General features: G+C 39.4%; 5 protein-coding genes and 1 non-coding gene across 11 annotated transcripts; 4 read left to right on the top strand and 2 right to left on the bottom strand.

Moving 5' to 3' along the window:
* Positions 1-24547: 24547 nt before the first annotated feature.
* Positions 24548-24628, bottom strand: TRNAL-AAG. The gene has a single exon. It is a non-coding gene; the product is annotated as a tRNA-Leu (tRNA).
* A 9892-nt stretch (positions 24629-34520) lies between these two features.
* LOC109168526 (zinc transporter 5) lies at positions 34521-39318 on the top strand. The gene is made up of 11 exons (XM_019317574.1): positions 34521-34784; positions 35271-35463; positions 35592-35677; positions 36344-36428; positions 36755-36833; positions 36953-37086; positions 37167-37253; positions 37403-37506; positions 37778-37908; positions 38444-38557; positions 39025-39318. Exons 1-10 carry the CDS (start codon positions 34723-34725, stop codon positions 38554-38556), a joined length of 1074 nt encoding a protein of 357 aa, XP_019173119.1. The 5' UTR covers positions 34521-34722; the 3' UTR covers position 38557; positions 39025-39318.
* Positions 39319-39659: 341 nt separating this feature from the next.
* LOC109168528 (UDP-N-acetylenolpyruvoylglucosamine reductase-like) lies at positions 39660-43217 on the top strand. 3 transcript variants are annotated; one of them, XM_019317577.1, is made up of 5 exons: positions 39660-39939; positions 40013-40286; positions 40525-40724; positions 42205-42487; positions 42644-43217. In XM_019317577.1, exons 1-4 carry the CDS (start codon positions 39719-39721, stop codon positions 42479-42481), a joined length of 972 nt encoding a protein of 323 aa, XP_019173122.1. In that variant the 5' UTR covers positions 39660-39718; the 3' UTR covers positions 42482-42487; positions 42644-43217. The 3 variants fall into 3 exon arrangements, with proteins under 3 accessions (XP_019173122.1, XP_019173121.1, XP_019173120.1); XM_019317576.1 differs by having other exon boundaries at positions 42205-42506; positions 42641-43217; XM_019317575.1 differs by lacking the exon at positions 42644-43217 and having other exon boundaries at positions 42205-42637.
* LOC109168529 (protein ABA DEFICIENT 4, chloroplastic) lies at positions 42414-45866 on the bottom strand. Of its 4 annotated transcripts, none has more exons than XM_019317580.1 (8): positions 45546-45866; positions 45149-45280; positions 44205-44433; positions 43928-44028; positions 43507-43635; positions 43268-43356; positions 42641-42765; positions 42414-42506 (listed from the first exon to the last, which is right to left on the bottom strand). In XM_019317580.1, the coding sequence occupies exons 2-8, from the start codon at positions 45200-45202 to the stop codon at positions 42496-42498; spliced, it is 738 nt and encodes a 245-aa protein (XP_019173125.1). In that variant the 5' UTR covers positions 45203-45280; positions 45546-45866; the 3' UTR covers positions 42414-42495. The 4 variants fall into 4 exon arrangements, with proteins under 4 accessions (XP_019173125.1, XP_019173126.1, XP_019173124.1 ...); XM_019317581.1 differs by having other exon boundaries at positions 42470-42765; positions 44205-44323; positions 44360-44433; XM_019317579.1 differs by having other exon boundaries at positions 42470-42765; positions 45149-45322; positions 45546-45865.
* Positions 45867-56554: 10688 nt separating this feature from the next.
* LOC109168436 lies at positions 56555-57973 on the top strand. Its single transcript, XM_019317459.1, has one exon. The coding sequence runs from the start codon at positions 56555-56557 to the stop codon at positions 57971-57973; it is 1419 nt and encodes a 472-aa protein (XP_019173004.1).
* Positions 57974-66988: 9015 nt separating this feature from the next.
* LOC109168434 lies at positions 66989-67918 on the top strand. Its single transcript, XM_019317458.1, has 2 exons — positions 66989-67441; positions 67574-67918. The coding sequence occupies exons 1-2, from the start codon at positions 66989-66991 to the stop codon at positions 67916-67918; spliced, it is 798 nt and encodes a 265-aa protein (XP_019173003.1).
* Positions 67919-71505: the final 3587 nt, after the last annotated feature.

Genomic DNA, 71505 nt, shown 5'->3' with positions numbered 1-71505 from the left:
GTGAATCTATTTACTCGACTTTCTTTCCATCAACAACCCACAGGCATTTGCAATACCAGTCAAGGTAAAATCAGAAAACTCTAGGCGAAAGTGAGCCTAACGGCGGCGTTCCAGTGCGTGCGGATGAGGTCGGTGGACGACAAGGACGATTAGTACGCGTACCAAGCGGCGGTGAATATAGGAGGTCAAGTTTTTGGTTCATCAAGCGACGTCGCCGACAGCAGCAGTATTGGTGGGCACATCGGGTTGTGGTCGACGGAGTTGTGCGATCGTCGGAGTTGAACGCTCGCGCGGAGGATATACGGCAGTGAGCTCATTTCGACGAGCGGAGAAGAGATGGAGCTCCCTCCAGCGAGCTTGAGCTTCTCCGGCGAAGCTTGGTCAGAGTTAATGAAGAAGAAGGCGTGAAAAGACTAAAATGCCCAGGGCAAATCGGAGCTCTCGCCTGAGTCTTGACGGAATACGGCCATAGGGACTAAATTGACGAAAAACAATTATTCTCGGGGACCAAATCGATGAATACGCGATTGAGGAGCTACATTGACAAGTCGCTAATAACTGAGGGACCAAATCGTTGATTCACCCTTTATTTATTTATTTATTATTATTATTATTATTATTATTATTATTATTATTATTATTATTATTATTATAAAAAATCAAATGGTATTCGGTTCAGTTCAATTTTTTACCGAACAATTCGAGTCGGTTTTTACAAAAATCCAATACTGTTCGGTGGTTCGGTATATTACCGAACCAAATTAGTTCGGTTCAGTTCGATTCGAGACTACTAAACCTAATTGCCCACCCCTAAAGTTAATTACCAAAATGGTCCCTTGACTATAGCCAAATTACTAATTTGGTCCCAAGTTAACGGTTGACTAACGGAGGACCAAATTGGTTAAAATTTTTAAAGTTGAGAAACTTACTTGGTTAAAAAAAAATAGTTAAGGACCAAATTGGTAATTTTGCTATAGTCATGGATCCATTTTGGTAATTAACTCTAATAATTTCAAACCCGCCCAGATGCCACAACTAATAGTCTAAGTCTAATTTGTTGTAATTTGGTTTACTGATTAGCTCAATCTACCGGAATTATTGTATGTTAACGCGTCGATTGCATGTATGAACAATATTGCAATATGAAATGGAAGAGTAAAGAAGTAAAAGGAGAAGAATGACACAATATGAAGAGCACAAACATCATATCTCCATTTCATTAAGCCTTCACATGTATTTATACTAATCCATACAACCCTTCATATGCTTAACATAAACAATATATTAAGTAGAAGGCAAATGGAGAGTCTCAAAATTAATGGCCACTAATAAAATATTTATAGCACTCCCCCTTGGCCATTAAATAACTATATTCATGCCTCGTTAAAAACCTCGTTAGAAAAACCCAGTGGGAAAAACCTAGACGAGAAAAAGAGTACACGAAGTATGTTGATCCATGTGTTGCACCGGTTGCCTCATTAAAAACCTTAGCCTAAGAAAACCCAGTGGGAAAAAACTTAGCCAAGGAAAAGAGTACAACTATAAGCCTTATGGGTATAATCTTCAAGATTTCAAGGGTCTTAAGGACTATCCACCCAAGTGCACCAACATCGGTTGCCTCATTAAAAACCTTAGCTTAAGAAAACCACGTGGGGAAAAACTTAGGTAAGGGAAAAAGAGTACAACCATATGCTTTCATAGCATAATCTTCAGGATTTCAAAAGTCCTCTAGATTGTCCATTCTAACACAGCTAGGGATTGTCGCTCCCCCCTGAAGATAACAATCTTCTAAGCCTATGCATCCCAATTTTATAAACATATTACTCAAAAGTGGATGTAGGCAGAGACTTAGTGAACATATTTGCAAGATTGTTCAGTGGGGCAAACTTTCTCAACAAGAATTTTACCACTCTCCTGGAGTTCATGTGTGTAGAAGGACTTAGGTGCAATATGTTTTGTAAGGTTCCCCTTAACAAACCTATTACTTGCTTGAGCAACACAATCTTTATTCGTCCTCATATGAGACATTAGGGGTAAAACATAGCATAACCAGTTTGGGATTTGACATCATAGGGATCAAATAAAAGAGCAGTACCCAAGTAGCTCATCAAAACCACATATGGGTTTATCACATAAACCTCAAAATCTTTGTTCCTCGAAAATGATGGAGGATATGTTAAACATCATTCCAATTCAATATTTCATTGTAGAGGGAAACACTAAATGTTGCTAGCAATTTCATCGCAAATTCAATATCAGGCCTGATGCGATTATGGAACTTCTAGTTCAATAATAGTGCTCCAATAGCAATGAAGTAATGGATTTCCAATCCTAAAATATCCTCATTATCATCTTCGAGTCTAAATGGTCCTTTATCTACTTCAAAAGATTATTGGACAACCGTTGGTGTGATAAGTAAATAATACTTATCCATATAAAACATCTTCAAGACATTTTTCAAGTAGACTAACTGGTATATAAAACTTCTTCAAGGAGAAGCCCGATATTCAGGTCGATACAATACTTGGGTTTTCCAAGTCTTTTATTTTAAAACTCTGTCTTACAGCATGAGCTAATATCACCAAGCTCTCTATGTGTTTCAATAATATTTAAACCATCAATATCGACTGAGATGATAAATAAATAACTCCATTAGCAATTCGTTAACGAACACATAATGGTACATATTATTTGCATATTCCTTCTTCGGGAGGAAAACACTCAGTCAATAATATTCAAGTCATACAAAGACTTGGTAGTTTAATTATACACGTTGCGATTTTCACTTTCATTATTTCAAAAGTGTTCAATCCATCAGGGATTTACAAACAAATATTAGCGTCTAATGACCCATTAGTTTGTTGGTCATGACGTTCATCAACTGCATATCTAAATTTATAATTCACTGCCAATGATATTAATTAGCGAAACGTAATGTCATTTGTTGTGGGAGACAACATTTGATCAAAATCAATTCAGGGTCTCTGCGTAAACCCTTAAGCTACCAGTCTCGCTTTATATCATGCCACCATATTGTTTGTATTTCTCTTTTGTACAAACACCCATTTGTAACCTTCAGGGTTAACATTAAATGGTGTATATGGTATCAAGATAATTCAGTTTTAGCGAGCTAAGCTATACATGCCTTAATTGCTCTTTTATACATTAAAAAATCAGGACACTACTGGTGCCTAGCTCTGGATCCAGATTCTCGTATATTGAGAGCAGTTTATAAAGGCAATTCTGTTGTCGACAACTATAACATTTTTCATAAATTTCTCCCATATATATAAAATAATGGCAATTTCTAATTCAACCAGACTCTAGACATTTCCCAAAGATATTTTTATCTGGTCGTTCCGCATCCCCAGTATTATGATTTTGGGTGCACCTATAATTTTACTGGGGTTTTCGCCTTCTGGACGAATGTCTTCAGGACATACTTCTTTAAGCGATTTCAAGAGTGACACCATTTTCTACTAGATTTAGCTTTTCGCGGATTATACCAACATGTCTCAACGTTTCTGGCATCAAGGAGCATTGATAGATACATATGGTCCAAGTTGGGGAAAATATATATGACCTAGTCACTCCTTTTATGAGAATATATATTGGCAAATTAATTATCTACTGAACTTCTAGTTTAGTTTACTTCTTCTGAACTTCTAGTTCAGTCTACCTAGTACGTGGATTTAAATATTGAAGATCTTTTTCATCAACCATCCATAGAATTTCTCGGCATTCTATTAAATTTGAGCTCTTATCTCCCCCTAATGCCGTGAAATGATCTTCATAAAGTGTGTAGTCAGCATACCTAATTATATATTGATCCCTTATCATGGGCTCTAATGATTTAAATAATAGACGGAGGTTTATAATCAACATATACATGCCCACAAAGGTACGCTACGGTGGTGATATTGGAAAATGACTGCACACTGTGAATAAAACATAGATGGGAAATGTTTGGTTTTATACCACGTACTAGGTTCTAGGGGGAATAATTATGATATGCAGTAGGTCAGATTGTGATAACAACAATAGCATATAAAACTGATGTCCCCAACAAGAAAATATATAATTGTCCAAGGCGACCCACTAGTTCATGCTATACTGTAAAATCATTTGGGTCTTTAAAGCCTTTAAAAATATATCGCAACATATGCAGTACCCAAAACATATATGCAATTCATCTAAGAGTAACATATATAATCAGATATAAAAACATACATATCGAATGATATTATAAGGGTACACAACAATCATAGGGAAGCTGTGAAGCTTGTCAAATAAAATAGATCTTCAAGATCTCCTAAAAATCCTTATCCTCAACTTTACATTAGTTCACTCACTGGTTTGTGAATTGCTTCGTGCAAATTCACATGATATAATTCACTCCCTCATTTGCTTCGTGTAAACTAATATTAAATAATTTATTCCTTCATTTGCTTCAGGCAAATTGATATGATATAATTCATTCTCTCGTTTGCTTCGAGAAAACTGATATGATATAATTCGCTTCTATCTTCCAAACCAATAACATCTAAATCAATCATATCATGTATGACAATAAGTCAAAGATCATTTTTATAAAGGAGTATACCACTCCTTAAACAACACAGAATTGTGCTAAGCCATATTTGGAGAAAATTTTGTCATGTTGACATCATAAATTTAGTCAAAAGAGGATTATCATAATTTGTTGATAATAGCAATCCTTTCGGGATTGATATAGGATTTATGGAACAAATAATAATTCAATTTTGAATTAGCAACCAGTCAATTACATACGAGAGTCATGTTGCATGCATGAGAACAAAATTGAGTAAATAAGCATGCAAATTAAGAGAAGTAACTTTGAGAAGTAAACTTCCCGAATAGTAAATTTTGAATAGTTAATCCGAGTAGAAAAATCAGCAAAGTAAAATCACTTTGCATTCATAATAATTTGCGTCCAAAAATAACTTAACTTTTCAAATATTGCGGTCATGAATTAACTTTTCGGATGCTTCAGGCATAAACTAACTTCTTGGATGCTTCAAGCATAAATTAACTTCTCGGATGCTTCAAGCGTGAGCTAACTACTCGGATACTTCATGCTCCAGGCATGAACTAACTTTTTCGGCCATGAATATATTTTCATGCATTGTTCAAAACATTATCATGACACCAATCATTTCTTCATCAATACCTCATCATTTCATTATCATCATTTATCGCAATATTTGATTCAGGCAAATTAGCTAGAATCACCAAGATGAGGTTCATTCTCTGATGACCAAATGCTTTGGCGTGCGGCACGTAGGGATCAATGCCCTTCATACCCACATTGTTAGCAAACCTGCTTCTGGCTAGGATTTTGTCTCGATGAGTTTGGTCGTCCTTGAATATCTTGATCACTTTGTTTCTTATTCTGAGCTCGAAACTCATACCACACTGGTTATAATCTCGACCACAACCCCTTATAACGTTACTCAACTAGGTAACATTATGTGATTCAGGCACCTGTGCAAACTCAACCAGACATGCATTTTGATTATCATCAACAACTAGTTATGTTTCTTAGCCACAAGGAGTGCTAAAATCAGTTTAGGATACTTCTCATAATTTGTTGTCTTGTACTACTGCTGGAGTACAAATTACTCGCATGAAAAGTTGGCAATGTCTTTCCAATTAAATATTTATCTGAAACTTATTGTTTAGAGTTTCAGTTGTGAGACTATTTTGTGCATAGCTGAATTATAGTTAATCACTGACTTTCATTATAATCTCAAAATTAAAGATGAGATTAAACTAGTCAAAATGTGTCTTGGGCAAGAACATTTGATGACTTTTGGTCAGAATAGTCCTTTAGGGGCTTCCATTAATTCAAGGGGTTCTTCTTCAATCAGATACTCATTTTTAAGATCGTGGTTCAAGTGGTGACATATGAAAATGAGAGCTTGTGCCTTCTGGGCATCGGTGCTCTGTGACTTAGCAACAAAAGTTTGGCTCAATTCTTTGGATGCCAAATAAATTTCAATATCTAGAACCCAACAATTGCTTCCTTCATAAGCGAGTTCAATAAATTCAGATTTGACAATGGAAGACGTAATCTACAAAACATATATCATATGTTCTCGTATACATTCATAATATCACAAGTTTATAGCAAAATAAGGAATTTAACATCTTCTAGATGCAAAACGAACTTTCCGAGATGAAGTCAAAAGATAAAACCTGAAAACAAATTAATCTTTCGAATATACACAAAAAACCGAAATGGTGCAACACGAATCGGAGAGGCAAACATCAAATTGATGCAGCAAGCATCGACTCGTGTTTATAGCATCAACTCGTGCTACAAGCAACAGGGCATGAATCGGTGCGGCAAACACCGAATTGATGTAGCAAGCATCGACTCGTGTTTATAACATCAACTCGTGCTACAGGCAATGAGTGGTGCTTCACTCTCCAATACACCGAATTGATGCTCCCAAGTCATCAATTAAGCATTAAAGTCTTACTCACTCTTAAGCTTCCACAAAATAAACTTTAACAATCTTAATTAAAAATCATTCATTCATTGCCTAATCAGGCACAAAAACGAATTGCTAATCACATGCAAACGACATACCATAAAACATAATAATGCACTGCAGCATAGGGTATATAACATACAAAGTATGCGAAATGAAAATAATATGTATACATACATTGCATCTCCATATGAAAAACCACTTCTATTTACACAAACATATATATATATATATATATATATATATATATATATATATATATATATATATATATATCACATGCTTTTCTTTCAATTTGAAGAATCAAAAATAAAGTAAGAAATATATATTCAGGAATTTACACAATCATATATATACGAGACAGTATGTGCAATTCATATTTCAAATTTTAGAATCAATATGTATCATATCAATCATGCATTTCATAATCATATCAAGAGGTGTAGAATCAACATGTGCCATATAAAACATGTATTATATGAATCCTATGAACATGCTTGCCTAGTGTAAAAAACATGTATTATAACATGTCCGAGCATACCGTTCACCGAGAAATATGTTGGCGATTCGTGCTGATAACGTGTTGTAATTTGGTCTACTGATTAGCTCAATCTACCGGAATTATTGTACGGTAACGCGTCGATTACATGTATGAACAATATTGCAATATGGAATGGAAGAGTAAAGAAGTAAAAGGACAAGAAGGACACAAGATGAGGAGCACAAACATCAGATCTCCATTTCATTAAGCCTTCACATGTATTTATACTAATCCATACAACCCTTCATATGCTTAACATAAACAATATATTAAGTAGAAGGCAAATGGAGAGTCTCAAGATTAATGGCCACTAATAAAATATTTTTAACATAATTAACATTTTTACAGGTATTCTTAATCTATTCTGTAATCAAAATATACTACTCCCCCGTCTCATTTCGATTAACGAGGTTTGACTGAAGTTATTTATAATTAAAATTTTCATAATATTAAGTTTAGAATTAGTATGTAAAATTTATATATTTAGAAACTAGTACTATTAAACACAAAAAAAAATTCAAATTTAAAAATTATAAGAAAATGCTAATAGAAATAAGCAAAGAAAAAAGAATTAGTTTGACCAATCTTGATTTCATATCTTTTTTTCTCTCGCTGGTTCACGTGTCTTCTCTCCCCGTCTGTGGAGTTCCTAGGGTTTTACGTAGGGTTTGCTGCTTCCTTTCTCTGTGAGCAACCGTTTTGCATGGCATCTTCCAGTGCTCTCCATGGGTTAGCCAACCTCACGCTGGTGGATCTCGACAACGAAGAGGATGTTCACCATTTCGTAAACGTCATGAGTGTTCCGATGGTTGGCGAGGAGGAGTTTCTTACCGTCGGACGGCTGGTCACCGAGAAACTGGTAAAGTTCAAGTTCTTCCGAGTTCCGAGAAACCATAGCGTCGGTTTGGAGGCCAGTGATGGGTATGAACTTCACCGAACTCAAGCCAATGTTGTATCTTTTCTGCTTCTTTCATGAGTTCAACGTTCAACAAGTGATCGATGATGGTCCATGGACGTTCGAACAAAATCTTTTGCTGCTGCGGCGACGGGTGGAACCAGGCCAGGATCTAAAAGTTGTTCTCCTCAATACGACAGACTTTGGGTTCATGTGCATGGTTTACCGGTGGGCTACCGGTCGGAAGGGGTTCTTGAGGCGATCAGAAAGATTATGGGGGTTCTTGTCAAACTTGATGAGAGGAACTTTGATGGTTTTTTGCTTGCGTTCTTCATAATACGGGTACTGATTGATGTTGGGAAGCTGTTGAAGAAAGGGGATGAAGCTTAAGAAGGGTAACAACGATGGGGTAACCATTGATTTTCGGTATGAACGTCTACCCTATGGCCATGGGTAACAAGTAACAACGATGGGCGTAACCAACGATGTGGTGTGATTGGCCATGGAGATCGATACTGCATCAAAGCATTGGACTCTCAAGACATGCACGGGGATAAAACCTATGGGGTATGGCGCCCGGGGTTCTACAACGTACTGTTGGTAAAGATGGCAGCTTGAACGAACATTCGGGATTACTTGTTAACCAATCTCGGGTAGTTTCGATGTCGCAAGGCATCTCTGTCCAGTTGGAAGATCCTCTTGATGCACCGATAGATCATGGGCAGTGTGACATGGTGGGGGTGGAAGCTGAGGATGTGGTTACTGTCTTGGAGCAGAAGAGGAGGCGTATAGGATCCAGTACTGATGACCAGATGCAATCTAATTTTCTTATTGAGGTGAGTCGTTCAAAAACTTGCAACCGGCGGGTTCTAGGAGGTGTCAGACTTGCCCTACACAATGAGTACTCTAAGCTGGAACTGTCCTGGCTTGGGCAGTCCACGTACAGTTCATGATGTTGTAGACCTTGTGTCTAGTAAGAAGTCTGATCTGGTTTTTCTGATGGAAACTAAGGTGAGTAGAGAGCATGCTGAGCGTTTGATGGTGAAAATTGGTTTTGACGGTCTATTTTATGTTGACGGGGTTGGGCTGAGTGGTGACTAAACTTTGTTGTGGAGGAATAATAATACAACTAGTTTGATTAGTTATTCTAGGAATCATGTGGACATTGTGGTGAGTTTAGCGAGTTTTCAGTCGTTGCGTATTACGTGTTTTTATGGCCTTCATGAGAGGGGGAGGCGTGAGGAATCTTGGAATCTTCTACGTAGCTTATGGCCTCAATCATCGTCACCTTGTGTAGTCATAGGGGATTTCAACGATCTTCTTTTCCAGCACGAAAAGTGGGGTCGTTTACCGCATCCTGAAGGTCTTTTTCGCGGTTTTGGGGAGGCTTTGGAGGATTGTGTTTTGGTGCAGCTGCCTACTATAGGGTACCCGTTTACGTGGGAAAGAGGCAAGGACATGAAGGCTTGGGTGTAGGAACGGTTGGATAGAGTGGTGGCAAATGGAGAGTGGTGTGGTGTGGTGTGCTAGAGAAAGCAAAGGTATGTAATCTGATGACCAAGACTTCAGACCACTCTACTCTGTTTCTAGATGTATATGGATCTAGCTTACGGGGTAGTGGGGGCGCTCGAAGTTTTCGGTTCGAGATGGCTTGGCTTTTGGATAGTGGATGTCGCGGGGTGGTGGGGAGGGCATGGGCTGAAAGCCGTACAGAGGGGGTGTGATGAGCTGCTTACAGAGTTGTGGTGCAAAATTGTCTAGTTGGGGTAGTGACCGTGTACACAATTTTAAGAAACGAATTGACAAGCTCCATATGGAACAGATTCAATGGCGGATCGTACTGATTCACATGCGTTGGACGAGTTTCGTCGTCTAGAGGGTGAGCTGTTTTAGCTTGAAGCACAGGAGGATGCCTTTTGGAAATAGAGGGCGAAGCAAAACTGGCTGCGTGGAGCTGATGCCAACACCCGCTTTTATCATATGTATGCTTCTACCCGTAAACGTAAGAATACAATACACCGTCTGAAGGACAGTCTTGGGGTTTGGTTTGAAGGGGATGGCATTAAACCGGTTATTATGGATTATTTTAGGGATATTTTTTCTGCCAGTAGTGTGATTACAGATGATATGTATTTCATTTCCTCTATTTCCCCTCGTATTTCACAAGATCAAAATGATATGTTATGTCGCCCTTTTAAGAGAGAGTAGGTTAAAGCTGCTTTATTTTCAATGTTTCCTAATAAAGCTTCAGGGCTTGATGGGATGAACCCGGGTTTCTACCAACATTTTTGGGATGTGGTTGGTAAGGATGTTACTGATTTTGTGCTTGATTGTCTGAAATCGGGGCCTTTGCATGTTGGTCTTAATGATTTTAACATTGTCCTTATCTCTAAGAAGGCGTGTCATGAGGTTGTGGCTGATTTAAGGCCTATTGCGTTATGTAATGTCTTGTATAAGATGATTGCCAAAGTAATAGCTAACCAAATAAAACCATTGTTGGGTAATGTGATATTTAAGTCCCAAAGTGCTTTCATTCCTGATAGACTTATCACTGCCAATATTTTGATCGCTGTAGAGGTGGGATATTTTTTGAACAGGAAGCAATTGAGAAAAGTTGGTTGGGGAGCTCTCAAATTACATATGGCTAAAGCCTATGATAGAGTGGAGTGAGTTTTTCTGAGAAAGATGCTTGTGGCTTTGGGGTTTGCAGAAAGATGGGTGAATTTGGTTATGGAATGTGTTACCACTGTGTCCTAGGGCTGCAAATGAGCCGAGCGGCTCGCGAGCGGTTCGCGAGCCGCTCGGTCAAAGCTCGGATTGCGCCCGGTCAATTCGAGCACGAGTCGGCTCGTTAGGCAAACGAGCCGAGCTCAAGCTCATATGTTATATGCTCGCGGCTCATCGAGCCAGCCATAATTAAATAAATAATATTATATATATAATATAATATAATATATTAATATATATACTTAAACTCTTAATGTCAAGCCCTAAAGACAAAAATCCCTAAATTATTCTGATTCTCTCGCAGTATAGCCTCTCCGCCCTCTCGCAGTCTCGCTTCTCGCTTCTCTCTAGAGTCGCTGACATACTCGCCGGCTTCCTCTCGTAGCCACTGCCGGCGACGTTGCAGCCGGACCCAAGTCCACCGCTGCCGCTAGCTCTCAGCTCTCTGCCTCTCTGGACTCCCTCAGGCACGGCTCTCTGGACTCGCTGCTTCCGGTTCCCTCTCGCAGCCACCGTCGGCGACGCAGCAGCCAAGCACCACTCCGCCGCCTCCGACGACGGTCAGGCACTCCGACACCTCCCTCTGCCACTTTCAAGCCGAACTGCCGAAGATACTTGCTGAGTTAGTGCAAACTGCCAAGGTAATTAATTTTTTTTTTAAATATGATATCTATGTGTTTTAAGCTTAGTATGTTTCTATTTTCTGTCGAAGATACTTACTGACTACTGAGTATGTTTCTAATTAAATATTTAAATTAGGGATTAGAATATGTTTCTGCTTATTTTGTGCCTTAGGGATTAGAATATATTTCTGCTTAACACTGTGCGAGAAATATTTGCTACAAAGATACAAGGATACACATGATGTTCTTAATGCGTACAAATGAGAGTAAACCAGATTAGATCATGCAAACGGTAATCATAATCTCACAGTTTTTATTGAACTATGAAGTGTGGTTACAATAGCTAAAGTAGTTCTTGTGTAACTAACTTGGGATGCATATACTCTGAGACCTTAGGTAGGTTCAGTAGATCTGTAAATATAGTGTTGATATGTCAATAGTAAAGGATTATGCACACATGTAAAAATATAAATGATTATTGTATTTGCTGCTTCAGTACATTTAGAATTGTCTTTTATTCACTCATATTCCTTCTATGTTTCATTAATCTTTAAATAGATGTTCATTGCAACTCACTGTAATAAGAAATGTTCATCACTTTCTTAGCCTTAATAATAATTGAAGCATGTGTTTCATCTCAACTAAAAATTTTATAACTTTGTGTACAAGGTCGGCTCAAATTGATATGACTCAAGTAGATTATGGAACAAATTAGATTATTTAAGAACATTCTCAATTCAATGGTACAGAATAAATTAGTTGTAGTTACACGAAATCTCTTTTTAGTTCCGAGTCTGATTAAATTGAAGCATGTATTAATTCCATCTCAACTAAAATCCTAACCAAATTTCAAATTAATTAAACAATTTATTGATTTTATTATTGTTTTCCATTAGTTATGTCTACCGAGAATTCATCTATCCCGCAAAATCTACCTACTTCAAGCAGTATGGTTGGTGAAAGTAATGAAGTGCGACAAACTGAAGGAATAAAATTAGATTTAGGTGATCATGATACACCCCAAAATGAGGATGTAGAACAACAATCAGATTTTCAAACAAACAAGAGGAAAAAAACCTCAAGTGTGTGGGCTGATTTTGAAGTGATCAATGTAGATGGAATAAAGAAGGTAAAGTGCAATCATTGTCATCATCACTTTGCATTGACTAAAACTGGAACGACAACTAGCTACAAGAGGCATCAAGAGAAATGTGTTAAGAGAAAGGCAAACTTACATGTAACTATTTAATTCTCCTTAGCTTAAATGTTGACTCGATGGAAATAAATTTATAGTAATTGACTAATTGTATTGGTTTTGCAGGTGGTTGATCAACAAACTAAGTTGAATTTTTTGCCTAGTGATGGAGTTTCATCTTCCCTTCCGCCATTACATCATGGGAAGTTTGACATGGAAGTAATGAGAGAGTCTGCGGCTCATTGGATCATGATGCATGAGCATCCATTTAACATTTTGGAAGAAGTAGGATTTAACATCATGATGAAACGAGGAATGCCAGAGTGGAGAAAGATTAGTAGAAGCACAAACAAATCAGACTGTTTGAAGGTTTATGAGTTTGAAAAGAAAAAGTTGAAGCACAATCTTGAATCCGTTAGCAAAGTAAGTTTGATAACGGATTGTTGGAAATCAAAAAACCAAAAGATTGAGTACATGGTTGTGACTGGCCACTGGATTGATTCTAGTTGGAAATTGCAGAAGAGAGTTTTAAGCTTTATCAATATTCCACCACCGAGGGGAGGTCTTTAGATATGTGATGCTATATTTAGGTGCATGAAAGATTGGGGGATTGAAAAGAAGGTTTTTACAATTACGGTTGATAATGCTACTAGTAATGATTCTGCAATTCGGTACATGAAGGATACACTTCAAAGATCAAGAGGTTTGGTATGTGGAGGTCGTTTATTTCATGTTCGATGTTGTGCACACATTTTGAACTTGTGTGTTCAAGATGGATTAGAAGAGATTCGACATGTCATTAGGGATGTTAGAGATAGTGTCGAATATGTGAACCGATCGGAGGCAAGACGTATACAGTTTGCAGATTGTGTGCAGCAATTACAGTTGAAAGATAGAAAATTGATCCGTGATTGTAAAACATGATGGAACTCGACTTTTGAGATGCTAAGTTGTGCACTCAAGTTTAAAGCTTTTAAGATGTTAAATGATCGTGATCCATTCTTTGACAGTTGTCCGTTAGAATATGATTGGGATAAAGTTACCAAGGTTTGCTCTATTTTAGAGGCTTTCTGGACAGCTACTCACATTATTTCAGGTTTGTTTCTTTTAACTTGTTTCTTCAAATTTGTTTTAGATTGTGACTTGTGAGTATCTGAATTCAAATTTGTTTCAAGTTGTGAGTACCCTACTTCAAATTTATTTCTTCAAGAAGTTCAGAAAATCAAAGCAGCCTTGGATAGTCATGCAAATGATGAGGATTCCTTTATTAAGGATTTGGTTGGGAAAATGAAAATGAAGTTTAATAAATATTGGGGCGAGTGTAATTTGTTGATGGCTATAGGTGCTGTTTTTTATCCAACAAAGAAGATGCTTGTTGTTGAGTTTTGTTTTCCTAGACTGTATTATGATATTGAAGCTAAGAAAACATTTCAAAAGTGAAAGAGATCATCAATACTCTTTATGAAGAGTATGTTGCTGAAGTAATGAACAAAGGCATTTCTGAAAATTTAGGTTCTTCTACAACTTTTGGGAGCCAAGTAAGCCGTCAAAGTTCTACATACGATTGGGATGATTTTGATGATTATTGTGCTCAAGTTGAAACTTCAGAGCCTAAGAAATTAGAGTTAGCAGACTATCTTGAAAAAGACCGTCTTAAGAAAAGTGAGATTGCTGCAGACTTTTCTTGTTTGGATTGGTGGAAGATGAATAGAATGCACTATCCAATATTGGCAAGAACGGCAGCAGATATCTTAGCTATACATGTTAGCACGGTGGCTTCAGAAGCAACATTTAGTGCGGGGACACGAGTAATTGATTCTTATCGTGCATCATTGCTGTCGGAAACAGTACAAGCTTTACTCTGTGGGGGTGATTGGCTTCGACATATACACAGAGTTACCAAAAACAAAGTAAGTTAATTTTTAATTTATAACCTTTATGTTAAATGATGCATTGTCTTTTAAAAATATTTGTTTAATTACATGTTAATTTATCTTCCTTTTTTTTTTTCAAAAAGAGAAATCGTATCAAGAAATTTATCTTCCTGTATCCAACCCATGAAAGTAAGTTACACACTTTATCTTCCAGTATCCAACTCATGAGTAACATCTCAATTAAAATCTATACATTGATCATTTACAGCTTTTATATATTTAGTTAGTGTGTTTAAGATCTAAAGATTTGCAGGTTATGTTAGAATGATTGTTCCTAATCTTTTTTTACGAGGCGTTGCTGGAAAGAGTGAAGATTGAAAAGCATGGCTAGTGTGAAGTTGATGTTAAGTTCTTAACTTGTATTGAATTGATGTGAAGTTGTTTAATCTGTTTGTATTTTGTAATGTTGTTGTAGACTTCTACTTTAGATTTGAAGCTGTAAACTTGTGTGGAGAGCTTTGTTTTGGACTTTGATTTTTTTTTTTTTTTTTTGAGTTCTGATTCAGCATGTATTAAATAGGTCAAATTGTGCTTGAATTCGAGCTCGAATTCGAGCACAAGTTCGCGAACTCGAATCCAAGTCGAGCAGCTCGAGCTCGAGCTCGAACAAACGAGCAACTCGAGCTGAGCTCGAGCTGCTCAACAAAGTGACGAGCTCGAGCTCCCCTCTAACAAATCGAGCTCGAGCTCGAGCTACCCAAAGCTCGAGCTTGGCTCGGCTCGTTAGCAGCCCTACTGTGTCCTACAATATCATGATTAATGGGGCTATTGGGGGGGGGGGGAAGTTATTCCTACCAGGGATTTGAGACATGGAGATTCATTTTCTCCATATCTGTTCATTGTTTGTGTTGAGTTTGAGACATGTAGATCCCTTTTCTCCATATCTGTTCATTGTTTGTGTTGAATGTCTCTTACAGCAGGCACAAGACATGGCGTCTATTCATGGGTATAGAGTTGCCAGGGGAGCCCATGTGATCTCGCAATTATTCTTTGCGGATGATAGCTTGCTTTTCTTTAAAGCCAACTTACAAGAGGCTGAAGTAATCAAGCAGTGCCTTCATACATATGAGAGTCTGTTAAGACAGACGGTTACTTTCCATAAATCAAATATTTGTTTTAGCAGGATACCCAAGCATATGGTCAAGATAGTGTGACTAGTTTGCTAGGTGTTTCTCAGGCTGTGAATACATTCATAGAAAAAATGGGTATAACCCGAGCTACACTCTTTAAAATAATCTCTTTACTGGCCTGCACGTGTTAACAACTTCTTATTCCATAACCCAATCCTCTATTTAATCTTATCCGTAATAGTGTGACTAGTTTCGTGGTTTTGGCATGGGGATCTTAGAGGTTGCTATTCAGTGAAGAGATAATATAGATGCATTATGGGTGAATTAGTACCTCAACCACATGGTTTTAAGAGTTGGTCTAAACTACGGAATTTGAAGGTCCCCCTAAATGGAAAATGTTTTTATAGAGAGCGGTGAAAAATGTTTTGCCCACCACCACTAATTTATACTATAAGAGAGTGAAAGTTCCATTAGCATGCCCAATGTGTGGAATGAAACAAGATGATGTTTTGCACTCACTAGTCTTGTGTGTATATGCTCAACAAGTATTCCATGTTACCCAACTGTTGATTTCACAAGTGTTCGGCGTTGACTTTGGAGAGTGGTTAGATAATGCTTTTGGTGTGTTGAATGGTGGTGAGGTAGAGATGTTGTCAGCTACCCTCTACAATATTTGGGCAGCAAGGAATAAGGAACTTTGGGAAGCAGCCCTCCCCTTAGTGCATAACACGTACGTGGCAGTTTCCAAGACTCTAGCTGCATGGCGTGACATCAATTGTGGTAGGGTGCGGCAGAATGGAGACAGCATGGATGGCCAAGCGGAAAATCGGGGCGGTGTGGCGGCTACGGATTGGATGTGTGCCTTTCATGCTGGGTTTTTTACCATCGTTTGGAGAAGCAATGTATGGTGCCGTTTCGTTTGATTCTGGGGGAGGGTTCGTTGCTGCGGCAAATGGCCGATTATCACTGTGTACTAGCCCATTGATGGTCGAGACCATGGGATGTAAGGAGGCCCTCACTTGGCTAAAAAGGAGGGTGATGATTTGGTCCGGCTACAGTCTGATTGCATGGACCTTTGTCGTAATTTAGCCACCACTGTTGCTGATTTTAGATCATACATAGGCATTCCTACCATGGATTGCAGAAATATGATAGCTTCATTTCGTTTTTGTTTTATTAGTTATATAGCTCGTTTGTATAATAGTATAGCTCATTCTTTAGCTACAACAACCTATTCTCAAGCTAGCACTTTGTACTGGGACTCTGTCCCTCCTACCTTAGTTTCGGATCTTTTGCAGTAATATATCTATGATTTTATTTATATAAAAAAAACATTTATACCGATTGTTTGGTTGACATGAATTGCATTACAATTCCACCATAATTTTTTAACCACCCCAATTATAGTGTTTGGTTAGAAGGAATTGAAATTCATGGGTACCCCATAAATTACAATTCGATGGTTGTGAGAAAGGAAAAAAATGGCACTACTACCCTTGGTTATTATTATTATTACACAATGACATTTTTGTCTTTATACCACATCTTTCCTTCTCATTCACAATAATTCTATTTATTTTTACTAAACATTGTAATTTAAACTCATACTTTATTAAATCTCTCTACTAGGGTTCTACTAGGGTTTCTGGTTTTCCGGTTGATCTATCCGGTAAAGCGATCGGCGATTTCCAGTTTGTTGAGGTGACGGCGGCAGGCTTCATGGCGACGATGGATTTCCCGCAGCATGAAGGCCATAAAAGCCATGATGATGACGTCGACCAGCGTGAGGAGGCGAACGAAGTGGTCGAACGACTCACACAACGCTGGGCGGACCTGGTGATCGAGGAGGAGGAGGACGCCGGCTTCGAACCGGTGGGGGATGGGGTCGGAGTCGTGGCGGAGGAGGAGGGGAGGTCTTGGGTTTGCCTGGGGCGTTTCTTGACGTCCAAGGTGATTAAGCTTGAGTACATGCGGCAAGTCATGGCTTCGGTATGGCAACCGGTTTGGGCTATGCAAGCTACGGAGATTCGGCCAGGCGTGCTCATGTTTATCTTCTTTGATGAAACCGACACGCTGAGGGTACTTGATGAAGGGCCATGGTCGTTTGATAACAATACTCTGGTTTGTAGGCAGGTTATGGCGGGGGTTCGGCCGGGGGAGGTGGAATTAACCTCTGTGGACATGTGGGTCCAAATGTATGATCTCCCGGTGGGCTATACATCTGATGTGGTTCTAGAGCAGGCAGCCAATTTTATTGGTACTTTTGTTAAGATGGATGATCGTTTTCCCGGGGCACCATGGAAAACGTTTCACCGAGTTTGTGTGTCAATCCCAGTTAACAAGTCGCTAAAGAGAAGAATGAAGTTGATCAAAAGGGACAAGACAAGTTGCTGGGTGAATTTTCGATACGAACGCTTACATACCTTCTGCTTCTATTGTGGTATGTTAGGACATTCATACAAGTTCTGTAAGTTGGCAAGACGGTCGGGGTTGACCCCGGATCAATATCCTTACACGGCTGAGTTGAAGGCAGGGGGAGGGGCCCGGGGCTCACGGTAGGTGGGTGAGCCGTGGCTTTTTCCATTGGATGGGAAGGGGAAAGAGGTGAGGGATGTGGGCGGGAAGGGGAGGGAGGTGGGTTCGGGTGGAGGGGAGAGGGTGGTTGCGGGTTCGGATGGAGGGAGGGAAGGAGAGGGGGTGGGGGTGGTGGCGATGTCCAAAAGGAGAAGGGGGATTGATGGTGATGTGATAATGTTAGAGGTGCTAAAAAACAGATTTCTGGCGGGTCCCGTGGTTCAGGCCCGCCCTTCATCATGAGTACGATAAGCTGGAACTGCCGTGGACTGGGCAATTCACGGACAGTTCGAGAAATAGTGGACCTTGTGTCGCGAAAAAAGCCCGATTTCGTCTACCTGATGGAAACTATGGTGGGACGAACACATGCTGAAAGGTAACAAATACATATTGGTTTTGAAGGCTTGTTCTATGTGGACAATGTGCGTGGGGGAGGTGGCTTGGCATTGTTATGGAAGAAGAATAACATTGCTAGGCTGTTGAGTTTTTCGAGGAACCATGTGGATATTGAGGTAGCTGTAAGGGAGGAAGTATGGCGGATGACGTGTTTCTATGGTTTTCCGCAAAGGAATAGGCGGAGGGAGGCATGTTAGGTGTTGAGTGGTTTGAAAGGGAGGTCTACGCTGCCTTGGGTGGTACTGGGAGATTTCAATGATCTTCTATACCAACAGGAAAAGAGAGGGGGAAATCCACACCCGGATAGCCTGCTGCGAGGTTTTGGGGAAACGTTGGATAACTGTGGTTTAATCCAGCTACCGATGAGGGGGCATCAGTTTACATGGGAGAAGGGTAAGGGTACGGATCGATGGATAGAGGAGAGATTAGACAAAGTGCTTGTAACGCGCCATGGACTAATATGCATGGGGGGGGGCCTGGGTTGTATTTCAGGATTGCCTGTCACAAATATTATTACGGATTCTTTCTCTGCCTGGCTAACGGCTGCACTTGCAATTTTGACAGATGAACAGAGAGATGTCTTGGTGGCGGTTCTATACCATTTGTGGTCAAGCTGAAATTCGGCCGTGTGGGAAAAATCACTCCCCCACCCGGCCGATTTATGGAGAAGGGCAACCGCAGCCATCGCCTCGTATCGCCAAGCGAACCAGCGCCCTCCACCCTTGGTGCCGCACGAACCAGAGATATGAACCCACGTCAGGCCAATGTGCTATGTAGATGCTGACTACCGGCATGCAACGGGGGAGGCAACCTATGGTATGGTACTCCTCATGCCGGACGAGACCTTTATGTCGGCGCGAAATGGAAGATTGCCAACTTGTGTCTCGCCTTTTATGGCGGAAGCCTTAGCTTGTAAGGAGGCTTTATCCTGGTTGCTCGAGAGGAATGTAGTGGATGTGGATATACTAACCGATTGCCTACAGCTCAGAAATGTCATGCGTCAGGGATCAACGACTATAATGTCTTATGTTGAGGTCACGGTAGATCAATGCAGGAGGATGGTGGCTTCGTTTACTTATTGCACTTTAAGTTATATTTCTAGACAACTTAATTTGTCTGCACATGTTTTAGCTTCGTTAGCTTTTACTCAGGACTAGTTTATGTTATGGGATGCAATCCCTCCTAACTCTATTGCAACTTTGCTCCATTAATACAATCATTTATTGGTTGGCTTTCAAAAAAACTCCTACTTTATTCTCACCTTATTCTTTTCCCACCGAAGTACAATTTATTTCCTCCCTAATTCATTCCTCCCAACCAAATGCCCTGTTAGGGCATGTTTGGTAAGAGACTTTTGCACCCTACTATAGTTTTTATATTTGTTTGACTATTCTTATTACCAAATAAAGTGACTCATTTTATTAAACTCATTATGATTACTAAGTATTTGATCTCATTACCAACCTGATTCCAATGTTTGAACCAAACACACCCATACGGGTCGTTTGGTTTGCGAAAAATATTTGAGGGGGAATGGAATTGAAATTCCATGAAAAAAATTACTTGGAAGATTAATTACATTGTTTGGTTGGTAGAAAATAAATCACTAGGAATATTGATTTCATTGTTTGATTGGGTTTGGAATTGTAAAGAATAATGAGTATAAAGACAATAATTATATCCTTACACAATAATAATTATGGTAATTAAGAAAATTTGGTGAGGGCATAATTGTCTTACTTGTTTTCCATGGAAAACAAAATACCAGGGGGGGCATGGAAAATGTTTTCTTCATTCTTGAAGAAAATAGTTTTCATGAACCAAACAAAGTAAAAACCAGTTTTTCTCAAATTCAAAGAAAACATTTTCCAGCGAACCAAGCATGCCCTTAGCGTGCATTTGGTTCAAACATCGAAATCAAAACAGTAATGAGAATCAAATACTGATGTGTGTTTCGTTGGAGACTTTTGTAACCTACTATGTGTTTTAATGCACATTTGTCATGTCTACTTTGCCTACTTTTGTTATCTTACTATTGAAATAATATCCTTTAATAATTGCAAATCCATCATCATATGTCCATATTTCTCATCTAGTTTTGAAGAATGTGATAAAAAATAAGGAATAAAAAATTAATTTTTTTAAAAAAAGTCATTGTTCATGTATTAAATATGAAATTTTAATATATATATATATATATATATATATATATATTTATTTTGATTTTGATTTCAATTCCTATTTACAACCAAACAAAGTGACTCCTCATACTTAAACTTATTATCATTGCCAATTATTTGATTCTCATTCTCATTCCAATGTTTGAACCAGACACACTCTTAGTAATGGCATTGGGTTACTTAATTTGTACTCCATCCGTCTCAGTGTATGTGTCTAGTTCGATTAACAAGGCTTGAATGAAGTTATTTTTAATTCAAATTTTTTATAATATTAAGTTTAACATTAATATACAAAATTTTTATATGTACAAACTACACTAAAAATACTATTAAACAAAAAAAAAATCAATTTTAAAAATAAGTAAAAAATAATAAAGAAAATAAACAAAGAATAAAGAATTATTTTGACCAATGAATAGTAAGACAGATAAAATATGACAGCGAGAGTATTAAATAATAATTTTAATCTAAATAAATAAATAACTAATTAAAATTTATATATATATATATATATATATATATATATATATATAGACACACACACGCAAATAACGTATATTAAAATTTTATATTTAGTGCATTGACAATGACATTTTTATTTTATTTTTTCAATTTTCTCACTTATTTGTTATTCTATTGGTTCAAAATTATAGAAGGAAAATGGTAATGAGTTTTTAATTACAAAAAATGATTTGAATTCAATAGTAGGAGAACAAACGTAGACAAACAAACACAATAATATGTATCAAAATTCATAGTATAGTGCAAAAGTCCTCGACTAAACGCCTCAAAGCCTCAATGGCCTCATTAGTCTTACTTACCTTGATAGCTCAGACGATAACCTAATTAACATTTAGGATGTGTTTTGTTCATGAGGTTAGACATAATGAATGAGAATGAAAGTCATACATACTGTTTAGTTGACAACTTTTTTAGAAGAATATATGTATAAGTTTTTTTTTTTTTTTTTTTTGAGATAATATGTATAAGATTTGATTATCTGTATAATTAAAAAACTTATTACCTAATTAAATCAAGTATCATTCTGTCAAGCACCTTGTGTACAGATGGCACCCGGGTTGGACTCTCATATGGGAGGTTGTGAGTTAGTTTGAGCCTCAATGGAGGTGTTGTTGGCTCATTGTGCTTTAGTAGGTTGAGAAAGTAGTTATGAACATATACTACATTGTAATAGAGTCAGTAACATTCAAAAAAACATTATCGCTCCTCACTACATAGGATTAGTGCTTTTATATTTTTGTTTTGATTTTTTGTTCATATTAGTGCTTTGGATGACATCATATTAAGATAAATTGTCTTGATATTTTTGTTTGTATTTTTATTTTTATTTTCCAATTATAGGATAATATATAACAAAACAACAATATTGGTAATAATTTCAATTCCAACCTACTACCAAACATGCAAAATATTTTCACAAAAATATATTTCAATTACCAAGTATTTAATTCTCATTTTGATTTTGATTTCCATATTCAAACCAAACATACCATTAGTCTTACTTTCAATGACAAGACAAACACATGCTTTACTAAGGCATCGCCTGGTCGCTGACGCCTGTGGTGCCAGAGTTAGAAGATTTAGTTAATGTCCGCTTTTGATAGGGTCGTTTTTTCACACAAAAAAAAAAAAAAAAAAAGAAAAAAAAAAAAAAACATCGCCTTAAGCATCTAATAAAATTAAGTACTATAATCTTTATTAGATAAGCGTATAAATCAAGGAAATGTTATACAATGAACCATGGTCCACACAGCACCTTATGAACCACGATCGTCGAATAAAACTGTATTAGAATTAAAATGATACTTTAATATTACTATAATGAAACTAGTGTGTGTGAAGAATGAAATTAAAAACAGAGCACATTATTGTCAAATGAAAATGTAGTATAATTAAAATGATATTCTAGTACATGTTGCTATAATGAAACTAATATGCATGAAAAATGAAACTAAAATCCATAGTCATATATACAATAACATATTTCTGCTTTGTTGCGTCAAGACGAGTTCGGCCTCCTTGGGGCAAACCGGCAAATAATATTATAAGGATCATACCTAATGATCCAGGGTTAACCCCCCTTCTTTCCAAAAAAAAAAAAAAAAAAAAAAAAAAAAATTAGTATTACTATAATTAAACTAATATTTGTGGAAAATGAAACCAAAAAATAAAAAAATAAAAAAATAAAAGTAATAATGTATATTGTCAAATGAAATTGTACTATAATTAAAATGATACTTTGATATTGCTATAATGAAACTAGTGTGTATGAAAAATGAAATTAAAAAACATAGTAATATTATCAAATGAAACTAAAATGTAATTCAAATGATATACACTTTATGGTCCATGTTGCTACATAGACCTTGTTCCATAGTAAAATGCTACTGAGTTTGAGCTAATGTATAAACTACTCAAATCAATTTCTTCATTCAATTAAGAATTAAACATATTATCTAAATCTAAAATCATAAAATAAGTATGAAGGAATGTTATACCTTTAATTCATGTTCGTGTTTTTCGTTACATTTTTTTTATACATTATGCTATAAAAATTGTACTGTATAATATTTTTTACAAATATACCCCTACCGTAATAACTTACTTTATTTTTTTTACTATTGTTATCATAGACATGCATCAACCATATATTTTCTTATCTTCTTCGATAATAATAATAATAATAATAATAAGGGGAAATTGCATTTTTCGTCACTAAGTTATAGGGTAATTGTAGAATTAGTCCCTGAGTGTTGGTCATGCTCACTTTTCGTCCCTAAGTTATCATTGGTGTTGCACTTTTCGTCCCTGAGTTATAGAGTAATTGTAGAATTTGCCCCTGAGTGTTGTTTATGCTCACTTTGCATCCCTAAGTTATCATTTGCGTTGCACTTTTCGTCCCTGAGTTATACTAAAATTGCAATTTTTGTCCCTAATCACTACTACATAAATGGTATACTATGTCACTTAATAGACGGGTGTTTTTTAAATAACCAACGTCTTATATATTTTGTTATACTACGTAATTTAACAGACAATGGGTTTCTAAATAACCGCCGTATATAACTTAATTAATTTTTCTTTACGTCATACACTTTAAATAACCACCGGCGGTTTTTTTACACATACACGACAATTTTCGAAGTGTCGCGCGTGTAAGTGATTGCCGTTGTAAATATACACTTTCTACGACGGTTTTGGAAATCATCGTGTATATTAACTATATACGGTGACGTAGTATAAGTGTATAACACAATATATTACACAACGGTTATTTAAAAAGTGACGTAGTATACCATTTATGTAGTAGTGATTATGGGCGAAATTTACAATTTTAGTATAACTCAGGGACGAAAAGTGCAACGTCAATGATAACATAAGGACAGAAAGTGAACATGACCAACACTTAGGGACGAATCCTACAATTACATTATAACTCAGGGCCGAAAAGTGCAATGCCAACGATAACTTAGGGACAAAAAGTGAGCATGACCAACACTTAAGGACGAATTCTACAATTACCCTATAACTTAGGGATGAAAAGTGCAATTTTCCCTAATAATAATAATAATAATAATAATAATAATAATAATAATAATAATAATAATTATTGAAATTATATGTTTGTCGCCTAATCGTGTCCATCCAATTTTTCTGTTCAAAGGTATGCACTGACATCGTGAAAATATAATAATACGGAGTATAATAATTATTGAAATTATATGTTTGTCGCCTAATCGTGTCCATCCAATTTTTCTGTTCACAGGTATGCACTGACATCATGAAAGTAAGTTTCACTGCAAATTTTGTTCGCATGTTAAACCATAAATCCATAATGCACTCATTGTCTCCAAAAGCTTAAAAATATTTTGTTGTTGAGAGTGGGATTTGAACCCACGCCCTTTCAGACCAGAACCTTAATCTGGCGCCTTAGACCAACTCGGCCATCTCAACTTTTGTTTTCTATTGTTCTATTGTTCAAATTAATTTCATCTGTTGTTCACCGTACACGTCACAGATACACTTGGTGGTGTACAAGTAGATCACAAAGTAAAAAAGAGTAAATACCACCTATGGTCCCTCGAGTTTGGTGTCATCGCCATCAATGGTCCCTAACTTTCGTAATTACCATCCGTCATCCTCCGAGTTGTCAAAAGTTACCTTCTAGCGTCCTTCCGTTACTTCCTCCCGTCTCAGCCGTCAAAATGGAGAGTAATATTGTCAGTTGACTTATACGAAAAGAGTTAATACATGCCAATGTCCCTCGAGTTTGGTGGTTTGGCCATCTTTAGTCCCAAGTTTCCATATTCCATTATTTTCCTTCTTTCATATTCTCTTCTTCAAATGTATTATTATTACTATTATTTATAGTTATTATTATTATTACTATTATTTAAAGTTATTATTGTTATTATTAAATTATTATTGTTATTAAATTATTATTATTATTGTTATTGTTATTATTATATTATTAGCATTAAATTATTATTATTATTATTATTATTATTATTATTATTATTATTATTATTATTATTATTATTATTATTATTATATTCATATTCATATTATTATTATTGTTGTTATTGTTATTATTAAATTATTATTATTATTATTATTATTATTATTATTATTTATTGTTATTATTATTTGTTTAAATTATTATTACTATTATTATTATTATTATTATTATTATTTTTATTGTTGTTGTTGTTGTTGTTGTTTTTGTTTTTGTTGTTGTAGAAATGTACAAATGCTATTATTATTATTATTATTATTATTATTATTATTATTATTATTATTATTATTATATTCATATTATTATTGTTATTGTTATTTTTATTGTTATTATTATTATTATTATTAAATTCTTATTATTATTACTATCATTTTATTGTTATTATTATTATTATTATTAAATTATTATTATTATTATTGTTGTTGTAGAAATGTGCAAATGCTATATAGGATGAGTGTATTTAATAAAATCAGAAAAATAGAGAAATAAAAATAAGAAAATTAGAGAAATAAAAATCTGGACGAATGGAAAAATGGAAAACTGAAAAAATGGAGAAGGAAAACTGGAAAAATGGAGAAAGAAAACTGGAGAAATGGAGAAATGAAAAACTGAAAATGGAAAAACAGATAAATGAAGTAAACGACCCCTATACATTTGTAAATTTTCTTTAATATTGTATAGGAGAAGAGGGAGTTCGAGTTGGGAGTTGAGAAACCACCAACTTTCTTTAATATTGTTTAGCCAAGTTTGGGACTAAAGATGACCAAACCACCAATAATAATAATAATAATAATAATAATAATAATAATAATAATAATAATAATAATAATAATAATAATAATAATAATAATAATAATAATAATAATAATAATAATAATAATAATAATTTAATAATAACAATAATAATAATAATAATATGAATATGAATATTATTATAATAATAATAATAACAACAACAACAACAACAACAACAATAATAATAATAATAATAATTTAATGCTAATAATATAATAATAACAATAACAATAATAATAATAATTTAATAATAACACTAATAACTTTAAATAATAGTAATAATAATAAGAATTTAATAATAACTATAAATAATAGTAATAAAAATACATTTGAAGAAGAGAATATGACAGAAGGAAAATAATGGAATATGAAAATTTGGGACTAAAGATGGCCAAACCACCAAACTCGAGGGACCTTGGCTGGTATTAACTCTTTTCGTATAAGTCAAATGACAATATTACCCTCCATTTTGACGGCTGAGACGGGAGGAAGTAACGGAAGGACGCTAGAAGGTAACTTTTGACAACTCGGAGGATGACGGATGGTAATTACGGAAGTTAGGGACCATTGATGGCGATGCCACCAAACTCGAGGGACCATAGGTGGTATTTACTCAAGTAAAAAACATTGACATTTTTTTTAATCAAATATTCCTCCATAGAGATATAATACTAGATTTGTTACTTAATTAGAGTTAATTCCAGTTTTGGTTTTACATTTATAAGTGACATTTTACTTTTAGTCATTTTTTTTTAAACATTGCTTATTGGTTTTAATATTATTGTAACATGACCATTTTGTATTATCTGTCAACAAATATATTTAAATAACGTTAAATATGTGGACATTTCAATATATTTAGTTCTAAGTGTTAATTTCTTTTTTTTTTTTTTTTTTTTTTTTTGGTTCTAGATTTATATGTATTATTCTATTGTTGCGGATGCTCGGATTGTGAAGGCTTTACTCCAAGGCGCGAATTGCAATTAAAGAAGACATGTGATTCTAGCCGTGAATTAAGAATTTTTTCAAAAAATAAAAATAAAAATATAGTAAGCCAACCCACTTTGTATAAAAAGAACAAAATACCCTTGTATTTAACGTCATTTAAACATGTTTGTTGACGGATGATAAAAAATTGTCATGCCACAATAATAGTATGACTAACAATAGATTTTAAAAAAAAAAAAAATGGAACTGAAATGATACCAAAAATGAAATTAACTCTACTTAATTATTGATGTATTTTAACCAGCTTGGTTGGCACTAGTGACCTTGCACTCTTAAAGGGGCCTCCGGTCTGACAAAAAAATAAATAAAAAAATTATTGATGTACTTTTAGTCTCTAAGTTGACACTAAAGTGAGTGATATATATATATATATATATATATATATATATATATATATATATATATATATATATATATATATATATATATATTTTGAAAGGTTCCCGTGCGGTTGTGCGGTTGATTAATGTGCGTGAGATTTGTACTTAATGTGCGTGAGTGTTGTGCTTAATGTGCCTGAGATTTGTATTTAGTGTGCGTGAATGTGTAAAATGTAGCAAAAAATATGGATGTCAGCTTCTTCCCCATCCTCGGTAGCCATTACCCCCTCCCTGATGATGATGATGCGGATGCGGGCTATGATGGTTAAGAATTATGGGAATAATACAACAGAAATCCACACTTAGCTGGTGTGCAAATTTTGTTGTGCGTGCGTCATATATATAAACATTCAACTGCACAGAAGGTAGCTGATAATCCAGAATCCATGGCCAAATTGAAGGAAGAAGTAACAAGAAGCTTGGGCGTTAATGTGCGTGAGTTTTCTGTTCTGCTTCCTTCTGAGCTCGTAATTCTGAACTACTCACGCACATTAAGCAGAAATCTCACGCATATTAAGCACAATACTCAGGCACATTAAGTACAAAACTCACGCATATTAACATTACGTACAAATCTCAAACACATTAAGCACAACACTCACGCACATTAAGTATAAACCTCACGCACATTAATCCACCGCACAACCGCACGGGAAGCCACAAATGCACCGGATCCCTTCCCTATATATATATATATATATATATATATATATATATATATATATATAATAATAATAATAATAATAATAATAATAATAATTCTCATATGAGTAATCTGTAGCGAAATTAGAACAAAGAAACATCATCATAAACTAGTAAAAAGTATGGGTGCTCAATTAACTTAGTTCGGCCATTAACTGACGATTTAGGGCCTATTTGGTCAAATGGCTGTTAGCCGATAGCTGTTAGCTGATTGTGTTAATTAGAGGGTATAAATAGTTGATAACATTAGTTGATTGTAGAAAAGTGTTTGGTAAATTAGCTGATAGCTGATAGCTGATAGCTATTTGGTATAAATTTTTTTTTCTCAAAAAAGCTAATTGAAAAAGTTACTTGGAGTAGCTTTTTGAATTTAGTCTTTTGGAGTTGCAAAAAGCTAATTAACCAAACATCTATATTGGTATTTTAACTAAATCAAACAATTAATAGTGGTCAAATAAGCCAAAATTGGCCTATAAACCAATTTTTTACCAAACAGGGCCTTGAAGTTTTTGAAAATTTCAGTTATTGGTGAATTCAGTTAAAGGTTCTAAATTTACCAAATTAATAAATGAATTAGTAATATATAAAATAATATAAAACATATTATATATAAAATAAAATTTGAATTAATTCAATCGATTAAACAAATTTACTGAAACACAGTTTGGTTAATTCGGTCAATTATATTTTGGTTTAGTGAACAATTTCATCAACGTAAATATTCGATTGGTTTAATTTTGGTTAATCTAGTTCAAAATTAATCGAACGAACACTCCTATTAAAAGCGTGTTTGAATTCAATGAGATTTTAAATTGGGTAAATTTTTACTTTAATTTCGTTGAAACTCGAGAATTATACAAGTACCACGTACGACTTTAAGGTGACCAAAAGTAAGGTGCCAACAATTGACACTTAATTTATGTAAATGCCTGTTACTGATAATTTATTATTATTATTTATAATAATTTAAATATTTAAAATTTAAATATATTTAAAATTGTATTATAAAGTATTAATATTGGGTACCTATTTTTGCGCATCGCGCATAAAAAATATTAGTATTAGCTATATATCTGATAGAATATTTACTTTATAAAATTGTAACGTAAGAAATATCAAATAGGTCCATAAACTTTATATGAAAAAACAAGTATGTTTTTAAACTTCTAAAAATTAAAAGTAAATACATGAAAAAAGTGTCAAATAGGCCATTGAACTTTTACACATTGTGCAATTGAACCATCAAATAAAAAAGTGTGCAATTTGAACCACTAAAAATTCAAAAATTGTTCAAATAGCATGTTTTACAGGGTACTCCTAAGTTTCCCTTAAATATGATGTCATAATGTCAAATTATATATAAAAAATTATTTTAATTATTATTGTTAACAATTAAAAGAAAAAAAATTATTTAAAAAAAAATTCAAAAGAAGGTAGAGACAGCCATGACTCATATTTCTCCCCAGAGTCCTCCCTCATAAGTCATAAGTGTCTCTCGCCATTCTCATATACCCTTCTTCTCCCCCAGCTTGTTCCCCATGAATTCTCACAATACACTTATGCAATTGATGGCTCCTCAATAGAAACTAAACAGAGTGCCTTGGTTTGGCACCACCAGGATGCAGGCCCCGACTTTGGCTCCTGCCAGGCAAAGGAACAGAATTGTTTGATCACTTGAAAAATGTTCTTGCAAATGAACCAACAGAGGTGAAGAGAGGCCAGCAACAAATTGTTGAAGTCAACAAATGTTCCCTTTGGTCACTCCCTACATATCAATGTGGACCACTCCAGAGATATAAACAAAATGACCTCTCTTTCCCTTCCACATGCAAATGTTCCCTTTGGTCACTCTCTGATAGTGCCAAACCAAGAACGTACATTTGCTGGTTTGGAAGGGAGTGACCAAAGGGAACATTTGCATGAATATATCTTTTTTATTATATATCTTTGATATGCAGGTCATTCACTGGTTTGGTCCACATTAATATGCAGGGAGTTATCAAAGGGTTGGTTGCAGAGAAGGTTCTTTTAATGATGGTTAATGGGGGGAGGCCACCTGATTTTGTGATGCGTATGGAGATGATATATCATATATATGAAGACATGTTTGAGCAGCTTCAGATTCGTTTAGATGATAAAGAAAATTACTTCTTTTTTTCTTTTAATTTTTAAAAATAATAATTAAAATAATTTTTTTTTTTTATATAATTTGACATTATGACATAAGAAAATTTGGAAGTAAATTATAAAAAATGTTATTTGCACAATTTTTGAATAAGGATCAAATATGTCATCGAACTACACACGAAAATGTAATCAGGTCATTGAACTCAAAAAAAAAAAGTGCAATTGAGTCTCTGAACAACACAAAATATTACAATTAAGCCAAAAATGACTTGTTTATCTGATGGGGAGGTTACCATATTAAATAATACTTTTTAATTTTATTTTAATAATTTAAAATAACAAAACTAATTTTTTTTTTTAAAAAAAAAAAAGAGAGAGAGAGAGAAAACCACAGGTTTTCTGTTTCGTCTCCGCGGTCGGAGACGAAGAACCAGTCTTCGTCTCCTACAGCCTGGAGATGAAGAATCCGGCAGCGAGGAGACGTAGCGGCAAACCCCTTTTTTTTTTTTTTTTTTTTTTTTATATTTGTTATTTTAAATTATTATAATTATTATAATAAAATAAAAAATTATTATTTTAACATGATAACCTCCACATCAGCAAGTTAACAGGTAAACAGATTTTTTTGCTTAATTGTAACATTTTACGTTGTTCAGGGGCCAATTGCATTCTTTTTTAGTTCAATGGCCTAATTGCATTTTTTGGTGTAGTTCAATGACCTCTTTGATCCTTATTCCCACAAATTTTAAATTTTTAATGGTTTAATTGCATTTTTTTTTGTTGGAATAATGATCAAATAGGTCATCGAACTACACACGAAAATACAATCAGACCATTGAACTCAAAAAAGTGCAATTGAGTCCTTGAGCAACACAAAATGTTGCAATTAAGCTAAAAATAACTTGTTTACCTGATGAGGAGGTTATCATATTAAAATAATACTTTTTAATTTTATTTTAATAATTTAAAATAACAAAACTAAATTAAGGGTCCGTTTGGAAAGCAGGAAAATGACTTCTGGAAAATGTTTTCTGGAAAATGAGTCATTTTCCGGAAAACATTTTCCTTTCCAGTGTTTGGTTGCATTATGAAAAACTGTTTTTCTGTGTTTGGTTCATTTTCTGGAAAATGAGTAGAATTGTATAATTAAACATTTTAATTATTTTATTTAGAATATTACAACATGTATAATAATATAATAATATAATATTAATTTTAAATATAATAAAAAATAGCTAAGTTTTTCAAAAAAAAAAAATTAATAATATATCAAAAATATTATGGTGGTGGTGGTGGTGGTGTAGTGGTAGTGGTGTTATTCGTTATATAATAATAATAATAATAATAATAATAATAATAATAATAATAATAATAATAATAATAATAATAATAATAATAATAATAATAATAATTGGTGGTGGTATGACGGTGGTGGTGTGGTGGCGGTGGTATGGTGGTGGTAGCGACGGTGGTGGTTGCGGTGGTATGGTCGTGGAGGTGGCGGCGGCGGCGGTGTGATGGTGGTGGCGGTGGTTGCGGTGGTATGGTGGTGGCAGCGGCGACGGTGGTTGCGGTAGTATGCTGGTGGTGGCGGCGACGGCGGTAGTGGTGTTTGTGTGATGGTGGTGGTAGTATGACGGTGGTGGCAGTGGTCGTGTGGTTGCGGTGGTGGTGGCGGCGACGGTGGTTGCGGTGGTATGATGGTGGTGGTGGCGGCGGTGGTTGCGGTGGTATGGTGGTGGTGGTGGCGGCGGCGGCGGTGGCGGTGTGATGGCAGTGGTGTGGTGGTGGTGGTGGTGGCGGTGGTATGGTGGTGATGGCGGTGGCGGTGATATGGTGGTAGTGGTGGCGGCGATGGTGGTTGTGGTGGTATGGTGGTGGTGGCGGTGGTAGCGGCGACAGTGGTTGTAGTGGTGGTGGTGGTGGTGGTGGTGGTGGCGGCGGCGGTGGTTGCGGTGGTATGGTGGTAGTGGTGCGGCGACGGTGGTTGCGGTGGTATGGTGGTGGTGGTGGCGACGGCGGTGGTGTGAAGGTGGTGGTGTGGTGGTGGTGTGGTGGCGGTGGTATGTGGTGGTGGTGGCGGTGGTATGGTGGTGGTGGTGGTGGTAGTGGTTGCGGTGTTGGTGGTGGTTGTGGTGGTGGTGTGATGGTGGCGGGGTATAGTGGTGGTGGCGGCGGCAATAGTGGTGGTGATGGTGGTGGTGTTGATGATGTTGGTGGTGGTGTGATGTTGGTGTAAAAGTTGGAAAATGACTTCCCCCCAAAAAAAGGGGAAGTCATTTTCCTCCAAAACAAGCCTATTTTCCAAAGTCAACGGAAAATGATTTCCGTTGACTTGATTTTCCAGGCACATCCAAACACTGGAAACTTGGAAAATGATTTCCAGAACTCATTTTCCAGGTTTCCAAACACACCCTAAAAAAAATGGATTTTACGTTTCGTCTCCGGCAGCCTGGAGACGAAGAATGGTTCTTCGTCTCCGGCGGCAAACCTGTTTTTTTTTTTTTTTTTTTTGTTATTTTAAATTATTATAATAAAATAAAAAAAATATTATTTTAATATGATAACCTCCACATCAGCAAGTTAACAAGTAAACATGTCATTTTTGGCCGAATTGCAACATTTTGCGTTGTTCAGTGGCCCACTTACATTCTTTTTGAGTTCAGTGGCCTAATTGCATTTTCTTGTGTAGTTAGATGGCTTATTTGGCTCTTATTCTTTTTTTGTTTGATGGTTCAATTGTACAATGTGTAAAAGTTCAGTGGCCTATTTGACACTTTTTCCTAAATACATTAAACACATCAATTTGATTCAATTAAACTAATTATTGATACCAAGACTATGTAGTCTAATGGTACTTGTGTTGGACTTCCATTTGAAAGGTTGTAAGTTTGAGCCTCAGTAGAGACATTATTGGTTAATCTCTAGAGAAGGCAACCCTTTATTTTAATTTTAAAATTATTTATTTAAAACTGACCAGCAACACATATAACCAAATAACCAATTATCACATGAAATTTACCTATTAATAGGCCAAATTGCATTAAGTTAAATAAACTATCAAATCATTTGAGGAGTTTATGTATTAAATTATAACTTTTTAATCAAGACTATGTAGTCTAATGGTACACGGGGTTAGACTTTCATTTGAAAGGTTGTGAGTTTGAGCCTTAATGGAGGGTTAGAGCTTGTAGCATTGAAAAAAAAATTTATAACTTTTTAAATTTAAAAATGTAATTAATTCTTTTAAATAAAATTTAGGGACATATTTGACAAATTTTTTAAAAAATTTTAGGATGGATAAATTGTGTATTTTTAGTATTGGAATTGTGAATTTATAGAATATAAATTGTGTTTCTAAGTCAAAACATATAACATCTGTAGAAGAAAATTTGTGAATACAATACAGGGTCGTCAAATCATAATATGTTAATTAGGGATGGCAATGGGGTGAGGAGTATACTCCCTGTCCCCGTCCCCGCGACCCCGTCCCCGTCCTCGACGGGGAATTGAAAAAATTCTCCCTCAGGGGATGGGGAATCCCCATTCCCAATTAATCCATAATCAATGTGTGAAAGTAATACAATTTTTAAAAATAAAAAAAAATTGAAATTCATAGTCAATATATTCTAATAACCTAATTAATCTGATATATACACATTCTATTCACAGTGAATGCAATGTAATCAATATTCAATATATTCCAAATTTCAATTCATCCAATATACACATAGTGTTTAAATAGTTGCATAGTACTGACTGTGTTTTAAATTGTAATTTTAAAATCTAATAAAACTAATTTACTAAATAACTAATAATCTAATTCCTAATATAATATATAATATATAATATATATATTTTTTAATTTTCGGGGACGGGGCAGTGCGGGGAGGGGTATCGTCTTTCCAATCCCCCGGTGGAAAATTTAAAAAATTCTCCGTCCCTGTCCTCGATTCTCGAAATTTTTTTCCGTCCCCGTCCCCGTCCCCGTCCCCTATGGGGACGGAGTGGATGTGGATGAGATACATTACCATCCCTAATGTTAATATTGCGTGATTGCAATATCTGAAAGAAATTTGTGAATACAAAACAAGGTAATCAATTACATAAATGTTAACATTGTGTATTCATAGTATACAAATTGCGAATTTTTAAAAAGTAAATTGTGAACATGGGTCCACTTTGCAATGTGGACCCGAGTCCACATAATAATTTGCGTGGATCATGGGCTTACGGATACGAAGTTGTAAAATGGGCTGATTGCCCAAAATGAAGTGCAGGCTGGGCGATGAAACCACGGATCTACCATGAACAGCCCAAGATAATTTTCTCTTTGCTTCTGGCACTGGCTGTAGATCAACTCCAGATTTCTCACCACACTAAACTAACCAAGCCAATGAATCTTCAATTCTGCAAACTGCAAAGCATAATTTCCGAATTCAGTTTCCAGATCGAAATTTACCACCAAGCTTAGGATAGTCAACCACTAATCGATTATTATACCGAAGTTTGTACTGAAAATGATGTCCCCGAAGCCAATTTCTGAAGATCGAGGTGGCTCTTCTCATCACGCCAGTCTTAGGTAAATCTCAGTTCTACTCTTATTGCAAATCCGTTATTTTATTACCATTATTGCTAGTTTTTATTCTTATGATGATGCGACATTTGATTCCTGCTGTGTCTTCTGATGAACTACTTCGTTTAATTATTGAGGAATGTTGAAATGTTAACGACTTACGTTAGTTTCATACTTAGTGTTCAAGTTCAAACAGAAGAGGAATTTACGGAAATGCAAATTTTGCGGTTTTTGTTTGTTTACAATAATGGAAAGTGCACTGGCAGTCTAGGCTTGCATTGTGGTTTGAGAAGATTATAGTTTATTTGCTACGTCATTTACTTTAGCGTTAATGAGAGTTTTAGTATTTTACTTAAGCAGTCTGCGAGAAGATTATAGTTTATGGCAAAAAATTGCATTGTTAATTGTGTTTATAACGAAGTGTCCCTCTAGGTTAGGCACCTCTTACTTGCCTCATATGCCTGTACTGATGATATGGAGGTTAAAATGCAGGCAAACACCCTTGCAGATAATCCATATTATTGGCAAATTCATGAGCATATGGTCTGTTTACTCAATGTATCGCTATTTGACTCAGACTCGGGCTTCCGTTGTACTTTTTATCTTCAGCTGTCTCGTTCCTTCTTGCATCATATTTTTAATAATGCAAAAGCCTTGGAAGGGCAGGCCACTGTCTAATACACAGGTTTTGTGGAAGTAACCCCCTGATTTTTAGTTCCTTTTCTTGATTGTCGGCAATCAACCAAATTTGCAATTAAATTGGTTCTGGTTAGTGGTTACACCTGCTTCTTATCACTGCTATTTTCTTTACAGGTAGTGCCTTCAGTAATAAATGGTGCCATTACAGCACTATACCTCACCATGTGGGGTAAGGGCCTTAAATCTTGTGGCCCTGTTCGGTAAGTGTTATGCTCAGAGGTGTCAGTACCTTATGTTACATGCTAATACACTTTAAACATGTCAAGAGATCAATGTGGAAAGTGATTTTAAAGGAAGGAACTATTTGATATCCTTATGGACAACTTAAACAATGATTTGTTGTTCCATTATCTATGATATATAATCTCAATGTCTGTGTGATTCTGATAATAATGTCCAACTATGGATCTTACAGTTTAGTCAATCTAGTTTCTATATTATGGTGTCACATTTGTGGAACTAAAATTGACACAGGGTTCAGAACTGGACTTTGAAATGGTGTAAGTGGTTTAAATGCTTTCTTGCATTTTAACAAGTATAATTGGATATTCCCCATCAACTATATCAAAATATTACGGATAACCTGGGAATCTTGAATTTGTAGCTGACCTTTAGAATTAAACAGAAAGCAGAATAAGAAAATGTAGTGTAAGAATCACTATTAAATTGCCTTTATTTTATTAATTAGAAATTTAGAAGTGGTTAAACATTTATGTTTTGTGTTTGGGTTTCATAGTTTTAACTTGTATATAAGAGTGTGCCTGAATTACAACAGTGGGAAACCCTTTTTATTTATTTATTTATTTTTTTAATCATCCTGTATTATTTGTGTAATCTTTTAATATTTGGATTCTTGCCCATTTCAGAGCCATATTAGCTGAATATTCCGGTGCTGTTCTTGGAGTATTATCTGGTGTACTGTATGGGAGGAAGGGCCATGTCTGGAAAAAAGTATGCTTATTTAGCTATTGTCTGACTTGCTTGTCTAACACAAACACATATAACTTATCTTTGGGTCACCTTTGGAAATGCAGACACTTGTTCTGAACCATAGCAGATTTTTAATATTCCTTGAAAAAAAAGAGGGAGAAAACTGGAAAATATTACAGGAATACAAATTATACCATATTCAAATTGCATTTAGCTGTCACATAAAACTGGTTACCAAGGGTTTGACATAGTGCATCAAATGGAAATCTCTACTTTTGCCTGCTTCGCTGCTTCCCTGCTTCCTTCCTATGTATTCATTAGCTAAAATTTTCCATCATCTTCATCAGGTGGGTGGACTCATTGCAATGTTGGCATCTTTCTACTTTTTATCTCAAGGATGGGCCATGGCCACATATTCACCAATTTATATCCTTTGATTGCTTGCAAACTCATTTTACATGACTGATAGGGATTTGGGATTTGCCAGTTTATTTGCCCTATCTTCACAATCATAGTATACATAATGAACTTAACATACAAGATACCATTTGGTGATAGCCCTGATGGTAACGAGGCACGAACGGAACAAGTTATAGGAATGAAGGAAATGCTAATCCCCATCATTGCTGGAATCTTATCAGCATTGAAAAGGGTGATCGCTAGGCGGGTGTCCCTTAAGGTATTGAGTAATCCCAATTCCCATCCCATCTTGTTGTCTTGTTCAATGACCTTGTACTTACTAGCGTGCCATGTACACAGAATCAACTGAAGAGGCGACTCAATGCCATAACAATTGCTTCTGCAACATGCTTTTTGTTTCCAATTGCCATGTGGGACATGATTATAGTGAGTTTAGTTCTATGCTCTTTTGTTGTATATTCATTAACATTCTACTTCAGACAATTTATGAGCATTCTTTAGCTATCAAATGGATGCCACTAGCTGTACTTGCAATTGTCTGATTTGTTATTTTTCCTTATATGGGAGTTCTTCAGGGATCAACTAGCATAGAATTGCCATTTTCTGCATGGGCTTTTACAAGCACCATCCTTTTTGGCATCATATTGATATTCTACATTGATAGTATTGCAGAGGAAAGGTACCTTATCTAAATTCTGTCCTTCATATTGTGGTTTTTTTATATGATAATTCTTCATTGATGATTTATATGAAGTCTATGTTTATTTGTTTTTGGAAATAGACTAGCTACTTTTTCCACACAATTTCCTTGATGTTAAAATGTGCAAAAGTTGATTGTTAAGACATATCAGATTCTTTTGCATACTATGTGTTTCATTTAATTCTCAAGAAACTTGGTTCTGTATTAAACTCCAGCCTAACAAGTTTTCCTGTATTTCATCTATTTGTAGGTTGCAAATGGTTTTTTCTTCTCCAAGACATTTGATGGTTGCAGGAGGATGCATCATTGTCATGGAATTTGTGTATAAAATGGATTTCTCGCTTCCTGGTTTTCTGATATGTGCAGCAATTTTGGGATTTGGTAAACACAAGGCTTTTTTCTACTAATCTTATATCTGATGCAGAAAAATAATATGATGAATTTGAAAATATCAATAACTTCCATAGAGCTTCTCTTCTGCCATCTGGTATTTGTAATCCTCTTAGGGAAGCATACTTTTATGACATGGATTGTTGACGTCATGTGAAACATAACTTAGCTAATGGAGTGGTTGACAACTTGACAGTTATTCAACATCATGTATGGTTTAAAATTTCCTTAAACATATTAATGAGTCCTTTTGTAAACCCTGTATGATGACAGTTTGGCAGGTTACTACAAAGAGTAGGTTTAGAAATGCAGCTGGTATACGATTTCAAGTTTCAAACTTTGTCACATAGTAGCAATATATTGATTATGCTTTGCAATTTTTAGCTGCTATAATTAGGACTTGTTTATGGATAAGTGGTTGCTCATAATGGTCTTAGCAAGAAAGAGCATATATGGCTTTGTTTGTGAACTAACTACTTTTAGTTCATTGTTCTTGACTTAATGCATAAAAATTTGGTTATTTCAGGGATACATGAAGCAACATCCTTGGACCTTACTAAGAAAGATACATCACGAAGCTCAAGTCTATCGAATGGATTCTTGGATGATCCAGTTGAGATGTCCCCTCTTCCAACTTAATGTATGTACTAACTACTGTTTTCTTAAACTTGCACTATTCCTCATAAATGGCTTGGTTGCTTTTCTTTAAATGTGCCCATTTTGATTCATACACATGACAATTCAACAGAATATAAATTCTGCCTTTTAGTTAAGTACTTCACAAAACCCTTCAAAATAGAGCGTGGATATTAAACTGGCAAGTAAATGGCCATAGATAGATTATGAGAGTGAAACTGAGGATGAGGAGCTCAATTTGATAAAGGAGTTGTTAGATTTATCCAGTTGTAATCCCAATTCCCAACTAAAATGCTCATATATTATGCTAAAAATTAGTAAAATTGTGTTTGTTGAAAGTAGCGGATCATTTAGTGAATAACCACATCCCCATTCGTCGTGATGGATTTTTCCTGCTGTTTTCTAAATTGGCGTCTCTAATGGCAACAGGGATGAGGTTACTTGCTGATTTTCTTGTTCATTTTGTTGCAGGAAAACTACACAAATTATTAAACTTTTGGCAGGGTATGCCCAAGCTTCTGGGATCATACAGAATGTGTAATATCTTGACGGTCATATAACGATTCTTGAATGCAGTTACTGCGGTACTGTCATTTTTAACCGAACTTTACATTTTTCAACTGTGAAGAGTTGAGGAGAAAATTATTGTACAGAGACACGGGATTCCCTTCACACTAATTATGTAGCGTGATTATTAAATTTCTTCATTTCATCGTTGTATACATACGTACTAATTATATATACTCCGTTTCAGTGATGCCTTCATTAAACATCTTGAGATTACCCACCCAAACGCGTAACAATGGACGCCCTTCATTATTTCTTTTAAGTTTGACATTTGAGAGTTTGGATTTATAATTATTAAAATACATAAATCACATTTTTTTTTTAAATGCTACTGACTTTATTACATTATACTTTCTGTTCAAACATACTTTCTCAACTTAATGAAACACAAAGAGTCAACAACTCCTCCACTGAGATTTGATCTCATGACCTCCATAAGATGCTTGACATGTATATTATTTTAACTCATAAAAATTTCAATTAATGTCTTTTTAAGCTGTTGTCCACACAGCTGTGTGTACCACGGCCCATACAATAATTTGCCATCAGTACATCAGTTATTACAATTCAGAGTGTCCTGATTCCTGAAGCTTCATCGATGGCAATGTCTGCGTCACGCGTTCATCATCATCTTCTTCGAAAACCCTTTACATGCAGTAGTAGAAGCTTGGGCGACCAAGAATTGAGCCAAAACTTGGATAACCTACAGTTCATCTGGGGCAAGAAGTCACTGAGTGATCTCAGCACTTGGGGCATCGGAGGCCGGTGTAAGATTTTCGTTCAAGTCTTCAACCAAACGCAGCTCCTCTCCGCCGTCAGGTTCTCCGTCCCTCATTTGATTCTTCTCTGTGAAATGCGATTCCATTTACCTATTTTACTGCTCACTGCTCAGGTATTGTAGAGAGCGTTCTGAGAGGGTTTTGGTCGTTGGGAAAGGTTCAAATTGTCTTTTCGACGACGAGGGATTCGATGGCTGCGTTATACTCAACCGGATCGAGTTTCTGGAGAAGGTGGAACCCGGAGTTTATCGGGTCGGAAGTGGATATCCGTTTAACCGTCTTGGCCTGCAGAGCGCGAGTGAAGGCTTCACCGGGCTAGAATTCGCCGGCGGTGTTCCCGGGACTGTTGGTGGCGCTGCTTACATGAACGCCGGTGCAAATAGCCAGGTAAAGTCTTCAATGAGATTAGGAGAGTTATATTTAAAAAAAAAAATTGAATAATTATGCACCAAAATTGAAAATCTTGATAATTGGAGATCTAATTTGAGAAATGTATTATAGTAAAGTGACCAAAAATTGGAAAAAACTCATATTAGGATTTAAGCAACTATTTGCAAACACCTAAAAAATGCAATTTGGTGGAAGAATTCATGAAGCCATTCCCTTTTCTTTTCATGATATGAAGGAGGCCGGTGACTGTATTCATACTGTCGAAATAATCACCACCGGCGGTCAAACTCGGGTACTAGGAAAGCCCGACCTGGATTTCGGTTATCGGTCATCGCCGTTTCAAGGGATGAAGGACCTGGCATCCATCACTGCAGTTACATTCAAGCTCAAGTTTTCTCAAGATGCCAAAGAAAAACAAATGGAATATTTAGAAAGGTATGCTCTTATCCTTTACAATGTGATATTTTATGGAAAATTAGGGGCCTTTTACTAACTGTCCGGAAATTGAAAAATAGAAAACAGAAACATGTTTACTAACACAGTTTTTCATTTTGAAAACTGAAAATAATTTCTGAAAATTTTTGAAAAACTGAGACACTTAAAAACTGTTTTCGAAATGGAAAACAGAATCATTTATCGTCTATTTAGTTATATGTCACTATAACCCCATTACTATGACTACATTCATTATCATCTTATTTTAATTATCACTATCTTTATCTTTTTTACTTTACTTATTTAAACATTATTTATTTGCTTACACTTTAAAGTTAGACATTATTTACATTATCAAAATTAAGAATTAAACTCTATATAATGTTTTAGATTTTGATTGAACTCAATAGATTATTAGTTCAAATATTTTTATTATGTTACATCATAATACAATATATCCAAAAATAATATTTAAATATTAGCTCAAAAAATATTATTATTATCTAAACTAAATTTTAGGTGAAAAACTGAAAAATTAGAAAATAGAAAACAGAGAACAGTTTTCTGTTATTAAACACGTTTTTTAAACATAAAACAGGGAATGGAAAATAGAGAATAAAAACTGAAAAATTAGAAAACAGAAAACAGAGAGAGAACAGTTTTCTGTTTGTAAACGGACCCTAGACTTTTTATCCGTTAATTGTAGAGTTTTTTGCACTTTTGGTCCCATGACATTAGTGGCACTATCAGAATTGATCCACGACTTTCAAACCTTGCAATTTTAGTCCACGACTATTGTTTTTTTTGCAAAAATGGTCCTTCCGGTCACTTTTTCGTCAAAATTCCATCAGAGTAAAATTTCTTCATTTGTAAGAGGGCTAAATTTGACATTTCCCTTAACAATTCTTTCTAGATCTAAAACAATTCTTTATTGCAAAATATGGCAGCAAACAATGAGTAATACAAGCCCTCTTAAACATGTCAAATTTAGCCCTCTTACAAATGAAAAAATTTTACTCCGGTGGAATTTTGGAGTGGCTGGAAGGACCATTTTTGCCAAAAAAAAACAATAGTCATGGACTAAAATTGCAAGGTCTGAAAGTCGTGGATCAATTTTGATAGTGTCACTATAGTAGTGGGACCAAAAAAGTGCAAAAAACTCGTTAATTGTAGGAAGGATTTGTTTCTACTTGTTGGTCGTGCTCACCTCTCGTACTTAAGTTATAGTTATACCTGATGTTGCAATTTTCTCGATATTTTACTATTTTTCATCCGAGAGTCTATAGCATGACAACATTTAATATATAAAATATAAATATGTAATCGAACTATCATCTTAAACTTTTAGTTGAAGCGAAATACGGTCTTCAATTTGGTAGGACTATGTCTAGGTGTATATAAAATGAAGTTTTAGTTGAAATGGAATGCATCATTTGATTAATTTTGATGTACGTTTGGCTCATGTTTGTGTATTTTAAAGAAGAAAAAGGAGTCAACCACTGGGAGAGAGAAGTGCAGGTTCAGTGTTCAGAAATCCATCTGATTTGGATGTTTCAGCAGGAGAACTGATTGAGAGGGCTGGATTGAAAGGGTTCAGAATTGGGGAGGCTATGGTCTCAGAAAGGCATGCAAATTTCTTCATAAACCGCGGGGGCGCAACTTCTCACAACATGCTACAGCTTATAGCTCTGGTTAAGGAAATGGTGCATCACAAGTTTGGTGTGCAACTCAGAGAAGAAGTCTTATACATCCAATGATCCATGGTAAAATGTTACATTAGAGAGAGAGAGCGCGCTTGTATAGCTCTAAAATGTCTCCATTGAAGCAATTATACACCGAGCTGAGAGCTACAACTAGGCAACAATGCTGTAAAAATGAATTGTTCATCTGTTAATGAATTGTGCTTTCCTTTTTCTCAGGATTTCTGGGTAGAGCTTTGGTTATGAAATGAACAAGAATTCCAATGGGGCAAAAGAGCAAGCATAGCGACACAGAATGCCGGATCTCCACATCATTCTGCAGTCCATCTTGGTATACTTGCCTGTTAAACATCATTCACCATTCATTAGAATTTACAGTACCTGTCTTGGCATCATCCTTCCTATCCCCGAAAAAAAAAAAAATAAAGGAAAAAGTGTGATTCTGACCATTCAATTGCTAGTGTTTATAGTTGTTTTAGCCCTTGACTATCATAAAGGAGCAAATGTCACTCTCAATTATTTCAAACCGTTACGATTTTAGTTCTCTGCTAACGGTCCCAAAAAAAACTTCATTAGGGCTTGAAAAACATGTGTAACTCCATATTATTTTAGCATGCAATGCACATACTTTCACAGCCCTAACATGCTTCTTTAAACCCGTTAGCAGAATGCCTAAAATCTGGAATAATTGAGTGTGACATTTGCTCACTCATGATAGTCCGTAACTAAAAAGACTAAACGCTAACTATTGAAGATCAAAATCACACTTTTCCCTAAAATAAACGAGAGGAAGAAAAATGGTGGAAATACGCGTATATATGTATTAAGAACATAAGATGGTACCTTGCAGCAAAAAGATCCACAGCCAAGAGATGGATCCATGCAGAAGCTAATGTCATCTCGTTGGCAAACATCCTAGCTATACCTGGAAGCTGGGCATAGTACATGAGAGAATATTGTGCGCTTAAATTCATTATTTCTTGTTCTGTTCTCATTTAAAAAAGAATAAAACAAAACACCATTCCCCCGAAAAAAGGAATTCGAGATAAATTCTACTTTATATGGAGTAGTTGAGTACACACCTCTGGCAGCAAGTATTGGCTAGCAAACATCAGCCGTATCGTATCAGGCGTCCAAGAGAGATATAGAAGATAGCCATACAATAGTCCAAGCGCAATAAAAGGTATGCCACTTTCCATTAAGTTTTTGGTCTGCATTTTAAACAAGCAATAAGCATTCTATCTATGACACAACTTGCAACTACAAGGTTAAAGAATTGACATTATATGTTTAGTTCCAGATCAGGCCTTTCCCTGCAAATATATCCTTATCACTGGCCAAGATCAGCTTCGTTTTAAGTTCACATAACAAAATTTAACCGATTAATTGCTGTCAATGAAGGGGTTTTACATATTTGTAAGCTCGGCCTTAAGAGGGGAAAATAGCAATGGAAATATTTTATTTGTTAGATATATATAGATCGGATGTAAATGAGAAAGTTACCAACTCAGCTCTGGGCGCCACAACCATGAGAGTATAAAATGGAAGAACAGCTATGGTTCCCCATGTAAAAGCGCTGCTAGCAATTTGAGAAGCTGGCAACACTGCAAGACAAGAACATAGTAGTAAGTTGTCGCAAATTTACCAATGGGAGCTAATGAAATCCTTCTCAAAGCTTCAAAAAACATCATAAAATGTTTTTTTGCACCAATCATATCTAGAATAAGAAGCATCTAAAATGTTAACCCAAGGTTTAAACTAAAAGATACGAGTAAATTACATGATGCAGACACCACTAAGCTTCTTCTGTGCAAGCATTTCTTTCCAACCACAGGTAGAACGGGGACCTTCGAACCCCCAAGAAAGCTGCAGTAGTCATTTCTCAGCTTCCCTACTGTTTCCCCAACTCGGCATATAAGTCTGTAGTTTGCAGTTCTAAGAGCAACAATTGAGCTCCCATTTCCCTGGACCTCGCCTGCAATCCTTGAAGCCAATCTTGGGTGTTTGAGCTACAAGAGGTAGCCCATACAATTGTTATTCCTGAGAAAAATTACAATCACCTAAACCAAAAGCATATGGCAAGTGAATTGTGCCCCAAAACCTCCCAGAAGTATATGCCATTTTATAGCATATTCAAAGCTTCAAGTGAATTCCCAGGAAATATAAGCCAGCCTTTACCAATTACCAACAGCAATAGTAAGACTTCCAAATCTACAGAAATTCAAAAAATAACAAAACCTACCTAACCCAATCAAAAGAAACTGCCCCGGCATAGGAGGCAACTCTGTCTGGGTTGTTGACTTGATAACCAAAATGTTAAAAGTTTGACTCACAACGAAAGCGACCTACTGGCATTCTTTGTTTATGAGTCGATCAGCTATGAGCAACCTACGGGTAGTGGGTAGTTGATGCGGTTTTACTCGTCAACCCAACTCAGCCCCCGAAAAAAAAAATACTAACAAATCTTACCTACCATTGAAGCAAACATAGGAAGAAAACCAAGTAACCAAACAGAAAAGTATAATCACCCAAAGCAATTCCCTAAAAATGCCTCAAAATCCCTAGAAATTTACACAGTAGCAGTTACAAAATCGAAACTTCCAAACCTAGCCAGACACCCACCCACCGAATTAAAGAAAACCATAGAATTCCCTAACAAATTCCACCTCAAGACCACAAAATCAAGAATGGCAAAAAGGAAAGTGAAGAGGCCCCAGGCCATACCTCGGATGGAAGAATGGAGATTCGAGGGAGGGCAAAGCAAGAAGAGGTGGCCATGGCAGCAGTTAAGGATGACAATTACCCAAGAATTCAACCAGCAACAACAGAAGAGACGCCTGTTTCTGCTTCATTCGTCTGCGCACAGAAAGCTTTACATATAGAAAGAGAGAGAGAGAACTGGGCAACAAAAACAGTAATTATAATAATAAAGATTTCCCCTTTGGAAAGGCAAGCAAGCAACATTTGGGTGGAAAACAGAAAGACTAATCATGGCCACGGAACTACAAACAACAATAATTGCGAAAAAGTGCGTTAAACTTTGGAAACCCATAAACGCCACTAAAACCCGGAACTGTTAGCCGACAACAACCTCAATCCCCGCAAAAAAAAAAAAACGTACTGGTGCTGCTTTAGTGCGGATTATGAAAGCGCATATAGAAGAAGACAGCGAGCGTTGTTGAATTGAGAAAGGTGGATGACAGGTTTGGTTTCCGATCGACTACTTGTATATTTGTGATTGATAATCTGATCCATGTGGACCATGTCGGCCGTACACATGGCGCACATGCAGGACCGGGGGCGGTGGCCCGGCGGGGGAAGTGCTTTGCACAGCTCACCCATTGGTCACATCTCATCTTCAGTTGCATTTCACTGTTTCGTGTTATCCTCCCCAAACCAGTTCTTAGACTCGACTCAATTTCAGATGAAACACAGATCTGCCATTGCTCATGTCTTATCCTCTGTTTCTTTTTTCTTTTTTCTAACCTTAGACTAAGGGGTCGTTTGGAAACTCTGGACAGGTTTTCAGTGTTTGGCTAGAAAGGAAAATGGAAGTCAATGGAAAATAGGTGTGTGGTTAATGGAAAATATAATGGATTTTTCGAAAAATGATTTTTTTTTTTTTTTTTTTTTTGGGAATTCATTTTCCTATTGCAATGGTGGAGCAGTCAATCACCCCACCACCATCACCATCATTATTGTATATTTTAAATATTTTAAATTAAAAATAATTGTGCTCATTTTTCAGAAAATGAACAGACACACCAAGACAGTTTTCTGAAATGCAACGGAAAAAGAAAATATTTTCTAAAAAATGACTCATTTTTCATAAAACATTTTTGTGCTTTCCAAACACACCCTAATTCGAAACCCTCAAAACCCCCTGTTCAAGAGAACTGGAAGAGGTAAATCATGAGTTTTCGTTCTTGCATGTATACTCTGCGTATAGTCTTCATCATCTCGATCTGATTAATTTTTTTTTTTTTAAATTTTAGATCTCCTAGTGACTCCTATGTGTTCGGTAGGAATCAAACTCTCACCTTCTTGTTGAAGTAAATACTTCCAATGTTTATTGTTTTGTCATTAAATGAAATATGTCCCTAAGAATCAAGTGAGTTACGTAAGTGGCTTCTTTGTATTGTCCTCTGTAACCAAGTGGTAGACTAAAGGGATTTTCCACTGGAATACATACAAATATTCAGTTCAAAGTAGTTACTTTAAAGCAAAGGAGCACTATTTTGTGTTGATGAGTGATGACAACGAGTTGGGTAATATGAATATCCAAATAGTTGATAGTTAGGTTTGGGTAAGTAAAATAATACGTAATTTCACGAATAGGTAAACGGGTGGGTATCTTGCCATCATCATCCTTAATTATTAGTTCATAATCATTTTAAAAAAAGAATTATAGATCATGAGATTACCTAGGGGTGGCAAATGGCAATGAAACGGGAGCAAAGAGTACTTCATGTCCGGTGTCCCCCTTGACCTTCCCCCACTCCCCATTCTCACCAAGGAATATAAATTTTCCTGATCTTTGTTCGAGCAAGTAATTTTCATAGATGGAGAATCTCACCTCGATTCCACATAATCAAACTAGTAATTTAGTACAAAATTTAATATTTGAGTTAAAAATCAAATATTAAATTCATAATCCAAAATACCACATTCAAATATTAGTATAGCAATTAAGTTTTCATTTCTTTGTAACTTCATCAATATCATAATCAATGTATCGAGACAAATATTCTCAATTCCTCATTCCTGACAGGGAATAGATATAAGGCTGTCCACATCCCAGCCAAACTCTCCTTTGCAAAGTGATGTGGCAAAGCCACATATACATTTTTTATTTATTTATCTTTTAATGAAATGGGTTTGCAAATTTGCACTGCAAGCAAATTTGCAAACCCTGAAAAAGCTGCCGCGGCAACTTTTGTATTTTTTTTTTAATTTTATTTGATTTTTTGTACTTTTTAATATTTTAATATAATTAATAATGTTATTTTAATATATTGGGCCCACTTTTGAAGGTTGATTAGATTTGTAGGGATGTAGTGTGAATAGTAAATGATTTGCAAATGGGATGATGTGGAAATGGGACCTATTTATAAGAGTGGGAGATGTTTGCAGGGATAAAAACAGCCCAACTCTTCATCCTAGTTGGAGTAGAATCAAGGATTCCCACAAAGTCAATAAAAAAATTCTCATTCCTAGCTCTTAGGGATAGGAATGATACTTAGTTATGTGCATACCTAAATACTCCCCCTTTTAAAAGTTAATTCTACTATTTCTCCATATATATATATATATATATATATATATATATATATCATTACAATTTTAATTCATCATCCACTAGATCACTAGTACAAAAAAAAGAGCATATAAATGTTACTTTTCGCTACACTTTCTTTAAAAAGTGTAGTGTATGGTTTAAAAAAAAAGTGTGGTGATATAACTGTAAATAAATTAATAAGAAATCGCGACACGCTTTAAACAAAAGTGACACCGTTGTTTTATTTAAAAAAACCGCATCAAGTTTCCGCGACACTTTCTGAAAGCCTTATACAAGTGTAGCAAATGTACAATTTTGTACTAGTGATTATTTTTTCAATACTCTTTAATTTTAATTTACTTTCTAAATACACTTGTGTGAGACCGGTCACGTATCCTTATCTGTGAGATGGGTCGGGTCAATATGCAAATGTAATACTTATACTAACAAATGTAATACTAAATTAGGAATAAAATATTTGTTACTTATAAGGGAAAACATAATACTTTTGAAGACAAATATAATACTTTTATATTTTGATTAAAAGTATTACATTTTTATCAAAAGTAATATATTTTCCCTTATAAATAATGTTGCACTTATAAAGGAAAATGTAATAATTTTACATCAAAATGTAAAAGTATTACATTTTTTCATATAAGTAATAAACATTTTATTCTTGATTTAGGTCCTGTTTGGTAAAATAGTTAGCTTATCAGTCAATTTTGACTTGTTTGACCATTATAGTTGTTTGACTTGATTAAACAACAATATGAGTGTTTGATTAATTAACTTTTTGTAATAGCTTATTGCTCCAAAACGCTAAAATTCAAAAAAGTTGCTCAAAGTAACTTTTTTGATCAACTTTTTGAGAAAGGCCTTGTTTGGTAATCAGCAGTTAGCGGTTAGTGGATAGTGAATTGTATTAGCGGGTTTGACTAGCGGATTGTAGAAAGATGCTTGGTAAAATTAGCTATTGAATGTTAGCAGTTAACATGTAAAATGACCTATAAAAACATTGTATAATAATAAATAAATAAATAAATAAATAAATAAATAATAAATTAATACTCCATAATATAGTACTAATAATAACAAAAAAACAAAAAAAAAAAAACAAAAAACAAAAAATAAAAAAACAAAAAACAAAAAAAAAAACAAAAAACAAAAAATAAAAAAACAAAAAACAAAAAAAAAAACAAAAAACAAAAAATAAAAAAACAAAAAACAAAACAAAACAAAACAAAGGAGAGCTGCGCAAGCTCCTCTTTGTGACTTTGTCCCACATAGGAACCGAACCGTTTTAACCGAAGTTTTTTTTCCCTTTAACCGTTAACCGAACCGAAGTTTGCTCTACCGAATTCACCGAACCGAAATTTTTTTCGGTTAACTGATTAACCGAACATTTTAAAGCTAAAATTTAAAATTCTAAAAATAACACCTAAAATAATAAATCCAATTAAAATAAAATACATATCATAATAAATTCATAAAAAATATACAAAAATATTAATTTATAAACTCCAAACATCCCTAACTTCAAATTAGTATTTATATTTATATTATTATTTATATATATATTAAAAACTTCGGTTAATACAGTTAATCGATCTTTTGAACCGAATTAACCGTTAACCGAAATTTTAAAATTCCTTCAACCATTAACCGAATCGAAAAAATTTGGTTCGAAAACGGTTAACCAAACTTTGTCGGTTCGGTCAGTTAATAAAAAATTATCCGAAGTTTGCACACCTTGGGTCCCACATCGACAACAAACATTACAAACCCATGAAGGAGGGAATGCCCTCGTTAAAAGTTCAATACCGATTTTCCTAAAAAATAATAACAAAAAAAAAAAAAAAATTACAATACCCATCCGATGTCCCACTCGGATAGGTATTAAAAAGGAAGCCTCAAGGCTCCGGCTCCAAACATTACCAAACACCTTGAGTCGTCAACAATTGTCAACACTATTGAGCGTATAACCATTAATGTGCAATCCAACTATCAGCTTAGACTTTTAATTGAGATGGAGCACATGTTTCAATTTGGTAATAGAATCAGACCAAAGGTTCGAATCTCTAAGCGACTACGGTCCATGTGTCACGTGAGGAGGCGTAACACATTAATGTGCAATCCAACTATCAGCTTAGGCTTTTAGTTGAGATGGAGACTTAACAAGTATTTACCAAACTCTCCCTTAGAGAGTGTTTTCCAAGAAAAATATTTTCCTTGAATTTGAGAAAAACTTGATTTTCCTTTGTTTAGTTCATGGAAAACATTTTCCTAAAAAATGAGGAAAACATTTTCCATGTCCCCCTTGGTATTTTGTTTTTCATAGAAAACAAGTAGGAGAATTATGCTCTCACCAACTTTTCTTAATTACCATTATTATTATTATGATGATGATGATGATGATGATAATAATTAGGGTTGGGCCTGAACCGAACCGGTTCGGTTTCAAACCGAAGTACCGATCGGTACTTGGTTTGAGGAAAACCGATTGGTTCGGGTTAAAATCGGAACCGAAAACCCGATCGGTTTTTTGTTTTTTTAATAATAATAAATATATAATGTATTAAATGTTCAAAGTGAGGTTTAAACCCTTAATCATTTAATTTAATTATAAAGCAAGAACTTTACCCATTAAGCTATAGCTACATTTATATCCATATTTACATTTGTATGCTAATAAAGGTATACATTTTTCATTAAATGTTGTACACTTCAATTATAATGGATACAATTGTCCCTACTACATTCTTGTTAGACAAAAGTACCCTTATACCGTTATAACACCGTTACTATTTAATTCTAACTTTCATAACTCTATCAGTATGATCATACACATATATCTTTTTTCTTATTCTTTAATTATTATTTTATTAAAATCATTATATAATTACTTTAATTATTTATTATATTTTAATTAAATTTCTATGAACGGTAAATCATATATATATATATATATATATATATATATATATATATATATATATATAGGCACGCACACACAACAATATATGTGATCGGGTACTAGATTAGTATTATAGATACTAGTATTTGCACCCGTGCGATGCACGACCATATATGTAGTATATAGAATACAGTATAATATAATACGAACAGAATATAATGACTAAAAATCTAATAATTTTGAAACGATAAAGAATGCAAATTGATTACACATTATTGAAAATTTCTTTGTATACAACATTTTTAGTGGTACTCTGAAATGGTACATTTTCGTCACAAATCAAAATTTTTAAACCCCTAAAATTACTAACTCTTGAGACTGCTACATACAAATGATACAAATGACCATGATTAAAAATCGACCTCTTCAAAAGCAACTCGACGTTTGGGAGTGTTTGCCTTTGAACAAATAAAAAAAATACATCTTTTACAATAATAATTTTATCATCTTATAATATGATGATATGTATAATATATAGTAGCAAAATAAATATTATAAGACCACAAAATATAACAATATAAACAACATACATAATATGGCCTCTAAATATGTTTATACCTAAATTAGGTCCAAAATCTTAATGCATTAATATTACATTCAACCCAATAAAAATAAAAATAAATCCAAATCCAAACCCAGTCCAAGAACTCGACCCATTTAACAAAATATAAAAGCAAAATAATAATAATAATAATAATAATAATAATAATAATAATAATAATAATAATAATAATAATTTAACCCTCAGCCGACGATTCGTATTCATTCCCATCACTGCTTCTCTCTATGCTCACCGTGTCTCTCTCGCTTCACTCCCGATTCTATCTATCTTCGTCCTCCAATCTGCAATGAACCCTAAATCCAATTGCTATTGTTTATGTTTTGGTTCTTAGATCATATAAGGTTGTATTTCAGAGACGTAATCACGATGCGAATTGCGATTTATCTCTGAACATCAACCCTAGGTTTCGTACTTCTTTGTTTGTAATTTCTGTCGATTAAAGGCTCATATCTGGATTTTTGGAGTACTGATCATTTTTATTTTTATTTGTAGTCAACTATTAATATTCATTTCCTTTTATATTTTCAGTCAATTACTAATATCATATTCATTTTTAGTCAATTATTCTTTTTTATTCTTTAAGGTAGAAGTTTGTGGGCTCCTCCATTTAGTTGGATGGAGAAGCCATGGAAGGCTTCTCCATCTAGTTCTGTCCAACTGGACGTAGAGGCCTGCATGGCTTCTCCGCCCAATTGGACGGGACAAAGACGTTGGATTGTCGGCTTCTTTTATTATTATTATTATTATTATTATTATTATTATTATTATTATTATTATTATTATTATTATTATTATTATTTTAAAGTATTTTCAAATTATTTAAAAAAAATAAATGTAATTTTATCTGTTATTATCTTAAAGATAACCAGCATCAAACACTCCTATGACCTGTACGTCCATTTACTAACTATATGTGGTTTTGGTTGGTTGAAGATTTGTATAAGTTGCAATGCTAAAAAATTCATCACTTTATCATGTGTCACAGTAAGTGAGCATTAAATTTTATACTATTATAATTATTGCAAATCAAACTTTGAAGATTTCATAATTTTTCCTGTTGATTGATTATAATATCATTGGAACAGAGCTGTATAGGTGGACTACTATGAAAGCTTGTATACTCTCACTCATGTTACCTTCCAAATACTGTGAGTTGCAAAACATGCTGCAACACGGTTAGCTTATGAAGAAATTCACTCCCATTATAAAATCAGTGTGGAATACGTACACATGCTAAAGGGATGCATGGATGTATTTTGTGGATTAAATGCACTTTAGCATTTGATATTCAATTTTCTTCTCACTTTAACTTTTTCTCCACTGCAGGTCTTTGGTCATCTGTTGTATTTGATGCGTGATGAAGAGAATGTTGTCCAAAGATGAGTTGCATTAGCTCTAGTTCATTTCTCATCACCAGATGACCATCAAACTATTTCTCTTGATAACAATAGTAAGATATTTTTTTTCCATGATTAACTATAGGTCCGACTTATGTAACAATTATGCATAGTTAAATTATATTTTATTAACATATTTAATAATTTGATTAATTAAATTATTTTGTAGGCATTTGGAGGAAATACGTACTCTACCAACGAAATAGATAAGATTCGAGACATAACTTATGAGTAAAATACTTTTTGGAAGAGTACGTGTAATTTTTGTTTTAGATTAAATATTATCTTGTGTTGATAACTTATTATTGTGTTGAAAATATTGGGTTGATATTAAAGTATTGTATTATTGATAGTATTTGGTTGAAAGTGTGTTGATAATACTTTGTTAATATATAGTATGTTTATAGTATTCTGTTTTGATGATTTGTTGATAATAATATTGTGTACTGATGGTTAGTATTGTGTTGATATGTAGTGTATGTGAATTTTGTATATTTTTTTAAGGGGGATTTAAAAATAATAAATAATTTTTTTTTTAAAAAACAATTTGCTACTGATGGGTAAATACGTACAGAAGATTGATCCGTATAGCCGGTCCGTCAAGAAGTCATTCGACCAGTCCGTTACGGTCATCGTCCCGACAGGAATAAATCACTTGTGGTCAACCGTACCGTTCGTACCGATAGGCCTCGTGAGAAAAGAAGATGCTTTCGGATCACCCTTGGAATCGCCCCGACAGAAAGTCACCCGGGCGGTCTACCGTAAGGTGACCGGTCGGCCTGCAAGATGACATAGCCTGCAGAGCCGAAAACGTAACTTGCACGACAAGTCTTAGGGTCCAACTTCCACTCGCAGAGCGGCAGTGGATAGCTTGCAGGTAGGGCGGCACCGCTTCCTCGATCAGTCAACCTACGCATAGCTGCAGAGCGACCGCCTGACTGAGCCAACGAGAAGACGCCACGTCGATCCACTTGCAGCAGGCGCATTAAATGCGTAGACCGACTTAGACATTATAAATAGGAGGGTCTCCCCTTCATTCTGATATCTTCATCTCCATCTCATTGTAACTACTACTCACTACATTGCAACCCGCTTGTAACCTACTACTTATTACTTGTAATACTACACAGCCTTGGACCGCTCAGTCGTCGCCCGGCAGACCGACCGACTGACCGACTGACCGACGAGCGCTCTGTTCTACTCGTTCACAAACATACGTATTCGTAGTGTAATCGTAACCCCCGGTTCAAATTACGCTATCATTGGCGCCATCCGTGGGGACCTGAACGAGTCACTCTCTGTCCCGTTACCATTTTTTCCACATCTACCTCGCTTGATCGAAATGGCAAACAGCAGGAGGAGCCGGAGCCAGAGCTACGTGCAGAGGGAAGGATCAACCCGCCAGGTTGGACATCACCCCGACAATATGGCTGAAACACTCCCCGAAGATGATCTTCGAAGACAGTTGGAACGATCACGAGGACTGATGAACGAGCTCACCTCCAACCACGGAGGACAGGATACACAACCCACCCATCCGGTCGGACAGAATCCCGACCAGCAGCCTGGACGCACGATCGTCCACCCGACCATCCCAGTACCTTGGAATGGCGCAATCAATCCCAATCTTACGATGCCGATAACGTACACCATGCTACCCCCGACAGGTCAGATGTTGCCACCAACGCCGGGTGCACTTGGAGAAAACCCCATACAAGGAACACCGCAACAGGGATTCACTCAGGTTTATCAACCATGGTCTAGAATGTCGGGGTACTACGTTATAGCGCCAACCCCGCAAATGATGATGACCCCCCAAATTCCAGTCGTGGAGCAGCATCAACTAGTGGCTCAACCACCCCAAGAACACCAGCACCCGCAACCCCAAGATCGTGACCCTGAAGAAATCCAGTCAGCAGATCGGTCGCGAAGGTCTAATCGAGAAGAGCGCCAAGATCATCGTCAACCTGACCCCCCTTAGCGTGGGAGTGTCCTCGATCGTATCCGGAAAAGTGTATGGTCTTGGTTAGGACCCCAAGACGACTAGGACCGCTCAAGACAGAAATCCCAAAGGACCACGGAGACCGAAGGAAGCAGCACCGGAAGCGCGTCGCGATTCAGAGGAGGAGGAGGCAGGACTGGCCGGCTAGCCGGTCGGGTTGGTGATCGACCGGCCAGAAGGGAGAGACACCCGAGTAGAGAAGATAGTCCTGGCCGTCAGCTAGCCAGGATGCAAGAGAGGATAGACCGTCTACAGCAAGAACTCCGTGAAAAAAATGGCGCAAGTAAAGAGCCACCCACTTCACTGATCGCGACTCCTTTCACCGACGACGTCATGAACACACTTTACCCGCAAGATCTCAAGATCCCGATGATGCGAACATACATCGGGCGGTCTGACCCTCAAGAACACATCTGATGGGGTATGGACCCCGGCCCAAGAAGAGCAAGCCCAAAAGGTGAAGTCCAAGAAGGATGGAAGAGCCCAGAACGAGTAAGGCACGGCCCAGTGGGTGAAAGTTTGGACCAGTAGCAGGGCCGACAGAGGCCTGGACCGAGTCCAGGAGGCGGCCCAGGCCCAGGGCAGAGTGAGGACTCGACGAGAGCCGTTGCGCGGCATTTATAGCAGCATTTAAAGGGCTCGACCAGTGAGCCGTTGAGAGGCCCAAAAGAGCCGTTGGCCAGCCTGGTAACGGCACCTAACGGCCTTAAAGCATAATTAGCACTTAAGGACCTTTTAATGTGTTTTAACTCGGTTTAATGGAGGGCCTACTATATAAAGGCCCCTCCATGAATGTAAAAGGGAGGCCCAAAGAAGAGAGGGAGACACCATTTTCCTACTTCTGTTTATTACTTTCATTTTCTAGAGCTTTTTATTGAAAGGTGAATCCACCGATCAAGGTTGTGTTGGACCTCCCTAGGCCCAAAAACCTTAAAACCGACACTGGCGCCGTCTGTGGGGATCGAAACAAAGAGTCACGAGAAGAATAGGAAAAGTGAAGAGAGAAGAGAACTTTGCAACATGTCGGAAGGACGAAGCCAGGCCTCCAACCGTAACCGCGAGCCTGAGGCCGACTTAAGAGATCAGCTGAATCAACGGAACGCACAAAGTCAAGAAAATGATTCAGCGCCCCCGAATCAACCCCCGCCAATGATACCTCTCACCCCCGAACAGCTTCGGGCCGTTGGACGAGCTATCGTTGCTGAAAACCGGGAAAGAGGAGAACAGTCGACTTCACGACCACCGCCCCGCAATCGACAACCACCCCAAAGGTCGGAAGAAGGCAGACAAGGAGATCGACGAGCGGAGAACCTGCCAGCGTGATCGTTCCATTCGAGGCTGGGCCCGAACGCCACGCGCCAATCAGCGAGAGAGCGACGAGGAGAAAGAGAGCCCAGTCGCGCACCGGCGAATCAAAATCGAGAGACCGCCCGAGAGAGAACCCGTACCAGAAGGACTAGGACTCAAGCACGACAGTCTGAGCGACCCACTCGCAACAACGATTGGCCGGCCGATTCGAAAGTCGGCGAAAGTACTGAGTCCACGGGGAACCACACTCGGAACGCTGGTGACGTGGCTCACCTGGCTCGGGAACTGCGAAACCTGAGGGAGCAAGTGGAGGGAAGGACCAAATCCCCTAGACGAACGTTGCTTACCGCCTTGCCTTTGTTGACCGAGGTTATGACTTACAAAATACCCGGCGACTTCAAGTTCCAGGAGCAGGCCACTTTCGACGGATCTGGCTATCCGCGGGAGCACATTCTAAGCTATCAAGCTAAAATGCAGGTTTTAGGAGTCCGAGACCCTGTCATGTGTCGCGCTTTCCTGCCAACACTGAAGGGCTCGGCACAAAGATAATTGGTGGCTCTGCCCCCAGGGTCGATCCACAACTTCGAGGAGTTAGCCGATCACTTCATGAGCCATTACGCGGCCAACATCAAACCACAGAAAGATCTGACCCATCTGGGAGATGTCCATCAAGAGGAGGGCGAATCTCTCAAGATCTATCTGGCCCGGTGGCAAAAAGAGATCCAGTCCATTGAAGAGGTTGAGGACCAGACCGCCCTCACCTTCTTCATCGAATCTTTACGATCTGGGCAGCTATACCATGACCTACGGGATAACCGGCCAGCCACCTACGCGGAAGCCATACATATGACTAACAAACTGGCCAACACGGAGCAAGCCATGAAACACAAGCGACATCGAGAAGTCGGAGGATCCGTTAGAGGAAAGCGAACCCGCGGAGACACAAAGGAAAGGCGCTCGGAGCCAACTAGGCGACCTGAGGCGCGGCGCCCGTATGACAGGCCTAGCATCCAGCCTTATCGGCCGATTCCCCAGCATCCGGTGCATGAGGTGCAAGCGGTCGCGCCTCCTCCACCTCCCCCTAGTGAGGAGCGCGCAGTGAACGAGGACCCAGGTAAGACATATAAATACTATCGCTATCATAAGTCGTACACCCACAACACAGAAGAATGTTATTATCTGAAAAAGATCATGGAGGGGATCATCCAGCAAGGAACACCGCCTCCCAACCAGTGGCGGAGAAGGTCGGCGACCAAGGAAGACAGCGACCCCCTAGGGGCGGTCGAAGGCAGTCGCGGCAAACAGCCGGCGACCGATGAAGGCGAGACCAAGTGGAGGCAGAAGCCGGTTATCAATATGATAGTCTGTGGACCTGAGAGAGGCGACTCTGCGAACACCAGAAAGGCCTGGGCCCAACAATTGTACGTAGGGACAGTGTACGGACGAGAGGGTGGCTCGAAGAAAGCCTGCCGAGAGCCTATTGTCTTCACAGACAAGGATCTACCCACAGGCGAGACACCACATCGCGATGCCCTAGTCATTGCGATGGACGTGAATGGGGTAGTCGTCCGGCGGATCCTGGTAGACACCGGGAGCAGCGTCAACGTCTTGTACCTCGAAACCTTCTTCAAGATGGAACTGTCACGTGAACAACTGATCCCAGTCAAAACGCCACTCGCCGGCTTTATGGGCGACTCTGTGGAGGCTGAGGGATCTATCACCCTGCCGGTGGAGATCGGCAGCTATCCCGACGTACAGAAGCTGGACATGAAGTTCATTGTGGTCAACTTGGCGTGTTCTCACAACGCGATACTCGGCCGACCGGGTTTAGAAGATTTGGGAGCACTGATCTCCATTGAGCATCTCTGCTTGAAGTTCCGCACGCCGAGTGGGGTGGGTATGGTCCGTTGCGACAGGAGAGTCACCCGCGACTGCTACCTGCAAGCTTGCAGAGGCATGGGCAAGCATGAAATGCAGGTTCATGAGATCATAGGGCAACCTCTAAAGAAGACTATGAGATCATAGGGCAACCTCTCATGAAATGCAGGTTCATGAGATCATAGGTCGATGAAGAGAAAACAGCGTTCCTGACCTCGGATGGGGTGTATTGTTACCAAGTCATGCCATTCGGACTCATAAACGCAGGAGCCACGTATATGCGAATGGTCGCCCGGTTATTCCAGGACCTATTGGGAAAATCTATGGCGGCCTACGTAGACGATATGGTAGTAAAAAGTCAGGAGGAAATCAATCATGGCAGGGACTTGGCCGATTGCTTTCAGGTAATGCTTAAATACAATTTACGGCTTAATCCAAAAAAGTGCGTTTTCGCCGTGCAAGGTGGGAAGTTCTTAGGGTATATGGTTACTAAGAGGGGCATCGAGCCCAACCCTGAGAAGGTACAGGCCATTATGGATATGCAGCCTCCCAGCACCGTTAAAGACCTACAACGGTTGACTGGTCGACTGGCTGCCCTGAGTCGCTTCCTAAGCAAGTCGGCGGACAAGACCGTGGCCTTTTTTGAGGCTGTGAAGAGGAAGGAGGGTTTCGTGTGGACTGCCGAGTGCCAGCAATCATTCGAAGAGCTGAAAAAAATACCTTTCTACACCTCCGGTACTGTCCACCCCTCAGGTTGGTGAGCCATTGTTTTTGTATTTAGCAACATCCCTCAGGGCGGTAAGTTCGGTGCTTGTCCGAGAGGAGGAATGTACTCAGCACCCGGTATACTATGTAAGTCGTTCTTTGAAATCAGCCGAAAAGCAGTACACGCCCTTGGAGAAAATCGTTTACGCTTTGGTGATCACCGTGCGTAAACTGGCACCCTACTTCCAGGCCCACACCGTTCGAGTCTTGACAGATCAACCCCTGGGTGGCGTGTTATGGAATCTCACGTCATCCGGTCGGCTCGTGAAGTGGGTAGTAGAGCTGACCCAATACGAAATCGAGTACCAGCCTCGCCCGTCGATCAAGGGATCGGCCTTGATCGACTTCTTGGACGAGTGCACTGCAGGAGAAGAAGACAAGGACGCCATCTCGGAGGATGGCCCCGGCGAATGGTGGGAGATGCACGTGGATGGAGCGGCGAGCCGCCAACATTGCGGCGGCGGAGTCATGTTGATTACCCAGAAGGGTTCAGGCTTTATTACACTCTGAGCTATCTATTCCAGACATCTAACAATGAGGCCGAATATGAAGCTGTATTGGGAGGTCTACGACTCGCCAAGACACTAGGGGCAGGATGCCTACGAATCAAGACCGACTCTCGTTTGGTGGTGGGACAAGTGTCCGAGACCTGCGAGGCTAAGAACGCCCGGATGGCTCAATATAAGGAGAAGACGGTAGAGCTATTGAAGGGATTCGGCACCTACGAGATAGAGTATATCTCGCGAGCCGACAACACAGAAGCAGACATACTGTCAAAAATCGCTCTGGAAGGCGTGCCAGATCATCTTGTCAGAATCTGCCAAAAGGAGGAACTGGTCCGACCAGCATAGAGGAAGCGGCCCTAGAGATCCGGGCAAGTGACAACTGAAGAATGGGACCGAGTGAAGAAACCTGAGATGTTCTGGATAGAAGATATTCGACGCTATAAAGAGAAGGGAGAACTGCCGGAGGACCCCGGAGTCGCCGCCCGGGTCCGCCGCAAGGCTCCGTCGTTCGATATTATCGATGGACAATTGTATAAACGGTCATTTGGGGGTCCCCTCCTCCAATGCTTACTCAGAACCGAGGCGGAGAAAATTATGGACGAGGCTCATCGTGGAATCTGCGCAGCCCACCAGGGCGCCCACACTCTCGCCCAGAAGTTGGTTGTTCAAGGCTACTACTGGCCCACTATGATGAGAGACTGCATCAAGTGGATAGCCAAATGCGTGATTTGCCAAGCATTCGCTCGAAAAGATACTCGGCCAGCTACTTTCTATACGCCAGTCACTACGGCCATCCCATTCGCGAAGTGGGGCATCGACCTGTTGGGCCCACTACCAGTCGCCCCCGGACGTTTAAAGTTCTGTGTGGTAGCCATCGACTACTTCACTAAATGGGTTGAGGCTGACCCACTAGCCATTATCACCGAGTATCAGTGCCGACGCTTCCTGTGGAAGAAAGTAATATGCCGCTTTGGATTACCTGAGCATGTAGTCAGCGATAACGGCCGACAGTTCGACTGCCAACCCTTCGCCGATTTTTGCCGAAGGCATAGTATACGCCACACTAAGGTGTCAGTCGCTTACCCCCAGGCCAACGGACATGTCGAGAATGCAAATCATACAATCGTGGACGGAATCCGGAAAAAGTTGGAAGACATCGGAGGAAACTGGGCGGACGAGCTTGACCGAGTTCTATGGGCCTACCGAACTACTCAGAGGAGGGCGACCGGTGAAAGCCCGTTGTCCTTAGCGTATGGCTTCGAGGCCAAAGTTCCAGTAGAAGTCGTCGAGCCCACCCACCGAGTCCGCAATTACTCGGATGAAGGAAACGAGGAAAGTCTCAGGATTGAAAAGAACTTTTTAGAAGAGCGAAGGGAAGCCGCCCGCCCGCATGGTGGAATATCAGCAGGCTATAAAGAGATATCGAGATCGACGGATTCGCCCACGAACATTTCAAGTAGGCGACCTCGTGCTGCGAGATCGACAGGTGAGTCAGCCCACGGAGGGAGGAAAGTTCGCGGTCAAGTGGGAAAGACCTTATCGCATTGTCGATGTGGTCCAAACCGACACATATAAACTAGAGACATTGGAGGGGAAGCTCGTTGACCGGATTGGGAATGTAATTCACTTGAAGAAGTTCTACCAGTAAATTCAAGTTCTATCAGCAAAAGGTTAGCCCCGTGTATTCACCTAAGGTTCGAATTTGAATAAAATACCATCACTTTCCGCATCTTGAAAACAGTTTCTGAGAAAGAAAAAGCCTAAGGGGTCGCCTCGACTGAGGGACTCGGCAAGAAAAGATAGGAAACAAGGGCCCAGACCCTTAGACGTTTCCGAGAAAAAGCCTACAAGAGTCGCCTCGACTGAGGAACTCGGCGAGAAAGTAAAGAAACGATGGGGCACTGACCCTAAACAGTTCCTGAGAAAGAAAAAGCCTAAGGGGTCGCCTCGACTGAGGGACTCGGCGAGAAAAGATAGGAAACAAGGGCCCAGACCCTTAGACGTTTCTGAGAAAAGCCCTACAGGAGTCGCCTCGACTGAGGGACTCGGCGAGAAAGTAAAGAAACGGCGGGGCCCTGACCCTGAATAATTTCTGAGAAAGAAAAAGCCTAAGGGGTCGCCTCGACTGAGGGACTCGGCGAAAAAGTAAAGAAACGACGGGGCCCTGACCCTGAACAGTTTCTGAGAAAGAAAAAGCCTAAGGGGTCGCCTCGACTGAGGGACTCGGCAAGAAAGGATAGGAAACAAGGGCCCAGACCCTTAGACGTTTCCGAGAAAAAGCCTACAGGAGTCGCTTCGACTGAGGGACTTGGCGAGAAAGTAAAGAAACGACGTGGCACTGACCCTAAACAGTTTATGAGAAAGAAAAAGCCTAAGGGGTCGCCTCGACTGAGGCACTCGGCGAGAAAAGATAGGAAACAAGGGCCCAGACCCTTAGACATTTCCAAGAAAAGCCCTACAGGAGTCGCCTCGACTGAGGGACTCAGCGAGAAAGTAAAGAAACGACGGGGCCCTGACCCTGAACAGTTTCTGAGAAAGAAAAAGCCTAAGGGGTCGCCTCGACTGAGGGACTCGGCGAGAAAGTAAAGAAACGACGGGGCCCTGACCCTGAACAGTTTCTGAGAAAGAAAAAGCCTAAGGAGTCGCCTCGACTGAGGGACTCGGCGAGAAAGGATAGGAAACAAGGGCCCAGACCCTTAGACGTTTCCGAGAAAAAGCCTACAGGAGTCGCCTCGACTGAGGGACTCGGCGAGAAAGTAAAGAAACAACGGGGCACTGACCCTAAACAGTTTCTGAGAAAGAAAAAGCCTAAGGGGTCGCCTCGACTGAGGGACTCGGCGAGAAAAGATAGGAAATAAGGGCCCAGACCCTTAGACGTTTCCGAGGAAAAACCTACAGGAGTCGCCTTGACTGAGGGACTCGGCGAGAAAAGATAGGAAGCCAGGGCTTAAGACCCTTAGACATTTTTCGAGGACAACCCGACAGGAGTCGCCTCAATAAGGGACTCGGCGAATGAAAAGACAAGTGCACTAAGAGTCGCCTGGATATAAGGGTTCAACAGAGGCAATCACAATACATAAACAGGAATCACATAAGTAGAAGAAAGGTGCAAGAGGAACTTTAAGGAGTTTTCATTCATTAAAAAGTCTGAAGGGGAGACCAACCCTTACAAAAAAGATTGTTAAAAAGCCCTAAACTATGGGGGAGGGGGTGTCGACAGCGACTTCCTCGACTCGTTCTTCTGCCGATGTTCCAGCCGGGGGAGCGGGTGAAGGGTCTTCCACTATAGGAGGTGGTTTAGCTGTTGCCGCTGGACTCGCCATAGGAGGAGCCATTGGATCTGCGGTCGCCGCGGGTGCATCAGCAGCCGGCAGGGGATCAAGTACCGGCTTAAGACCCAAGCTCTCTGGAGTGAAGGTCAAGTCGCGAGCTAGTAAGAGGGCGTGGATTTCCAGCTGCGCTTCACGATAGCCCAGACGGTAGTCACGCTTGCCCAGATCCAGAAGGTATTCATCTCCTTCTGGAGTCGCCAACCACTCCTTTGCCACCTCCTCCTGCCGTCTTGTCACCGCCAACTTCACGTCTGCCTCGAAGGCAGCTGACTTTTTGTAGTCGGCGATCGAGGTAGTGGCGATGGCTACCACCTTGTCTCGCTCTTCCTCCCACTGGCGGGTGACCCTCAGCAGCTCGGCGGTGTGGACCTCCCTCGTCTTGGTGTAAACCGCCTGTTCCTCCAGGCAAGCCTCCTCTGACTGGCGTAGACGAGTGGTGAGAGAATGCATTGTGGTCTTAAGCGCCCGCATCCGTTTCCGCAGCTCCAGCTGGAAGGTAAGGTTCTGGAAGAAGGAAGACACGTTAGCAACTGTTGGGAGAGAGGAAATCATAGAGAAAGTCTGGGATACTTACGCGGTAAGACTGTCGTAGGGAGGCCTCCAGGATGTACTCATCCTGCATCTGGCTCGCTGCTTCGAAGTCCTTAGGAAGAAGGACGTGCTCGGCCCAGTTTTGGACCGAGTAGCTGCCCTGCCAGATCTGGGCATTCTCTTCGAGTTCCAGGCCCAGTCGGATCTTCTTGGGAGGCGGCGTGTCCGACTGCTCCAATGGTCGCTTGGAGCATGGGCTCTCTATTGGAGCCGGAGGCAGCAGCCTAGAGGGAGAAGCAACGGGAGACGGCGACAGATCCATCACGTTCCTCGGTAGAGGTGGAGTCGCCCTAGGAGCCGGAAAAGGGAAAGATGGGGAAGTCGCTGGAGCACCCGTCGTTCGTTGCGACAGTCCGGTGTAGGGATCTCGGGTGGTCGGCCATGTCCGGTGTAGGGATCTCGGCTTCGTCCAAGCTCGTGGAGTCGGAGTCGTATGGACTTGCGTAAGAGAAAGTTAAAGGGTCAGCAGTCGGATCAAATAAGGAGATTAGGGAAAGAGAAGGTCGCGAAAAGCTACCTGTGGTGGCCGCGCCGGCTGGCAAAAGGCCCCATTTCGCCATGGCCTGTACTCGAGACCAGTACTTGACAGAGTAAGGTACAAAGCTCTTCAGGAACTCGGCACCCTGGATCGCGTCGTGGGTGAAGACAGCGCGCCGGGAGCAGGGTTTGAAGAGGGCAGCCGGCCATATGGTAGGGAAGGTGAAGGCAGTGAAAGAAGGGCGGGCGAAGAAGAAATATGGCTTCCAATCCTTTATGGAGTCTGGAAGACCCTCGAATAACTGACGCTCAGGACGGGCAGAGACTTGGACAAAACCCGGGGAGTGCGAGCCGACCTTGTTGACCGTAAATAAGAATCTAAAGAGATCTAGGTCGGGCTTACAAAGCCACCAGTGACATAAATTGATGAAACAGGCGAGAAGGCGGTGCAAGTTGGGCACGAGCTGACCCGGAACCAGGTTATAGTGGCGGTAGAAGAGAGAAAGAAAGGGAGAGGGTGGCACTCGAAAACCGAAAGTCACCGAGTGCAAGTGTACCAATACAACCATCCGGCGGGTCGTAGATTAACTGGCTTTCCGGGGAAAAAACGGTGGCTGAAGGCCCAAGAAAGAAGCGGGCCATGTCGAGGTCCGCCTTAGAAACCTGTGACGGAAATCCCGCCGGCCGGGGTATGGAGTCAAATTTACCCCTCGGCCGTTGGGCGCCCTTGGGAAGAGCTGCCACCGTCGTGAGAGGGGCCGGGCTCAGAGGAGTGACCGCCCCTGAGGATGAAGGGGCCGGTTGAGACGAAGACACCGATGGAGGACCAGACGGATCTCCATACGGCGAGGAGGAGTGGAGGAAGAAGATGAAGATGAAGATGAGGACGTAGAGGCGGGAGATTCCGCCGAGTGGCGAGAAGAAGAAGAAGAGGGAGAAGAAGACATGTCGATGGGAGGTGAGAGGACGTTTGCAATTAATACCCTCGAAAAGCGGAACGACGGTTGAGGCCTAGGGTTAGCCTAAGACGGCGCGTCTGGCCTCGGCCTAGGACGAGTAGAAATGACCCGGCCTATTAATGTAAGGCCCATCGTAGGTCACGGCCTCTGGGCTGCCTGGGTACGGGTCGAAGGCATCTCAAGAAGGATCGCTGGGCCAGGCCCACTGGTCGGTATAAGTAGCTCCGGATGAGCAAGGCCGAGTCCATTGGTCGATTCAGGAGTTGACGTCGACCTCACGATGAACAAGTAAAAGACGAAAGAATGACAATTTATTAATCATAAAGGGATAAGGGCCAACATCTCGGCCAAAGCTACAAGACAAAAGAAAAGACAGGTCACGAATCAGTCTTCTCTTCTGCTGGGCGAGTAGGAGGCGGGCCTTCCAGGAAGAACTGAGGACGAAAGGGCAGAGGAGTCGGCTCTGACTCCGGCATATCATCCAAGTAGACGGTAGGCTTCCCGTCATCAATCATTTGGAGGGGCCTCTCAAGGGCGCTGGGAGACATGGCCACCCCAAAAAGAGGAGGAACCTCCCACACTTCTTCCTCATCCAGTGCTGGCTCTTCCACTACGGACTCCACTCGGCGCTCGGTCAAATCTGTAGGAACCAAGTCCAACATATCCGGTGGCACCACGATGGGATCAGAGGTCGAGTCGCCCACCAGATGTCCACCGTTGGCTAGCCTCTGAAGTCGTAGCTTCTCCAGACGAGCGTGCTCCTTGTTGCGAATGGAAAAGCGACGATCGCCGATTCGATAGCTCATGATCAGAGTTGTTGGAGTAAAGAATGGTATGAAACATGAGCGAAAAGAAGCCCCTTATATAGCCAAAGGGGGACAAATATCCAGGCGAAAATCATGGGGAGAATCGTAACTGCCATCTTTGGGCAGGATTAGACGGAGTTCAGGAATCTTTGTCAGAGAACGGTTTCATCAACTTCGCTTGGGAAGAGGGAGATTCGCACTTTAATCGAAAAAGTAAGATATCTCAGGGATACGGAAGAGATCGCGAATGTCAGACCTTAGGGTCAAGCATCAGGCCGACTCGAAGACCGGTCGGCCAGTGAGCCTGGGCGAGTGCAAAACAGAATCTCGAAAAGAAATAAAAGATAATATTATTAATCAGAAAGGCGGTACACAGATCAATGAGCTTACTACATCAACATGTAAAATATATAAGTGCTCCTTTCATAGCCCTCCCTTGAAACTTCGCTGGCAGACTCCGGTCAGCACGATCACTCGTCGGGAGAAGAAGGCTCATCCCGAGAGAACATCTCCTCCGATGGTCCGGTAGGAAACGAACAGAAGGAATCCCAGAAAGCCGACATAATAGGCGGCACGACTGGAGCCACGTCGTCCGGGTATAGCTCCAAGTAGCGAGCGAAATCAGCATCGGTCAACAGATCAGTCGCCGGCCCATCCAAATCGTCGAGTGGGATAGTGAAGGTCATGCGGAAGGCTAGTTGCTCTAGAACCGCCACCTCGACGAAGGACTCGTCTTGTGCAGTAACCTTGGCCATAGTTGGAGGCGGGGGGTCGGCCGAGGTCGGAGTGTTCGCCGCGGAAGAAGGAGCAGTGGTCGGCGGCTGAGAAATAGAGGAAGCGGCACCAACATGAGGCCTTCGGGAAGAAGGTCGAGGAGCCTTCTTCTTGCCCTCTCTTTCTGACCTCGACCGCTTAGAGGGAAGGGGGCGACGAGGCGACCCAAAGTCTATCTTCTTTCCTTTCATAGGGGACCGACCCATGATTGATCAGAAGGAGGTGATGGAAAATGGAAAAACCAGAGTGTTATTTATAGGCTCCCCAGAGAGAGGGGAGGAATCTAAACGGCTCCGGTGAATCGAGCGAAATTGCGAAGAATCTGGGCGTTACTCGGACAATTAAATAGAAGATTCGCTGATTAAGAGGAAGAGAAATATTGCTACTTTCCCATACCCGAGTTAGAGGACCGGGTATGAGAAAGTGAGGGACTAGTTGATGGGGTATGGACCCCGGCCCAAGAAGAGCAAGCCCAAAAGGTGAAGTCCAAGAAGGATGGAAGAGCCCAGAACGAGTAAGGCACGACCCAGTGGGTGAAAGTTTGGACCAGTAGCAGGGCCTGACAGAGGCCTGGATCGAGTCCAGGAGGCGGCCCAGGCCCAGGGCAGAGTGAGGACTCGGCGAGAGCCGTTGCGCGGCATTTATAGCGGCATTTAAAGGGCTCGACCAGTGAGCCGTTGGCCGGCCCGGTAACGGCACCCAACGGCCTTAAAGCATAATTAGCACTTAAGGACCTTTTAATGTGTTTTAACTCGGTTTAATGGAGGGCCTACTATATAAAGGCCCCTCCATGAATGTAAAAGGGAGGCCCAGAGAAGAGAGGGAGACACCATTTTCCTACTTCTGTTTATTACTTTCATTTTCTAGAGCTTTTTATTGAAAGGTGAATCCACCGACCAAGGTTGTGTTGGACCTCCCTGAGCCCAAAAACCCTAAAACCAACAACATCGATATGTATTACGGCAACATGTTGATGTTAGGGGTGAGCGACGCAGTCATATGCAGAGCTTTCTTCGCCACCTTGGCTGGAAAAGCGGCCGAGTGGTTTAGAAAGTTGGAGCCACGGTCGGTTGGAAATTTCAGCCAGCTAGCTGACAAATTTGTGAGACGATTTGCAGTCAGCAGATTGAAAAAGAAGCCCTACACCTATCTTAATCCAGTCAAGCAGGACGTGGGAGAAGCCCTGTCCATTTTCTTACAAAGGTGGGATCGTGAGGTCGAACAGGTAGAGCCCATGGAAGATCAGGCGACGATCCACGCTTTCCTCACGCCATTTCGCTCCGGGGGACTCTACTACGACCTCATCTTCAATCCCCCCAAGACCTACGAGGAAGCAATCACCCGGGCCAGACACCATGCTGATGTCACAGAGGCTAACTTGGCCAAGAGACGGGACGAGCAGCCGGTCGGTCGGGATAGAAATCATGACCCAAGGAGGGACCGACAGCGTTTCAAGCAACGTGGTTGACCGAAAGACGGACCGCGATTCACTCCATTAACCAGATCCCTAGTGGAAGTTTTGCAATATGCCGAACAGTGCAACCTGGTCCACCCGCCAGAACCAATACCTGAAGGAACAGACAAGAACAAGTATTGTGCTTTCCACAAGACCAAAGGCCATGACACGGCGGAGTGCATAGCCCTACGCCTGGTGATTGAACAACTCATTCAGAATGGAGAGTTGGATCAGTTCGTGAAAAAGAACGAACAAGACAAGGAGAAGTTCAAGAAGAACGTGTGGAAAAGGAACCCCAGGGAGCAATCCAAGGCACCCGGTCCGCGCGGGTCATCTGATGATAAGGCGATCGGAAAGAAACCTATGATCAACGTCATCTATGGAGGCCCGGAAGGCGGAGACTCTTCACGTCAAAGAAAGCAATAGGCAAGGAATTTGTATGTCGGGTCAGTCCACTCGGAACCCCGGGAGAAAAAGAGGCGTGTAGAGCCGATTTTCTTCACTGACGAAGATCTTCCCATCCGCGGGGAAGCCCATAGTGACTCACTTTTCATCACGATGGACATCAATGGGACGGAAGTCCAACGAGTGCTAGTTGACACAGGATGTTCGGTGAACATTTTGTACTTCGACGTTTTCACTCGGTTGGGTCTAACGACCGACCAGCTGATTCCTATTCGGACCCCGCTATCAGGTTTCACCAGTGACTCTATAGAGGTAGAGGGAGTCATCATCTTGAATGTGGAATTAGGCGTCCAGCCAAATATCTTGAGGACTATCATGGAATTTGTGGTAGTCAAATTGAAATGTGTTCACAACGCAATACTCGGTCGACCGGGTATCTCCCAAACGGCCGCCGTCATATCAATGAACCACCTATGCATGAAGTTCCACACGCCAAACAGGATCAGAGTGGTTCGTGGAGACCAACGAGCTTCCCGTCAGTGCTACATACAAGTAGTCAAGTAGACCGACCGCGAAGAGGCTAGGATCCATACCATATCCCAGCAAGTTGACGGAGGTGAAGAAAAGGAGAGACCACAACTAGCTTCAGAGATGGAAGATATTGTGTTTAACCCCAACCGGCCGGAGTAGGTAGTTAGGATTGGTCAGAACCTACCGGTCGGTCTACGGGAAGACGTCATCGGAGTATTGCAGAAGTTCAAAAATATCTTTGCTTGGGGACCAGAGGACATGCCTGGTGTCGACCGGTCGGTCATATGTCATCGATTATCTTTCCAACCGGGCTTCAAGCCAGTCAAGCAGAAGAAGAGGTATCTATCAAGTGAAAGAAGAGAGTTCGTGAAGAAGGAGACCACCACCCTCTTGTCGGTAAGACACATCCGAGAAGTGATCTACCCGGAGTGGCTAGCAAATGTGGTACTCGCGCCCAAACCCCCTACGTGGAGGATGTGAGTAGACTACACTGATCTAAACAAAGCTTGCCCGAAGGATCCATATCCGCTACCAAATCCCGACCAGATGGTTGACGAAACGGCCAGTTGTGAGCTGCTAAGTTTCATGGACGCCTTCAAAGGGTACCATCAGATTTTCATGTGCAAGGAGGATGAAGAGAAGACTGCTTTCATAACCCCTGACGAAGTATACTGCTACGTGGTAATGGCATTCGGTCTACGGAACTCCAGGGCCACCTACAAACGAATGGTAAAGAAGTTGTCGAAGGGGTTGCTTGGGTCGACCATGGAGGCGTATGTTGACGATATGCTCGTCAAGAGCCGATCGAAGGAGAGCCACCCAGCCGACCTGACTCGGGCATTCAAAGTGATGGAGACTTTCAACTTAAGCCTGAACCCGAGTAAGTGTGCTTTCGCCGTCCAAACATGAAAATTTTTGGGGTTCATGATGACAGGGCGAGGGATTGAGCCGAACCTCGAGAAGGTTAGAGCCATAATGGAGATGCAACCCCCCGGTTGGTCAAATACGTTCAACGACTGACCGGTCGGCTAGCAGCACTCAGTCGTTTCTTATCTAAATCAGCTGAGAAATCTCTACCTTTCTTCCAAATATTGAAGAAATCTAATGGATTCGAATGGACACCGGCATGTCAATTGGCTTTTGAAGACCTGAAGGCCTACTTGAGCTCCTCACCAGTCCTTTCCAGGCTAGAGAAAGAAGAAACTGTGTTCATCTACTTAGCAGCATCCGACCGGGCGGTCAGCTCAGTGCTAGTTCGAGAGGAAACCAAAGGAGTTCAAAAACCAATCTATTACGTCAGCAAAGCCCTCCAGGGAGCGGAATTGAGATACACCAAGTTTGAGAAGACCGCATTTGCACTCTAGGTGACCGCCAGGAAACTTGCAGCCTACTTCCAAGCTCACTCGGTGGTAGTTTTGACTGACCAGCCGCTCGGAACGATTCTCAGGAACCCCACATCGTCGGGGCGATTGATCAAGTGGGCTATGATGCTTACCCAGTTTGCGATCGAGTACAAGCCGTGCCCTGCAATCAAAGCACAAGCATTGGCCGATTTCATCGTAGAGTGCACTGCGCGAGACCCGGAGCCAGACCGACCGACTGCTCTGGAGGAACCATGGTGGGAAGCCTCTACTGACGGGCTGTCCAACAAGAAAGGATGCGGAGGAGGAATAGTACTCACTTCCCCTTAAGGTTTCAAAGTTTACCAGGCTTTGATTTTCAAATTCCGACCCACCAACAACGAAGCAGAATATGAAGCTCTCATAGGTGGGCTACGGTTGGCCAGACAAATGAAGGCCGACCGACTGAGGGTACGATCAGATTCTCGATTGATAATCGGTCAGCTTTCCAATACGATCGAAGAAAAGGAGGATCGGATGATACAGTACAAGGATATTGCGCAGGAATTATTACAGCAGTTTGATAGGTACGAGTTGATCCAAGTGCCCAGAACAGAGAATACGGACGCCAACATGCTGTCCAAGTTGACCCAGGAAGTCCCAGAGTACGTGTCCAGAATCGCGCGAATTGAAGAGATTGGGTCACCAAGCATTGACATCATTGAGGTCCGACCGGTCAAAATAAGCGAGCCAGATTGGATGTACGACATGAATAATTATATAGCCAATAGCAACCTGCCGAGTGACGTCGCCAGGGCAAAGAAGGTCAGACTAAGAGCACTGCGTTTCCAATTGATCGACGGAAAGCTCTATAAGCGATCATATGGCGGACCACTTCTGAGGTGTCTTACTAGTGACGAAGCCAAAATTGTGATTGAAGAAGTTCATGATGGAATTTGTTCTGCCCACCAGGGACCAAGGATGTTGGCACAAAAAATCATTTTGCTAGGATACTATTGTCCTTCGATTAACCTGGATTGCGAGCAGTATGTTCGTCGATGCGCTACTTGTCAAGAATTACACAAGTTGCCTGGCCGACCGGCCAGTTACTACCAACCAATCACCGAGGTAATACCCTTTGCGAGATGGGGAGTGGACCTAATCGGAGTGTTCCCAATGGCGGCCGGCCGGAAGAAGTATGTGATCGTAGCCATCGACTACTTCACCAAGTGGGTAGAGGCGGAAGCACTTGCAACCATCACCTCACAACAATGCCAAAAGTTTCTCTGGGAAAAGGTAATCACTCGGTTTGCGGTCCCAGTCTACTTGATCACTGACAATGGGACGCAATTTGATAGCCAGCCATTCAAAAACTTTATGGCTCGGCTGGGCATCAGACACACCCGAGCAGCTGTAGAATACCCACAAGTTAACGGACAGGTGGAACACACCAACCAGACGATCCATGACGGACTAAAGAAGAAGTTGCAAAGCGCGGGACTAGGCTGGGTGGAAGAACTCCCATACGTTCTCTGGACCTACAGAACCACTCTGCGACGGGCGACCAACGAAACACCTTTTTTGTTGACCTACGGATTTGAAGCAAAAGTGCCAATTGAAGCATGGCTCCCTACTGCTCGGGAAAAGAACTACCAGCCAGAAGAAAATGACAAGTTGCAAGGTGCAGAGCTCAATTTTATTGATGAGAAGAGAGATATGGCAACACGGAGGGTGATC

The sequence above is a fragment of the Ipomoea nil genome, unplaced genomic scaffold (assembly GCF_001879475.1).
Source record: "Ipomoea nil cultivar Tokyo-kokei standard unplaced genomic scaffold, Asagao_1.1 scaffold3199, whole genome shotgun sequence".
Lineage (NCBI taxonomy): Eukaryota > Viridiplantae > Streptophyta > Magnoliopsida > Solanales > Convolvulaceae > Ipomoea > Ipomoea nil.
Note: the sequence above shows the minus strand (reverse complement) of the source record. Positions and strands in the feature narration are given on the sequence as shown.

Excerpts from the sequence above, each read along its gene's own strand:
- LOC109168526 (XM_019317574.1), top strand. The coding sequence starts at position 34,723 with ATGATGTCCCCGAAGCCAATTTCTGAAGATCGAGGTGGCTCTTCTCAT. Across the intron at positions 36,834-36,952 it reads GGCCACATATTCACCAATTT|CATTTGGTGATAGCCCTGAT; the intron begins ATATCCTTTGAT and ends CATACAAGATAC. Across the intron at positions 37,254-37,402 it reads CCATGTGGGACATGATTATA|GGATCAACTAGCATAGAATT; the intron begins GTGAGTTTAGTT and ends GGAGTTCTTCAG.
- LOC109168528 (XM_019317577.1), top strand. The coding sequence starts at position 39,719 with ATGGCAATGTCTGCGTCACGCGTTCATCATCATCTTCTTCGAAAACCC. Across the intron at positions 40,287-40,524 it reads ACGCCGGTGCAAATAGCCAG|GAGGCCGGTGACTGTATTCA; the intron begins GTAAAGTCTTCA and ends CATGATATGAAG. Across the intron at positions 40,725-42,204 it reads CAAATGGAATATTTAGAAAG|AAGAAAAAGGAGTCAACCAC; the intron begins GTATGCTCTTAT and ends TGTATTTTAAAG.
- LOC109168529 (XM_019317579.1), bottom strand. The coding sequence starts at position 45,202 with ATGGCCACCTCTTCTTGCTTTGCCCTCCCTCGAATCTCCATTCTTCCA. Across the intron at positions 44,434-45,148 it reads TCTCCATTCTTCCATCCGAG|CTCAAACACCCAAGATTGGC; the intron begins GTATGGCCTGGG and ends TACCTCTTGTAG. Across the intron at positions 43,636-43,927 it reads TGGCGCCCAGAGCTGAGTTG|ACCAAAAACTTAATGGAAAG; the intron begins GTAACTTTCTCA and ends TTTAAAATGCAG.
- LOC109168436 (XM_019317459.1), top strand. The coding sequence starts at position 56,555 with ATGAGCCATTACGCGGCCAACATCAAACCACAGAAAGATCTGACCCAT.
- LOC109168434 (XM_019317458.1), top strand. The coding sequence starts at position 66,989 with ATGTATTACGGCAACATGTTGATGTTAGGGGTGAGCGACGCAGTCATA. Across the intron at positions 67,442-67,573 it reads AGAGACGGGACGAGCAGCCG|TGCAACCTGGTCCACCCGCC; the intron begins GTCGGTCGGGAT and ends TATGCCGAACAG.